A 72,089-nucleotide genomic window follows, 5' to 3' on the forward strand; every position below is an offset into this window, starting at 1 on the left:
GATGATGATGATGATGGGAAGCGTGGGATGTTCCCACTATTGGCTTTGCTGTTTGCCCTCGGTCTCTAAATGGTGGCAAAACGAAAGGTCGTGATGACCTTCATCGATTGTGGGGCCCTCTGCTCTTCGAGTTCCTCAAGCGTGGAACCATAATCAATGCGCAGTGCTATAAAGTAACTTTGCAGGCACTGTGACGTGCCGTAAAGTCAAATCGCCCAGGAATGCTGTCGGACGGAGTCAGCCTGTTGCACTACAACGCCCGCTCCCACACTGCCAGCCGTACGAAGGCTACGCTTCAGCGATTTGGTTGACAAGCACTTCTGTACAGCCCGGATGGTTCACTGTATGTCGGACAAGGAAGTGCAAGAGTGTGCGTGGTTGGGGATACGTTAGCGGCTGACCGCCTTCTACGAAACAGGAATTGACCGTCTCGTCTCGCAGTGGGATAAATGTCTTAACGTGAGTGGTGATTACTTTTCTACATCTACATCTACATTTATACTCCGCAAGCCACCCAACGGTGTGTGGCGGAGGGCACTTTACGTGCCACTGTCATTACCTCCCTTTCCTGTTCCAGTCGCGTATGGTTCGCGGGAAGAACGACTGTCTGAAAGCCTCCGTGCGCGCTCTGATCTCTCTAATTTTACATTCGTGATCTCCTCGGGAGGTATAAGTAGGGGGAAGCAATATATTCGACACCTCATCCAGAAACGCACCCTCTCGAAACCTGGCGAGCAAGCTACACCGCGATGCAGAGCGCCTCTCTTGCAGAGTCTGCCATTTGAGTTTGTTAAACATCTCCGTAACGCTATCGCGGTTACCAAATAACCCTGTGACGAAACGCGCCGCTCTTCTTTGGATCTTCTCTATCTCCTCCGTCAACCCGACCTGGTACGGATCCCACACTGACGAGCAATACTCAAGTATAGGTCGAACGAGTGTTTTGTAAGCCACCTCCTTTGTTGATGGACTACATTTTCTAAGGACTCTCCCAATGAATCTCAACCTGGTACCCGCCTTACCAACAATTAATTTTATATGATCATTCCACTTCAAATCGTTCCGCACGCATACTCCCAGATATTTTACGGAAGTAACTGCTACCAGTGTTTGTTCCGCTATCAGATAATCATACAATAAAGGATCCTTCTTTCTATGTATTCGCAATACATTACATTTGCCTATGTTAAGGGTCAGTTGCCACTCCCTGCAGCAAGTTCCCGTCCGCTGCAGATCTTCTTGCATTTCGCTGCATTTTTCTAATGCTGCAACTTCACTGTGTACTACAGCATCATCCGCGAAAAGCCGCATGGTACTTTCGACACTATCTACTAGGTCATTTATATATATTGTGAAAAGCAATGGTCCCATAACACTCCCCTGTGGCACGCCAGAGGCTACCCTAACGTCTGCAGACGTCTCTCCATTGATAACAACATGCTGTGTTCTGTTTGCTAAAAACTCTTCAATCCAGCCACACAGCTGGTCTGACATTCCGTAGGCTCTCACTTTATCAGGCGACAGTGCGGAACTGTATCGAACGCCTTTTGCAAGAAACCATTGCGTGGTCGCATTGTGGCGAGTGTTCCGTTTTCCTTTGACTGCCCTTATACATATATTTTTGCTAATTTTCAGTACAAAGAGACGCAGCGCTCACTACGAGATTCCGCCGATACTGGAAAGTCCAGATAAGTAATCTGGAAGCAACAACACTAAGCAGTATGTTTGGGCTCTTTTTATACGCCGTTGCAATGCATGCATTATGGTGGTAGTCATCACTCTGAATCACTTAAGCTCTTAATACCTGAATAAATTTTTACATCTACATCTATACGGATACTCTGCAAACCCCATTTAAGTGCTTGGCAGAGGGTTCATCGAACCACCTTCACAATTCTCTCTTATTCCGATCTCGTATAGCGCGCGGAAAGAACGAACGCCTATATCTTTCCGTACGAGCTCTGATTTCTCTTATTTTATCTTAGTAATCGTTTTTGCCTATGTAGGTCGGTGTCAACAAAATATTTTCGCAATCGGAGGAGAAAGTTGGTGATTGGAATTTCGTGAGAAGATTCCGTTGCAACGAGAAACGCCTTTCTTTTAGTGATTTACAGCCCAAATCCTGTGTCATTTCTGTGACACTCTCTCCCATATTTCGCGATAATAAAAAACATGCTGCCTTTCTTTGAACTTTTTCGATGTATTCCGTCAGTCCTATCTGGTAAGGACCCCACACCGCGCAGCAGTATTCTAAAAGAGGACGGACAAGCGTAGTGTAGGCAGTCTCCTTAGTAGGTCTGTTACGTATTCTAAGTGTCCTGCCAATGAAACGCAGTTTTGGGTGAGCCTTCCCCACAACATTTTCTACATGTTCCTTCCAATTTAAATTGTTCGTAATTGTAATTCTTAAGTAATTAGTTGAACATACGGCCTTTAGATTTGACTGATTTATCGTGTAACCGATGTTTAGCGGATCCCTTTTAGCACTCATGTGGATGACCTCACACTTTTCGCTATTTAGGGTCAATTGCCTAAAGGAAAAAATTTAAAAAAATCATATTTTGTAACCAATAACGAAATGTTATACAGTACATAACGTCAAATCTGACATACGTATGTTGTAACGGTCAGGTTCAAATGCCTCTGAGCCCTATGGGACTTAACATCTGAGGTCATCAGTCCCTTAGAACTTAGAACTACTTAAACCTAACTAACCTAAGGAAATCACACACATCCATGCCCAAGGCAGGATTCGAACCTGCGATCGTAGCAGTGGCGCGGTTACGGACTGAAGCGCCTAGAACCGCTCGGCCACCGCCGCCGGCAACTGTCAGGTATAACTGGGTGTGACGCATATATGCAACAACAGGTATTTGTCAAATTAAAGACTTACTTAGATCACTTCGTTCAATAAAAGTGTTACAGGATTAAAAATAAATTAATTAATGGTAGCATACATTTTAAATAATTATTTATAATACGGTATACCATTACCCGTGAATTTATTGCAAACAATTTATTTTCTTGTCTAGACACACATACTATACATGAATACTGGCTGTCCTTTACAATATGGTCTTCTACGTATTTACCTTGTGTCTGTAACTGGAGGCCAACGACCTATTGAATCAGTTTGGGTACGATTAAGTAGAGCTGGTTTTATTGGATCTGGTGTTTCTTGCATTGTAATTTTCCTTTATGCTGGCTGAATGCCTCTTTTTATTTTTCACACCTTTCCCCGGCTGCAGAATGCGTAGGCTATCCTGCATTTGAATTTTTTTTGTTACGAAGAACTTTGAAACCATTACAGTCCCTATCCGAGTTAAGAGCATGTCCTTTGAAATATCCATTTGCATTTCGTGGAGCATAAACCCTGGGGATCCATCGCCCACAACATAGTAGCTACAACTTGTTAACATTTCATTAGATTTTCCACATCGCGATAAAAGTGAAAGGTAACCAGTCAAAAGAGTGTTGAAGTCGTATGTTCATATGCATTAATGGATAATTTTACTAAATTGAAGTGAATATGGGACCGATGACCTCGCTGTTTGGTCCTTTCCCCCAAATCAACCAACCAGCCAAAGTGAAAATACTCTGAGTTTACAAATGGCATGGGTTCGATGTGTAAATATACAGATGGCGGTAATGTCGGTACGCAATGTATAAAGGGCTGGTGCAATGGCGGAGGCGACATTTGTACTCTACGATCCAGGTGAAAAGGTTTCGAACGTGATTGTGGCCGCACGATGGGAATTACCAGACTTTGAACACGGAACGATAGCTGGACTTAGACGCATTCGACATTCCATTTCGGAAATCGTTAAAGAATTTAGTATTCCGAGATTCATAGTGTCAAGAGTGTGCCGAGAATACCAAATTTCAGGCATTACCTCTCACTACGGACAACGTAGTGGCCCTCACTTGAGGACAGAGTTCAATATGGTTCAAATGGCTGTAAGCACTATGGGACTTAACATCTGAGGTCATCAGTCCCCTAGACTTAGAACTACTTAAACCTAACTAACCTAAGGACATCGCACACATCCATGACCGAGGCAGGATTCGAATCTGCGACCGAAGCAGCAGCGCGGTTCTGGATTGAAGCGCCTAGAACCGCTCGGCCACATGGGCTGCCACTTAAGGGGCTCCGCAACGCCCTATACTTGCAATGTTAAAATAACGCTTATAAATTACATCTTTCCTCACAAAGTATTTCAGGTAGGAAGTTGAACTTTTTACAGATTATTTATTGGAATACGGGATACAACTTAACACAAGGATTTTACAAAATTTTAGTTCAGTTATTAAAGATGATTTTTTTCAATTGTAATGAAAATTCACAAAATTTTTTTGGAATTTTTTATTTATATATTCAAAAATATAAAGTTTTTTGGAAAAAGGCTGTGTTAAATTATGCAGAAGGTACTGTGTAACATTTGCTGAAAGTTTGAAACAAATATGTTTGGAAGATCCTTAGAAAACATGTAATTAGTATGAGAAAATAAAAGTTTTGGGAATCGAGCGACAAAGATTGGATTAACTTTTTAGTGCATTCCAGGTCCATAGGATGGATTATCTTCATCCTCTGCAAACTCCTCCTCCAGCTTCCTCTTGTTCCTCCTCCTGATTACTCTTGCTTGTATTTCTAGACTCTTTACAGCCCTGTCTGCAGTCCGAAGGCGTTCCTTGTCTAAAGCAAGCATCGCTCGTACCATGTTAGAACCTATCTTCATTCCCATATTTCTAAATACCTTGCACCTTACAATGTTGCCATCATTGAAAGTCGCAACAGCATCATACACACCAAAGTGAAGTGTTTCTATTCCAACAAATACAGTCTTGGGGATTCTCGACCATATAACACTATTTCCACTTTCATTGGGGTTTTGAGTTTTTTCGTGAATACACTTTTTCAACAGTTCATGTGCTGCTAAGTCTCTGAAAATAGGTTAGCCACAACACATACTTTATCTCGCATCAATAAAATGTGCCTGATGAACACGGACGTTAATAATAACACCATTTGACAGCAGTTTAACAGCGCCATGTAGAACACATTTCAAAAAAAAATTTAAAAATAGTTGTAGTCTTCGGAATTGAATAAATTATATATCTATTAAAAGGTAATAGTCTGCAGATTCAGAAAACGCAAAAAAAGTAAAAATTGAACTTTTCATGATTTTGAGCCTTTCCGGAGCCCCTTAAGGACAGAGAGCAAAGGCGTTTGCGTAGAGTAATCAGTGATAACAGACACGCAACACTGTGCGAATAATCGCAGAAATCAATGCGGGATATACGATGAATGTATCCGTTCGGACAGAGCAGAGAAATTTGGCGTTAATGGGCTATGTGGGCTATGGCAGCAGTCGACTGACCCTAGTGCCTTTGCTAACAGCACATCGCCTCTCCTGGGTTCCTGACCATATCGGTTGGATCCTCGATAACTGGACAATCGTGGCCTGATCAGGTGAGTCCCGATTTCGGTTGGTAAGAGGTAATGGTAGGTCCCGCAGGTTCCACGATGCCATGGACCCAAGTTGTTAACAATGCAAGGTTGTGGTGGCTCCACAATGGTGTCGGCTGTGTTTACATGTAATGGATTGGGTCCTCTGGTCAAAGTGAACCGATCACTGACTGGAAACAGTTATATTCGGCTACTTGGAGGTCATTTGCAATTGCTCATGGACCTCTTGTTCCCAAACAACAATGCAATTTTTATGGATGACAGTGTACCATGTCACCAGGCCACAGTTCTTCGCGATTAGTTTGAGGAACATTGTAGACAATTCTAACGAATGATTTGAGTACTCAAGACTACTCGACGTGAATCCCATCAAACATTTATGGAACAGAATCGAGAGGTCAGTTCGTGTACAAAATCATACACCGGCAACATTTTCGCAATTATGAACGGCTATTGAGGCAGCACGGATCAGTATTTCTGCACAGGAGATTCAACCACATGTTGAGTCCATGCCACGTCGAGACGCTGCTCTATGCCGAGCAAAAAGACGTAGGTGTAAATAGAGACTGAGGTTTTTGCTTTGATTCTGCCTGGAATCCTGCTCTTCCCTGTGATCTCTCAGTTTTTCTCGATTTGACAAACTGCCTATTGGCTTCTGTCTCGGGTTCTTCGGCCGACGTTCATCTAATGATTTTTCTGACGTTTCGCCAGCACGAGTTGGCTGGCATTGTCAAAGCTTCACCCTCCATTGCCGGTGGTGAACTGGAGCCGAGCTCGCGGCCGCAGACTATATGTACCTGGCGCGCCAACGTCCGAGGGCTTCTCCGCGGTCATTTCCGGTGCGGTTCTCCTCTTGCTACCTGCGACGGTCGTTCGCTGCAGTACGGGAAGCCAGGATCCGTTTACCTTAAGGCTTTCCTCTTTCTTGTTCAAACTGTTCGCGTGCTTTTGTATTTCTACAGATTCTCTGAACAAGCGCGTGTGATAGTGCTTCTCTACAGCCAGAACTTCCCTTGTGACCAGCACATCTAGAAATGCCAGTAGAAAAGGACAAGAAACTGCCATTTCTAGATGTGCTGGTCACAAGGGAAGGCGAAAACCTGGGACACAGCGTGTATGGAAAACCGACACACACGGACCGATACCTGCACAAACTGTCAAACTACCACCCGAGCCAGAAAAGGGGCATGATTAGTACGCTCGTAACGAGAGCAGGACGAATATGTGAGCCGCAACACCTCAAACGAGAAATGCAACACCTGGAAACTGTTCTGAGGAGCAATGGGTACTCCACAAATTACATTAGAAGTATAACAGAACCAAACACTCGGCGAAGTAAGGAACCAGAAAAAGAAATGTCGGGTACGGCCTTTCTGCCATACATTCCCAGAGTGACGGACAGCATCGGCCGTATATTGCGCAAACATGGCGTAAAGACGATTTTCAAACCGACAAGGAAGATTAAAGAGTGTCTTAAATCGGCGAAGGAGAAAAGAGACCCACTTGCAATGTCGGGAATATACCGTATACCATGCACATGCGGAAAAGTTTATGTCGGAATGACTGGACGATCAATTAACACCAGGATTAAAGAGCACGCACTGAATGAGACCGACCACGTAAGAAAATTCGCCGACACGGAAGTTCTGGCTGTAGAGAAGCACTATCACACGCGCTTGTTCAGAGAAGCTGTAGAAATACGAAAACACGCGAACAGTTTCAACAAGAAAGAGAAAAGCCTTGAGGTAAACGGATCCTGGCTTCCCGTACTGCAGCGAACGACCGTCGCAGGTAGCAAGAGGAGAACCGCACCGGAAATGACCGCGGAGAAGCCCTCGGACGTTGGCGCGCCAGGTACATACAGTCTGCGGCCGCGAGCTCGGCTCCAGTTCACCATCGGCAATGGAGGGTGAAGCTTTGACAATGCAAGCCACTCGTGCTGGCGAAACGTCAGAAAAATCATTAGATGAACGTCGGCCGAAGAACCCGAGACAGAAGGCAATAGGCAGTTTTGTCAACAAGTGGCCACGAAAGCCTTAACAATTTTCTCGATTTAATTATCAATAGTGTGCTTTTAGGCGTCCAGTCTATTTTGACGTGCGATCCAGTCGTCTTCGTCAGGTGCCACGAGTTGTGCTGTTATGTGTACTCGCTGCCTGGATACCAACCAGGCAGTGAGCTATTGTTGGTATCGTGACACTGTTTACAGGCGAGATCTACACTTGATGCCCATTATGGTCTTTTGTTTTTCAGAGTTCGCACTGATAAATGCAGGATTTCTCAGCGTCTCCCAGTTCTTGTGGGTGCGATGGCTGGCGAGATCTTAATAAATTTATAAAGATCTCGTCAGCCATTACTTGCACCAGCACTTGGAGGCGTTGAGTGATCGTGCGTCTCACAGACAATTAGTGCGGACTCTGAAAAACAAAAGACCATAGTGGGTATCGCGAGTCGAACTCGGCTATAACTAGGGGCACGAGACCAACTAACTTAGTAGTAGAGTGTCAGCACATCAGGGCATAAAAAAAGCTTAAATATTTGAGTAGCATCCTGTCGGCAGACGCAACAAATAACTGCGAAATACAGCAGAGAGTAGCCCACGGAAAAGCGGCAACCCAAAATCTAAACCCTCTGTTATGGTCTTCTAAGTCAAGTTGAAAAGTAAAGAAAAAGCTCTATGGAAGAATTGAGACACTATAACAACCTCTGGTTGCATGTGCTTACTGAAAAAAAAAAATGTGAGTTGCAGAAATGGACGGTCTCAGAAGATCGTGTAAAATATCTCTGCGACACGACGTAAGAAATACAATGATTACGGGAAAGACCCAGAGTCGAGAAAGGATTGCCGATATAATAGTAGAATGGCAGCTCGCGCGGTATGAAGACATAATGTAAATGACGGATGACACATGATCGAAGAAGATCTTGACGCAGCATCCTTAGGAAGAGCGAAGGTTTTTTGGTTAGATGGGGTAGGTGGCTGTGAGAGAAATAGAAATAGAAGATGATGCGGAACCATGATAAAACATATGTGGAGTGCGGCGACGGCTGTAGGAACCCCTAGGAACCCCGCAGGAGAAAGATAGATAGATAGATAGATAGATAGAGAGAGAGAGAGAGAGAGAGAGAGAGAGAGAGAGAAAGTCTGTTTCGTATGCAGTCAGTGAGTACACATCACAGTAAAACTAGTAGCACTAGAAGAAGACAGTGGTCGAAACGCAGTTCATAGAATGCAGACAACATCTCGGCTGAACACCTAGAAGCTCACCATTAATGACTGTCTGTTCCTGGTTAAACAACAGAGTGACAGAGCGCTACTTTCTCAGCCATTCATATTTAATATTTCACTGTCGATAATGTCTGACGTTAGTTGTCTTTGGTTGTGTGGTGGCTTTGGTTATTTTCGGTATGTGTTGTCTTTCTACATACGTAGTCTTCTGGTTCCTGATTGATGTAGCTGCGCCCACCGAGGGTTCAAGCCCATAGCAGCGATCTCTCTCTTCGTTTGTTTCTTTAATGAAGGGGTATTTGCCTGCCGACGTATCGGCTATTGTGGAGGATGTGTCCTGGCTGCATTCCCGCAAGGTATTTGAACTTGAGGTGAGTTGGTAAGCGTGTTCGGAGTCAGCTGTCGGAAGGCTTGGGCACAGCTCCGCGCAATGATCGTATGGCTTTTTTGGCTGGGAGACCCCAAGGTGTAGGTTCAGCCGCCTAGTCGAAAAGTAGTCTGTACCTCTGTGCACAACAGCCAGTTTGCTTGCGGACATGTGCCTCACGTGTATTTGCAGAGCGTAATGGATGTGTGTACAGTGTGGCGTTATGTTTGTGTCGTGTCATGATGGCGAGAGAAAAGACGGTGGGGGTGCGGAGTGGTGTGAAACACAATGGCGGCATATAGCCTCTCCTCTCGAATAGCAGCAAGGTGTCCGTCGGGCTTAACGACTCCATACGACAGACGTATCACCGTCAACATTGCCAAACGCTCTCAATTCGTGGGACACTGCGGAGAGATTTGGAATTTAGTCTAGAATATTGGCGCGAAAACTCTACCATCTGGTGAGCAAGATGTATGAGACAGGCGAAATACCCTCAGACTTCAAGACGAATATAATAATTCCAATCCCAAAGAAACCAGGTGTTGACAGATGTGAAAATTACCGAACTATCAGTTTAATAAGTCACAGCTGCAAAATACTAACGCGAATTCTTTACAGACGAATGGAAAAACTGGTAGAAGCCGATCTCGGGGAAGATCAGTTTGGATTCCGTAGAAATATTGGAACACGTGAGGCAATACTGACCTTACGACTTACCTTAGAAAATAAATTAAGGAAAGGCAAACCTACATTTCTAGCATTTGTAGACTTAGAGAAAGCTTTTGACAATGTTGACTGGAATACTCTCTTTCAAATTCTGAAGGTGGCAGGGGTAAAATACAAGGAGCGAAAGGCTATTTACAATTTGTACAGAAACCAGATGACAGTTACAAGAGTCGAGGGGCATGAAAGGGAAGCAGTGGTTGGGAAGGGAGTGAGATAGGGTTGTAGACTCTCCCCGATCTTATTCAATCTGTATACTGAGCAAGCAGTAAAGGAAACAAAAGAACAATTCGGTGTAGGTATTAAAATCCATGGAGAAGAAATAAAAACTGTGAGGTTAGTCGATGACATGGCAATTATATCAGAGACAGCAAAGGACTTGTGAGAGCAGTTGAACGGAATGGACAGTGTCTTGAAAGGAGGATATAAGATGAACATCAACAAAAGCAAAACGAGGATAACGGAATGTAGTCGAGTTAACTCGGTTGATGCTGAGGGAATTAGATTAGGAAATGAGACACTTAAAGTAGTAAAGGAGTTTTGCTATTTGGGGAGAAAAATAACTGATGATGGTCGAAGTAGAGAAGATATAAAATGTAGACTGGCAATGGCAAGGAAAGCGTTTCTGAAGAAGAGAAATTTGATAACATCGAGTATAGATTTAAGTGTAGGAAGTCGTTTCTGAAAGTATTTGTATGGAGTGTAGCGATATATGGAAGTGAAACATGGACGATAAATAGGTTGGACAAGAAGAGTATAGAAGCTTTCGAAACGTGGTGCTACAGCAGAATGCTGAAGGTTAGATGGGTAGATCACATAACTAATATGAAGTATTGAATAGAATTGGGGAGAAGAGGAGTTTGTGGCACAACTTGACAAAAAGAAGGGACCGGTTAGTAGGACATGTTCTGAGGCATCAAGGGATCACAAATTTAGCATTGGAGGGCAGTGTGGAGGGTAAAAATCGTAGAGGGAGACCAAGAGATGAATACACTAAGCAGATTCAGAAGGATGTAAGTTGCAGTAAGTACTGGGAGATGAAGAAGCCTGCACAGGATAGGGTAGCGTGGAGAGCTGCATGAAACCAGTCTCAGGACTGAAGACCACAACAACAACAACATTGGCGCGAAGTAAGGTGGACTTCAGGCGACCATCTCTCCTCTACTTGCAGCCCAAATACAGGCAGAGATAATTTCATCCACCAGCAGAATTCGACCGGCTTACCTGCGAGGTGAGCGTCACGGCACAGGCGTGTGCTAGCGACCTCGTGCAGCGGTGCGCAGGTTAGCTGCCAGTCGATGACGGCAGTGCCCGGGTGACGTCAACCGCTTGCCTCACCGGACGAGTCGGGACGATGTGTAGCTAGGCTCTCCGCCTGCGACTGCGCTCGCTTGCTCACGCGATCTCCGTGCAACTCGAAAATAACGCAGCCGACTTCCGGGTTACATCTGTAAACCAGAAGTCGTACTAGTAACGGTGTTTTTTATCCACGGACCACTTTTGAACATGTTTTGGTTCCACCTTTTAAGAACAAATAACATAACATTGATAGTGACTGGGCCAAAAATCTCACGAAATAAACGTCAAACGAAAAAAACTAGAAAGAACGAAATTCGTCTAGCTTGAAGGGGGAAACCAGATGGCGCTATGGTTGGCCCGCTAGATGGCGCTGTCATAGGTCAAACGGATATCAACTGCGTTTTTTTAAAAAATAGGAACCCCCATTCTTTATTACATATTCGTGTAGCACGTAAAGAAATATGAATGTTTTAGTTGGACCACTTTTTCCGCTTTGTGATAGATGGCGCTGTAATAGTCACAAACGTATAAGTACGTGGTATCACATAACATTCCGCCAGTGTGGACGGTATTTGCTTCGTGATACATTACCCGTGTTAAAATAGACCGTTTACCAATTGCGAAAAAGGTCGATATCGTGTTGATGTATGGCTATTGTGATCAAAATGCCCAACGGGCGTGTGCTATGTATGCTGCTCGGTATCCTGGACGACATCATCCAAGTGTCCGGACCGTTCGCCGGATAGTTACGTTATTTAAGGAAATAGGAAGTGTTCAGCCACATGTAAAACGTCAACCACGACCTGCAACAAATAATGATGCCCAACTAGGTGTTTTAGCTGCTGTCGCGGCTAATCCGCACGTCAGTAGCAGACAAATTGCGCGAGAATCGGGAACCTCAAAAACGGCGGTGCTGAGAATGCTACATCAACATCGATTGCACCCGTACCATATTTCTATGCACCAGGAATTGCATAGCGATGACTTTGATCGTCGTGTACAGTTCTGCCACTGGGCACAAGAGAAATTATGGGACGATGACAGATTTTTTGCACGTTTTCTATTTAGCGACGAAGCGTCATTCACCAACAGCGTAACGTAAACCGATATAATATGCACTATTGGGCAACGGAAAATCCACGATGGCTGCGACAAGCGGAGCATCAGCGACCTTGGCGGGTTAACGTATGGTGCGGCATTATGGGAGGAAGGATAATTGGCCCCCATTTTATCGATGACAATCTAAATGGTGCAATGTATGCTGATTTCCTATGTAATGTTCTACCGATGTTACTACAAGATGTTTCACTGCATGACAGAATGGCGATGTACTTCCAACATGATGGATGTCCCGCACATATCTCGCGTGCGGTTGAAGGGGTATTGAATAGCATATTTCATGACAAGTGGATTGGTCGTCGAAGCACCGTACCATGGCCCGCACGTTCACCGGATCTGACGTCCCCGGATTTCTTTCTGTGGGGAAAGTTGAAGGATATTTGCTATCGTGATCCACCGACAACACCTGACAACATGTGTCAGCGCATTGTCAATGCATGTGCGAACATTACGGAAGGCGAAGTACTCGCTGTTGAGAGGAATGTCGTTACACGTATTGCCAAATGCATTGAGGATGACGGACATCATTTTGAGCATTTATTGCATTAATGTGGTATTTACAGGTAATCACGCTGTAACAGCATGCGTTCTCAGAAATGATAAGTTCGCAAAGGTACATATATCACATTGGAACAACAGAAATAAAATGTTCAAACGTACATACGTTCTGTATTTTAATTTAAAAAATCCTACCTGTTACCAACTGTTCGTCTAAAATTGTGAGCCATATGTTTGTGACTATTACAGCGCCATCTATCACAAAGCGAAAAAAGTGGTCCAACTAATTCATATTTCTTTACGTACTACACGAATATATAATAAAAAATGGGGGTTCCTATTTTAAAAATGCAGTTGATATCCGTTTGATCTATGACAGCGCCATCTAGCGGGCCAACCATAGCGCCATCTGGTTTCCCCCTTCAAGCTAGACAAGTTTCGTTCTTTTTAGTTTTTTCGTTTGACGATTATTTCGTGAGATATTTGACCCGGTCACGATCAATGGACCACCCTGTATACTCGCATCTACACAATTCTTCAGTTTCAACATTTCAGCAGCATTTAAATTCCGTAAAGAGTTTATTGACGGTTCTGTCAACAGCTGCAGTATGTATTAGGCGACTTGTTTCGAACCTTACAGGTTCATTTTCAAGCCTCGCCTACTGAGGCTGCACTGACAGTACCTCATCTTAAAAATAAAACTGAGTGGCAGCACATGCTCTATAAATGTTTGCAGGATGAATGCCACAATCCATTCATGCCTGTTGCCACGTCAAAATCAAATTTCATAGCAGGCAACATTTATGGGGCATGTGTTGCCACTCAATGTTTATTATTAATATCAGGCACTGCCACTGCAGCCTCAGTAGGCCAGGCTTGAAAATGAACCTGTAAGGCTCGAAACTAGGCACCTAATAAATACTGCAACTGTTGACAGAATCATTAATCAACGCATTCAGGAATTTACGCAATTATGCGCCCAGTTTGACAAGGATACCTTACAGTAGGAAGCATCCCGTCATTTTCATGAAGTAATTTAGGGAAGCCACAGAAAACCAAAATCAGGATGGCCAGATAGCGATTATAGCTCCCAACCTCCCGAATACGAGACCAGTCTATTTAAATCGCCGTAATCGGGCTCTGTTTAATACGAATGTACAAAACCGCTCTGTTTACAAGTTCTTGTAAGGACGTTATATCATAAAGCAGAAATCTACTGATACGCGATTCATTCATTTCTCGGTATCAGTCAGTCGGTATTGTAGTTGTAAATTGTCGTAGCTGTGTTGGAAAAGTACCAGAGCTTCAAGCGCTGATAGAATGCATTGAAGCTGAAATCGTTGTAGGAACAGAAAGCTGTCTAAAGCCAGAGTAAAATTCTGCCGCAATTTTTACAGAGGCACAAACCGTGTTCAGAAAGGATAGATTATATAAGTTGAAATAGATAGTTCCTGCGAATTACTATGGGTAGAGGTTATACTCAACAGCCGTACCAAAATAATAATTGTCTCCTTCTACCGACCCCCTGAGTCAGATGATGTAATAGCTGAACGCTTCAAAGAAAACTTGAGTCTCATTACAAATAAGTACCCCACTCATACAGTTATAATTGCTGGAGACTTCAATCTACCCTCGATTTGTTGGCGAAAATACATGTTCAAAGCCGGTGGTAGACAAAACATCTTCCGAAATTATACTAAATGCTTACTCTGACAATTACTTTGAACAATTAGTTCATGAACCCACACGAATTGTAAATTGTTGCAAAAACACACTTGACCTCTTAGCCACAAATAATCCTGAACTAATAGAGAGTGTCATGACGGATACAAGGATTAGTGAACACAAGGTCATTGTTGCGAGGCTCAAACCCATATCAACCAAAACCACTAAAAATAAACGCAAAATAGACCTATTTAAAACACCAGATAAAAATTCGCTTGATGCCTTCCTAAGAGAGAATCTCCATTCCTTCCAAGCTAATTATGTAAGTGTAGACCAGATCTGGCTCAAAGTCAAAGATACAGTATCTACAGTAATATATAGATTCATACCGCATAAGTTAATGAGAGACGGGACTGATCCACCATGGTACACAAGACATGTCAGAACATTGTTGCAGAAGCAACGAAAAAAGCATGCCAAATTCAGGAGAACGCAAAATCCCCAAGACTGGCTAAGTTTCACGGAAGCTCGGAATTTAGTGCGGACGTCAATGCGAGATGCTTTTAATAGTTTCCACAATGAAATATTGTCTCAAAATATGGTAGAAAACCCAAAGAGATTCTGGTCGTATGTAAAGTGCACCAGTGGCAAAAAACTGTCAATACCGTCACTGTGAAACGTCCCCTTTGAAAAATTTATACATGACTGTGTTTAAACTGACACACAATATTTTTAGCGCAACGCAATCTGACTTTCAAAAATCCCTACAAAAGAATGGCCCTGACTAACATTAACCTATACGTTTCACAAATCACTTACCTCACAAAAATCTTGGTTACTCGAACCACTGCAATACAGCGAGCGCCACTACTGCCAGCTAAATAAAAAGATTCAAACTACAGAAGGCACTAACTACTGATAGGCATAGTTAGCAAATGAAAGATTTTAATAGAGAACAAACAATGTCTTTACCTTAATAGTCATCAAAAGTCGTAATATATATAGCAGTTCATGACATCCAGTCTTACAAATTTCAAAACTCCGCCATTTCTCTACCCACATCCACCACTGCTGGCGGCTCACCTCCAACTGCACAGCGCTACGCGCTGTTAACATCCAACTGCCCAACACTACAATGGCAGACAACAATGCAAACTAGCCACAGACTGCACACAGTACAGCCACTGATTTTCATACAGAGCGCTACGTAACGTTGCCAATAAGAAAACATAAACCGCCTACTTACAACTGCGCGACAGCGATGGAAATGTTACCGATGATGGTGCCACTAAAGCGGAGTTACTAAATGCAGTTTTCCGTGATTCCTTCTCGAAAGAAGACGAAGTAAATATTCCAGACTTAGAAACCAGAACAGCTGTTAGCATGAGTGACATAAAAGTAGATGTCTTAGGTGTTGCGAATCGCCTCAAATCACTTAAGAAAGGCAAATCTTCCGGTCCAGATGGTATACCAATCAGGTTCCTCTCAGAGTATGCAGACACAATAGCGCCGTTCTTAGCAATCATATACAACCGCCCACTTGACGAAAGGTCTGTTCCTAAAGACTGGAAAGTAGCACAGGTCACACCAACATTAAAGAAGGGAAATAGGAGTAACCCATTGAATCCAGACCCATATCACTTGCCTCAATTTGCAGTAGGATTTTGGAGCATATACTGTATTCGAACATTATGAATCACCTTGAAGAAAATGACTTATTTGATACATAACCAACACGGGTTCAGAAAATATCGTTCTTGTGCAACAAAGATAGCTCTTTATTCCCGAGCCGGCCGAAGTGGCCATGCGGTTCTAGGCGCTACAGTCTGGAGCCGAGCTACCGCTACGGTCGCAGGTTCGAATCCTGCCTCGGGCATGGATGTGTGTGATGTCCTTAGGTTAGTTAGGTTTAATTAGTTCTAAGTTCTAGGCGACTGATGACCTCAGAAGTTAGGTCGCATAGTGCTCAGAGCCATTTGAATCTTTATTCCCATGAAGTAATAAGTGCCGTCGACAAGGGATCTCAGATCGATTCCATATTCCTAGATTTCCAGAAGGCTTTTGATACCGTTCCTCACAAGCAACTATTAATCAAATTGCGTGCATATGGAATATCGTCTCAGTTGTGTGGCTGGATTCGTGATTTCCTCTCAGAGAGGTCACAGTTCGTAGTGACAGAATGTAAATCATCGAGTAGAACAGAAGTGATATCTGGCGTTCCGCAATGTAGTGTCATAGGCCCTCTGCTGTTCCTGATTTATATAAATGATCTAGGTGATAATCTGAGCAGCCCCCTTGGATTGTTTGCAGATGACGCTGTAATTTACCGTCTAGTAAAATCATCAGACAATCAATTCCAATTACAAAATGATTTAGAGAGAATTTCTGTATGGTGCGAAAAGTGGCAATTGGCACTAAACAAAGAAAAGTGAGAGGTCATCCACATGGGTACTAAAAGAAATCCGATAAATTTTGGTTATACGATAAATCGCACAAATCTAGGGGCTGTCAATTCGACTAAATATCTAGGAATTACAATTACGAGTAACTGAAATTGAAAAGACCACATAGATAATATTGTGGGGAAAGCGAAACAAAGACTGCGCTTTGTTGGCAAAACACGTAGAAGATGCGACAAACCCACTAAAGAGACAGCCTACATTATACTTGTCCGTTCTCTGCTGGAATATTGGTGCGTGTTGTGGGATCGCCGGCCGGTGTGGCCGTGCGGTTAAAGGCGCTTCAGTCTGGAACCGCGTGACTGCTACGGTCGCAGGTTCGAATCCTACCTCGGGCATGGATGTGTGTGATGTCCTTAGTTTAGTTAGGTTTAATTAGTTCTAAGTTCTAGGCGACTGATAACCTCAGAAGTTAAGTCGCATAGTGCTCAGAGCCATTTGAACCATTTTTTTGTTGTGGGATTCTTACCAGGTAGGATTGACGGAGGACATCGAAAAAGTGCAAAGAAGGGCAGCCCGTTCCGTGTTATCGCGCAATAGATGTGAGGGTGTCACTAATATGATACGCGAGTTGGGGTGGCAGTCACTGAAACAAAGGCGGTTTTCTTTGCGGCGAGATCTATTTACGAAATTTCAATCACCAACTTTCTCTTCCGACTGTGTAAATATTTTGTTGACACCCACCTACGTAGGGAGAAATGATCATCATAATAAAATAATGAGCTCGAACGGAAAGATTTAGGTGTTCCTTTTCCCACGCGCCATTCGAGAGTGGAATGGTAGAGTTGTAGTATGAAAATGGTTCGATGAACCCTCTGCCAGGCATTTAAGTGTGAATTGCAGAGTAATCGTGTAGATGTAGATGTACATACATTGTAGGATACACATGCTGTTTCATAATGTAAGTAGCTAGGGGTTCACTGTTGACTTATTTCTGAACACCAACCACGTAGCGTACACCACTGTCAAGTAACATCAGATCCATGACGATGATATTTGGTTTCCGTTTAGTGTTCTGTAACTTTTCATTCATTTGCCTGAGAAACCGAGTCAGCATCCCATAATGAGTGAGATGTTGATCTGAGAAAAGCGATAAGCAGAGCTTTGTTGTGAAGTTTTCCAAGGAAAAGATAAATAAAAATTGGTGTTATGTCTTTCGAAAATAAAGACGCTTTGTCGTAAGGCTAGTTTACAAACTACGGGCGCTAACAAATGGCGAATTTCTCCAACAGGCTGTAAGAAACCAATGTTCAGTAGAATTAGCAGGCGATAAGGGTCACCTCCTGGCAATTTTATAGTTCACATGTCGGATACATGACCGAATTGTAGCTAGTTTTTCCCGCGTGTCAACTTCTTTGTAGTTAATTAATTACCAATCAGCAAAGATATCAAGTGACATCATTCATTCGGAATTATTACCGAGTCATACCATGTGTATAGACGAACTTCCTGATTTTCATGTGTGGCCATGCAGTCTGTCCCATTCAAATAGGAATTCCAAGTCATTCTCACACCTCATTCTTGGGCATTTAACACCTCTACGACAAGTCGATTTGTACAGTAAAGCCTCTTTCTAAGGTCTATTGTCTTCTATTCATTAGTTAAGTTTTTTTTGTTTCTGTATCTTTTCATTTACATTAAACGTTTCAGTTCCTGTCTGTGATATCCATCTGTTGTTCTCAGGAATTTCATATCTAATCTCTTTTACTTCCTCTTCATAACCATACAACAGCATAGGCTCCGCAATAACTTTGTAAAATTTCATTTCTACGTTCTTTGTTGTTTAGTTGAAAAGCGTTCTTTTTATGGTGACATACAACAGTTGGAATTTATTTAGTTTATTTCTCAGACCTTCATCCTGATCATAAGAAATTTCCTTATTATTACTACAAAAATAAATATGACTTTGTCCTGAAAACATTGATGAATGAGCTCTGAAAATTTATAATTGGATAATAGATCTTCCCGAAGAAAATAAATGAGTTATGAAAGTGTCTATCGCGAAGTGTTAGTGGAAATAGCAAACACCAGACAAAAATAATTTCATACAGCATCCGAGTAATCCAGTTCGTACGATTTCGTCTCATTTTATCATCGTGGTTGATCTGCGTTCTTCGCATACTATTAACATAGCAGTAAACTAACTACAGCAAGACTGTACATTTCTAGTTCACATTACGCCGCTTCACCTTATATGATGGAAGAAAGCACAGATCACATCCGGCTGCAAGATGGACAGCGAAAGTGAGCCACAAAACTAGCGTCCAGTATCCTTGACATACATTTTTTGCAGACACTTAATGTATATCCTGAGCTCAAATGTATCGAAACATCTCGAACAGAAAGACCTCTTCCACGCCAACCAGCGTGGATTCCGGAAACGTCATCATGTAAAACCCAACTCACACGTTTTTCACATGACACCCTGAAAAACATGGATCAAGGCAGTTAGATACGAGGGCAGTTCAATAAGTAATGCAACACATTTTTTTTCTCGGCCAATTTTGGTTGAAAAAACCGGAAATTTCTTGTGGAATATTTTCAAACATTCCCGCTTCGTTTCGTATAGTTTCATTGACTTCCGACAGGTGGCAGCGCTGTACGGAGCTGTTAAAATGGCGTCTGTAACGGATGTGCGTTGCAAACAACGGGCAGTGATCGAGTTTCTTTTGGCGGAAAACCAGGGCATCTCAGATATTCATAGGCGCTTGCAGAATGTCTACGGTGATCTGGCAGTGGACAAAAGCCCGGTGAGTCGTTGGGCAAAACGTGTGTCATCATCGCCGCAAGGTCAAGCAAGACTGTCTGATCTCCCGCGTGCGGGCCGGCCGTGCACAGCTGTGACTCCTGCAATGGCGGAGCGTGCGAACACACACTCGCCTCGAGATGATCGACGGATCACCGTCAAACAACTCAGTGCTCAACTTGACATCTCTGTTGGTAGTGCTGTCACAATTGTTCACCAGTTGGGATATTCAAAGGTTTGTTACCGCTGGGTCCCTCGTTGTCTAACCGAACACCATAAAGAGCAAAGGAGAACCATCTGTACGGAATTGCTTGCTCGTCATGTGGCTGAGGGTGACAGTTTCTTGTCAAAGATTGTTACAGGCGATGAAACATGGGTTCATCACTTCGAACCTGAAACAAAACGGCAATCAATGGAGTGGCGCCACACCCACTCCCCTACCAAGAAAAAGTTTAAAACCATACCCTCAGCCGGTAAAGTCATGGTTTCAGTCTTCTGGGACGCTGAAGGGGTTATTCTGTTCGATGTCCTTCCCCATGGTCAAACGCTCAACTCTGAAGTGTATTGTGCTACTCTTCAGAAATTGAAGAAACGACTTCAGCGTGTTCGTAGGCACAAAAATCTGAACGAACTTCTCCTTCTTCATGACAACGCAAGACCTCACACAAGTCTTCGCACCCGAGAGGAGCTCACAAAACTTCAGTGGACTGTTCTTCCTCATGCATCCTACAGCCCCGATCTCGCACCGTCGGATTTCCATATGTTTGGCCCAATGAAGGACGCAATCCGTGGGAGGCACTACGCGGATGATGAAGAAGTTATTGATGCAGTACGACGTTGGCTCCGACATCGACCAGTGGAATGGTACCGTGCAGGCATACAGGCCCTCATTTCAAGGTGGCGTAAGGCCGTAGCACTGAATGGAGATTACGTTGAAAAATAGTGTTGTGTAGCTAAAAGATTGGGGAATAACCTGGTGTATTTCAATGCTGAATAAAACAACCCCTGTTTCAGAGAAAAAAAGTGTTGCATTACTTATTGAACTGCCCTCGTATATGCGGCGTCTCTTTACTTCCGAAAGCCATTTGACTCAGACCACACATAGGCTTATTATCGAAACTACGATCGTATGAGGTATTATGCAAGATTTATGAGGATTTCTTGGTGGGAAGAATGCAGCACTTGTCTTCGATGGAGAGGCATCGACAGATGTAGAAGTAACTTCAAGTGTGACCGAGGGAAATGTATTGGGATCCTAGGTGTTCGTGTTGTACACTGAAGCGCCAAAGAAACTGGTATAAGCATGAGTATTCAAATACAGAGATATGTAAACATGCCAATACAGCGCTACGGTCGTCAACGCCGATTTAAGATAAGTGTCTGGCGCAGTTGTTAGATCGATTACTGCTGCTACAATGGCAGGTTATCACGATTTAAGTGAGTTTGAACGTGGTGATAATCCGCGCACGAAGGATGGGACACAGCATCTGCGAGGTAGCGATGAAGCGGGGATTTTCGCGTACGGCCATTTCAGAAGTGTACCTTGAATATCAGGAATCCGGTGAAATATCAAATCTCCGACATCGCTGCTGCTGGGGAAAGATCCTCCAAGAACGGGACCAACGACTAGTGCAGAGAATCGTTCAGCATGACAGAAGTGCAACCTTTCCGCAAATTGCTGCAGATTTCAACGCTGGGCCATCAACAAGTGTCAGCGTGCGAACCATTCAACGAAACATCATCGATATGGGCTTTCGGAGCCCAAGGCCCATTCGTGTACCCTTGAACAGTCCACGACACAAAGTTTTACGCCTCGCCTGGGCCCGTCAACACTGACATTGGACTGGTGATGACCGGAAACATGTCGCCTGGTCGGACGAGTCTCATTTTGTATCGAGCGGATGGACGTGTACGGGTATGAAGACAATCTCATGTACGCAGGGGACTATTCAAGCTGTTGCACGCTCTGTAATGGTGTGAGCGTGTGCTGTTGGAGTGATGTGGGATCCCTGAAACGTCTAGATACGACTCTGACAGGTGACACGTACGTGAGCATCCTGTCTGGCCACTTGGATCCATTCATGCCTGTTGTGCATTCCGACGGACTTGGGCATTTCCAGTACGACAATGTGACACCCCACACGTCCAGAATTGCTACAGAGTGGCTCCAGGAAGACTGTTCTGAGTTTAAACACTTCCGCTGGCCACCAAACTCCCCAGACGCGAACATTATTGAGCATATCTGGGATGCCTTGCAACGTGCTGTTCAGAAGAGATCTCCACCTCCTCGTACTCCTACGGATGTGTGGACAGCCCTGCAGGATTGATGGTGTCAGTTCCCTCCTGCACTACTTCAGACATTAGTCGAGTCCAAGTCACGTCGTTTTGTTGTGTTTCTGCGTGCTCACGGCGCTCTGCACGATATTAAACAGGTGTAGCAGTTTCTTTGGCTCTTCAGTGTATATTAAGCAGGTGTAGCAGTTTCTTTGGCTCTTCAGTGTATATTAATGACCTTGCAGGCAATATAAATAGTAACCTCAGACTTTTCGCAGATGGCGCAGTTGTCTATAACTAAGCACCACCTGACAGAAGCTGCACAAATATTCACTTACTTCTTGATAAGATTTCAAACTGATGCAAAGATTGGCAACTCACGTTAAATGCTCAAAAACGTGAAACTCTGGACTTTCAAAGTGAAAACAACATAGTATCCCGCTACTACAAAATCAACGAGTCACAGTTGGAATCGGCGTTGTCATACAAATACCTTGGTGTAATACTTTGTAGGGACATGAAATGAAATGATCACATGGGCTCTGTCATGCGTAAGCAGGTGGCAGACTGTGGTTCTCCTGGAGAAATGTAACCAGTCTACAAAGAAGACTGTATACAAGACACTCGTGTGACTCGCTCTAGAATATTAATCAAGTGTTTGGGACACTTGCCAGATAGGACTAACTGGGGATATTTAACGGACACAAAGAAGGGCAGCGCGAGTGGTCATAGGTTTGTTTAACAGGTGGGAGACTGTCACAGAGATGCTGGACGAAATGAATGGCTAACTCTTGAAGATAGACACATGCTATCATCTAAAAGCCTGCTCAGAATATTTTTAAAACATATTTCAAGTGATGAATTAAGGAATATTCTTCAATCCTCCAAGTATCATTCCACTAATTACAGCGCGCAGGGAGACGTATAAGCATCCATTCTTCCCGTGCTCCATACGTGAATGAAACGGGAAAAATCTGTAATAATGGGTGCAGTGGGACGTGCCCTTTGCCTTTTGTTCATAGTGATTTGCGAAGTATACAGAGTGTTTCACAAGAAGTTGTAGAGGGAGCTTAGTAGATCAAGTTTTACACAGGGCTCCATGTCCAGACCTGGTTGTTTCCACGTTACAACGAAAACAAAATGTACAGATTTCACCTCTACTTACTGTGATATTACAACAGCTGTTCGATGTAACGACCATCAAGTTTGTTGCACACAGTGTATCTAAGCAGCAAATTCGCATAAACACTTTCCTACGTGTTTGGTACATGGTTAATCACTTCTACCGGAGCCATGATCCGTGCAACCAGGTCTTCCACCGACACGACAGGTGTTTCGTAAACAAGACTTTTCATGTGGCCTCACAAGAAAAAGTACAAAGGGGTTAAATCTGCGGATCTTGGTTTGCCAAGCATGTGGTCCACCTCAAGCGATCCACCTGTCCCCATAGGCTATGTTCAGATGGTTTCAGACGTGAAATGCAGGATGTTCTACCGCGCCATCATGCTGGAACCACAATTCGTGCCGAATGTCCAAAACTTCCGCCAGCACTTGTTGCAGGAATATCAAGTACCTCGCACCCGTTAGGTGGGGAGGAAGGATGTACGGCCCAATCACACGACCATCGCGGATACCTGCTCAGATATTGATGCCGAAGGTGTGCTGAAATCTTCGTGTGGCTTTGAGGTTTTCTTGATCCCAAATGTGGCTATTTCGAGCGTTCAGAACACCTTCCCCGTTGAAATGCGTTTCGTCACTGAACAAAATTCGCCTTGGAAACTGAGGAAAAGCCACACAGCGGTGTAAAAACCAAGTGCAGAAATTGGCACAAAATTCGCCTGCTGTATGACGTGTACCTTCTGAGAGTGATGTGGGTGGAATTGCTGTTCATAAGAAACACACCTGACAGACGGGTGAGACACATGCAAGTCACGTCCAGTGGCTCGAGTACACGTCGATGCCTTCTCTTCAAATTTATGAACCATTTCCTCTTACAATACGACAGTGCGCCGCTTTCTTGGTGCGCCGCACCACAGTTTCCTCTATTAGATTAGATTAGATTAATACTAGTTCCATGGATCATGAATACGATATTTCGTAATGATGTGGAACGAGTCAAATTTTCCAATACAAGACATAATTAAGTTAATTTAACAACATACTTAAGTTAATATAACAACTTTTTCATTTTTTGTGTTTTTTATTTTTATTTTTTGTATTTTTTATTTTTTTATTACTACTTTTTTAAATTTATATCTAAAAATTCCTCTATGGAGTAGAAGGAGTTGTCATTCAGAAATTCTTTTAATTTCTTCTTAAATACTTGTTGGTTATCTGTCAGACTTTTGATACTATTTGGTAAGTGGCCAAAGATTTTAGTGCCAGTATAATTCACCCCTTTCTGTGCCAAAGTTAGATTTAATCTTGAATAGTGAAGATCATCCTTTCTCCTAGTATTGTAGTTATGCACACTGCTATTACTTTTGAATTGGGTTTGGTTGTTAATAACAAATTTCATAAGAGAGTATATATACTGAGAAGCTACTGTGAATATCCCTAGATCCTTAAATAAATGTCTGCAGGATGATCTTGGGTGGACTCCAACTATTATTCTGATTACACGCTTTTGTGCAATAAATACTTTATTCCTCAGTGATGAATTACCCCAAAATATGATGCCATATGAAAGCAACGAGTGAAAATAGGCGTAGTAAGCTAATTTACTAAGATGTTTATCACCAAAATTTGCAATGACCCTTATTGCATAAGTAGCTGAACTCAAACGTTTCAGCAGATCATCAATGTGTTTCTTCCAATTTAATCTCTCATCAGTGGACACACCTAAAAATTTTGAATATTCTACCTTAGCTATCTGCTTCTGATTAAGGTCTATATTTATTAATGGCGTCATACCATTCACTGTACGGAACTGTATGTACTGTGTCTTATCAAAAGTCAGTGAGAGTCCGTTTACAAGGAACCACTTAGTAATTTTCTGAAAGACAGTATTGACAATTTCATCAGTTAAGTCTTGTTTGTCAGGTGTGATTAGTATACTTGTATCATCAGCAAAGAGAACTAACTTTGCCTCTTCATGAATATAGAATGGCAAGTCATTAATATATATTAAGAACAACAAATTTCCCACCTTCCCGCAGCCTTGTTCTACTCTGGAAAAAAATGGGATGAGATGGAGTCATGAGATTTGGAAAGTACTCGTGGCACAGACGCAGAGCTTATTTTCCATTACGGCGAGCTTCACCGTAAATCAATAACGGTGTAGTCTGCGAACATGTATTCAGGCATCCTGTTATTGCAGTACTAGTCATCTAAATGCCAAATGAGGCATCACTAGGAAGCATGACAACAAGGCCGATGGAAACAGAGGACCTCACGTGACATCGCGTCATCGAATAGTTCAGGAACGTGTGTAGATTACCGTAACAAGCGAACTGAGTGAGAAACATATAGCGCGCGATTGAGTAGCTCTTGTTTCCCTTGTAACTTGGAAACGAATATATTTACTATGTAAAACTTGATCTACTAAACCACCTCTATAATCTCTAGAAGTGTGGAACATGAATAATGAAGCACACTGTAGATGTGCGTAGTTGTACATTAACCCTTCATGAGCAGGTTTCTGTGCACAAATAGTACTCAAACATGTGCTGATGAGTAAGACGAGAATTCCATGCAATGTAAAATCCCAAAATATTAATACATTCATGCACTACTAACCCGCAATACATGCATGATCAAGTGAAAATTCTTTAAAATATGCATCACCGTGTAATTTTTGGTCCCAATTTATAAATTCACAGCCGGCTGAAGTGGTCGTGCGGTTCTAGACGCTGCAGTCTGGAACCGCGAGACCGCTACGGTTGCAGGTTCGAATCCTGCCTCGGGCATGGATGTGTGTGATGTCCTTAGGTTAGTTAGGTTTAACTAGTTCTAAGTTCTAGGGGACTAATGACCTCAGAAGTTGAGTCCCATAGTGCTCAGAGCCATTTGAACCATTTTATAAATTCACATCCCTTTTTGCACACTTAACAACTAACAAAATTTCTAATTTTTTTGTGATATTCGTGCGCTTGTTAGTCAAAATATTTTTGTAGGCAGAAAATGACCTTTTTTATCACAAGGAGTCATAGGCGCAAAATTTGAACATACACATTTGTGACAGTGTCAGGTCAAGTTCAACATTCTTGTTTTCACCGCAAAATACTTTCTTCACCGAATAAAGGACTCGGTAGTCAGGATTCTTGTTTATGACACTGTGCAGCTTGCTCTTTGCGTCTACTCCGACTTTCCTTTGGACATGATTGTGGAATCTCTGGAATTCCTCAACAGTTGATACTGAGTGTACTAGTGGCAGACACGTGGATGTCTTTGCACCTACTCCGACTTTCCCTTGGAGATGATTGTGGAATCTCTGGAATTCCTCAACAATTGATATTGAGTTTACTGGTGGCAGACACGTGGATGTCTTTGCACCTACTCCGACTTTCCCTTGGAGATGATTGTAAAATCTCCGGAATTCCTCAACAGTTGATATTGAGTTTACTGGTGGCAGACACGTGGATGTCTTTGCACCTACTCCGACTTTCCCTTGGAGATGATTGTAAAATCTCCGGAATTCCTCAACAGTTGATATTGAGTTTACTGGTGGCAGACACGTGGATGTCTTTGCACCTACTCCGACTTTCCCTTGGAGATGATTGTAAAATCTCCGGAATTCCTCAACAGTTGATATTGAGTTTACTGGTGGCAGACACGTGGATGTCTTTGCACCTACTCCGACTTTCCCTTGGAGATGATTGTAAAATCTCCGGAATTCCTCAACAGTTGATATTGAGTTTACTGGTGGCAGACACGTGGATGTCTTTGCACCTACTCCGACTTTCCCTTGGAGATGATTGTAAAATCTCCGGAATTCCTCAACAGTTGATATTGAGTTTACTGGTGGCAGACACGTGGATGTCTTTGCACCTACTCCGACTTTCCCTTGGAGATGATTGTAAAATCTCCGGAATTCCTCAACAGTTGATATTGAGTTTACTGGTGCCAGACACGTGGATGTCTTTGCACCTACTCCGACTTTCCCTTGGAGATGATTGTAAAATCTCCGGAATTCCTCAACAGTTGATATTGAGTTTACTGGTGGCAGACACGTGGATGTCTTTGCACCTACTCCGACTTTCCCTTGGAGATGATTGTAAAATCTCCGGAATTCCTCAACAGTTGATATTGAGTTTACTGGTGGCAGACACGTGGATGTCTTTGCACCTACTCCGACTTTCCCTTGGAGATGATTGTAAAATCTCCGGAATTCCTCAACAGTTGATATTGAGTTTATAAGTCGCAGAGACTTGGGTTCTGTTTTGTTATTGAAGAGGGCGATTTAGAGAAGTTTGTCTTAACGTTAATTGAATCCTACACATATTTTTGAATTCAAATGCTGCTTGTGCATCTCTGACGCAATCAGCATCATCTAGCGAGAAACTGTTTGCTACGTAAAATGAAAGAAGCATAGACTTTATAATTAACTATTAAAATATTTATTTTATTGCAGTTAACTACCTGTCAGTTTTACTTCATACCGATTTAATGGCATCAAAATTCTGAGAGTAAAACATTGCAGTTTCCACACAAGTACCTCATATAATAAGAATGGGCTGAGGGAGCAACGGTGCTCAGGTAGACTCTCTTCGTAAGCAGCTACACGTGAAGGGACTTTTGAAAACACTTGTATAAAATGAATATCATTTTAAAATTTTGAAATGACTGCGTTCGCTGGTGCTGCACCGTGTCCTGTACTCGTCCACCGTAGCGCTCAGGGTCACGGCACGAAGTTATAACACCTGATGATGGGCATGTAAGAGTCGAAACCGATCGTGTTTTAAATAAAAAGAACCTTACAACTGAAGTGGTATTTTCAACTTCTACTAAAGGGCAGCCTGTTATGGCTTGGCGGCTGGGAACGAGCACCTCGGAAACGGCGCAGCTGGTCGGCTGTTCGCGTGCCTTTGTCGTGGGTACGTATGTAAACTGCTGGAAGGACCATGAAACCACTAGTAAGTGGAACTATTTTGGACGCCCATGCCTCACCACAGAAAGCGGAGGTCGGAGGGCTGCCCACTTTGTGAAGCAGGGCAGGCGGCTTTCAGTGGCAGACCTGACGACAGAGCTCACAAGGGAACCTCCCCATCGCACCCCCCTCAGATTTAGTTATAATTTGGCACAGTGGATAGGCCTTGAAAAACTGAACACACATCAATCGAGAAAACAGGAAGAAGTTGTGTGGAACTATGAAAAAATGAGCAAAATATACAAACAGAGTAGTCCATGGGCAACATAAGCAATATCAAGGATGATGTCGGCACAGGAGCGCCGTGGTCCCGTGGTTAGGGTGAGCAGCTGCGGAACAAGAGGTACTTGGTTCAAGTCTTCCTTTCAGTAAAAAGTTTAAATTTTTATTTTCAGATAATTATCAGAGTTCAGGCACTCATCCATAATCAATTTCGCTCTCCAAAATTCCAGGAAATGTTCAGATTTGCTTGGACATATGTAGGATTTGACGGTCTACACACGGAAAAATTTGAAAACGTTAAAAACATATGTTTTGACAGAGCACAGAGAAAACTGTGCGACTGTGAAACTGTTGCATTCATTTGTTGCAGTTTATGTGACACACTCTTATGTTTTCATCACTTTTTTGGGAGTGATTATCACATCCACAAGAAAACCTAAATCGGGCAAGGTAGAAGAATCTTTTTACCCATTCACCAAGTGTGCAAGTTAGGTGGGTCGACAACATATTCCTGTCATGTGACGCACATGCCGTCACCAGTGCCCGTATAGAATATATCAGACGTGTTTTCCTGGATCAAATGTTTTCGGTTCCCATTGGAGTGGCACGTCCTTTCGCCTGCTAATCGCACGGTTTTGCGGTGCGGTCGCAAAACACAGACACTAAACTTATTACAGTGAACAGAGACGTCAATGAACGAACGGACAGATTATAACTTTGCAAAAATAAAGTAAGTAAACTATTCGCTCGAGGGTTGACTTGAACCAAGGACCTCTCGCTCCGCAGCTGCTCACGCTAACCACGGGACCACGGCGCTCCTGTGCCCAAATCATCCTTGATGTTGCCTATGTTGCCCATGGACTACTCAGTTTGTATATTTTGCTTATTTTTTCATAGTTCCACACAACTTCTTCCTGTTTTCTCGATCGATCTGTGTTCAGTTTTTCAAGGCCTATCCAGTGTGCCAAATTATAACTAAATCTGAGGGGGGTGCGATGGGGAGGTTCGCTTGTCAGTAATGGTGCAGGCACGTTTCGGAGCACCCCGTTCATTGAGCATTGTTGAAAACGGCGCTTGCAAACTGAAGTCCCCACGAAATCGCCGATACTGGATCAACGTCAATAGAAACGTGTCGCCTGGTCAGATGACTCACGTTTCTTCTTATACCATGTCGATGGTAGTGCCCATCCGGGCAAACGGGTGCTCGAAACATGCACCTCACCACGGGCACAGGGTAGTGAGGGCATTATGTTGCCCTGGGGGTCATTCTGCTGCTCTGCTATGAAGCCTGTGGTAGTACTCGAAGGCGCAGTGACAGCTGTGGACTATGTGAACGTTACTGTGGACCATCTGCATGCTTGGTGTCTTCTTCATTGCGATGGCACTTTCTATTAGGATAACTCGCCGTATCTGAAGGCCAGAATCGTGGAACAATGGTCGGAGGAGCAAACTGGGAACTCAACGTTGCTGTCTTGGCTGCCAAATTCGACTGATGTTAACCAGACGGAGTACATCTGGGAAGCTATCGGGCAGAAGCACTGCGGCCACGAATCACCGACCTGTAGTTTACAGGAATTGCGTGACCTGCACGTAGTTATCAGGAAGTGTAGAAAGGACTCGTCGAATGTATATCACGCAGCACTGTGTTCCGAAGGTGTAGCAATATGCTATGAAGCAGGTAGTCATTATTCTTTGGCTCATCGGTGTAGATATTTTATAGAGTCTAAAGTGTCTCCTGAAAGAGATAGGCACCCTGAAAAATGCTGAATTGAAGTGAATTATTTCACGATTTATCGGAAACCATTTTCTGCAATACTACGAAAATTGGCATACAGACAGATATTCTCAAGGCTCATTACCGCTCACCACAGGATTATGGAGATACCACAGTAAATTGCAATCTGAAATTACTTAGAGCTTTGTAACTAAGGACTTGAAGCAAATCTACACGATCTTTCAGGAGGCAGCCTGCTAGAAGAAATTAAGCCCTAATTCTATTTGTTCATGCAGAAATCAACATTTTTCGGTGGAAAGCAAATACTTGGTTGCCTTGGAGTTAGCCAACTAGCACTGCTGTTGTGCTTCCCGACAGAACTCATATGCTGGTTCACAGTCTTACCCTAAAGCAACGAGGTCACAAAATCTAAGAAACTGCTGTGGGCAAGAGCCAGAGTTGTGCTCTGCCAAGACTGTGGTCCGGAATTTTTGGTACAGTACATAAAGGACATATTAAATGGTAGGACTGCCAGTGACGTTGGCAGCATTGGAAGGGAAAGAACCTTAAATGAATGTGTGTGAGAGAAACTGGGAGCTGATGACTTCTCTTTGTTTTTTGTTTGCTTGTTTTGCACATAATTAGAGCCACACATCTTTCAGTGTTAGTCATTTGTGTATTTTATATCCTAAAAAATATAAACTGCATTTTATGGGTAAAAAAATTAGTTGATCACGTAACTTCTCTTCTTACGTGTAACCAAAGCAATTACTTTTGATGCAAGTACAGTCCACATGCCCCAAAAAAATCTATATACGGTGGTTGGAACTTTAGTAGTGGCAACTACTTATTTACAGCTGGTACAAAATAGGTACATGTTTCAGAGTTTTACTGACCTCCCAAGTAGTCACCATCATTGTGTATAACACGTTGCCAGCAATGTGGAAGTCGTAGGATACTCTTAGCAGCGCCAGTTGTGTTGACAGTTCGAGCGGCGCGGTCTATTGCCCGACGAATCTGTAGCAGTTCTGTAGAGAATGCCGTGAAGTGTTGCCTTCAGTTTAGAAACCGAGTTGAACTTACGAGGGCTTAAGTCAGGGGAGTGCAGTAGGTGGTATAGTACTTACAAGGGAACCTCCCCATCGCACCCCCCTCAGATTTAGTTATAAGTTGGCACAGTGGACAGGCCTTGAAAAACTGAACAAACATCAATCGAGAAAACAGGAAGAAGCTGTGTGGAACTATGAAAAAATAAGCAAAATATACAAACTGAGTAGTCCATATGCAACATAGGCAACATCAAGGAGAACGTAGGCCCAGTAGCGCCGTGGTCTCGTGGTTAGCGTGAGCAGCTTCGGAGCGACGAGGCTTTGCTTCAAGTCTTCCCTCGAGTGAAAAATTTTCTTTCTTTATTTTCGCAAAGTTATGATCTGTCCGTTCGTTCATTGACGTCACTGTTAACTGTAATAAGTTTACTGTCTGCGTTTTGCGACCGCACCGCAAAACCGTGCGATTTGTAAACGAAAGGACGTGCCTCTCCAATGGGAACCGAAAACATTTGATCGCAAGGTCATAGGTCAACCGATTCCTCCACAGAAAAACACGTCTGATATATTCTATACGACACTGGTGACGACATGTGTGTCACATGACAGGAATTTGTTGTCGACCCACCGAACTTGTACACTTGGCGAATGGGTAAAAAAATTCTTCTACCTTGCCCGATTTAGGTTTTCTTGTGGATGTGATAATCACTCCCAAAACACTGATGAAAACATAATAGTTTGTCACATAAACTGAAAATAAAAAATTAAACTTTTCACTCGAGGGAAGACTTGAACCAAGGACCTCTCATTCCGCAGCTACTCACACTAACCACGGGACCACGACGCTCTTGTGTTTGTGTTATCCTTGATGTTGCTTATCTTGCACATGGACTACTCAGTTTATATATTTTGCTCATTTTTTCATAGTTCCCCACAACTTCTTCCTGTTTTCTCGATTGATGTGTGTTCAGTTTTTCAAGGCCTATCCACTGTGCCAACTTATAACTGAATCTGAGGGGGGTGAGATGGGGAGGTTCCCCTGTTAGCAGCCCCATCAGTCAATCAAATCAGTAACAGAATGCACTTGCCCGCGTAAGGCAAAGGTCCCAACTTCGAGCCTTGGCCCGGCACACAGTTTTAATCTGCCAGGAAGTTTCAAATCAGTAACAGGTTGCACTGTACATCCTTGAGCATTGTCCTGCAAAATGATGGTCAGTCCCTGCAGAAAGTTTCACCACTTCTGTCTCTATGCTTTTAATTTTTGGAATGCAACTTACGACCAGCTTAGAGACAAAGTGATGACACTTTCTGCAGGACCTGACCATCATTTTGCCGGACAATGCTCAAGCACGTACTCTGCAAGCTGATACTGATTTGATTGACTGATGGGCCTGCTAAGTGCTGTACCACCTTCTGCACTCCCCTGACTTAAGCCCTCGTAAGTTCAACTCGGTTTCTAAATTGAAGGAAACACTTCACGGCATTCGCTTCCGAACTGCTACAAATTCGTCGGGCAACAGACCGCGCCGCTCGAACTGTCAACGAACTGTCACTACTAGATGTATCCTACGACTTCCACATCGCTGGCAACGGGTAATACACAATGCTGGTGGCTACTCTGAAGATCAGTAAGACTTTGAAACACGTATCTATGTTGTACGAGCTGCAAATAAATATTTTCTGGCAGATTAAAACTGTGTGCCCGACCGAGACTCGAACTCGGGACCTTTGCCTTTCGCGGGCAAGTGCTCTACCAACTGAGCTACCGAAGCACGACTCACGCCCGGTACTCACAGCTTTACTTCTGCCAGTACCTCGTCTCCTACCTTCCAAACTTTACAGAAGCTCTCCTGCGAACCTTGCAGAACTAGCACTCCTGAAAGAAAGGATATTGCGGAGACATGGCTTAGCCACAGCCTGGGGGATGTTTCCAGAATGAGATTTTCACTCTGCAGCGGAGTGTGCGCTGATATGAAACTTCCTGGCAGATTAAAACTGTGTGCCCGACCGAGACTCGAACTCGGGACCTTTGCCTTTCGCGGGCAAGTGCTCTACCAACTGAGCTACCGAAGCACGACTCACGCCCGGTACTCACAGCTTTACTTCTGCCAGTACCTCGTCTCCTACCTTCCAAACTTTACATATCAGCGCACACTCCGCTGCAGAGTGAAAATCTCATTCTGGAAACATCCCCCAGGCTGTGGCTAAGCCATGTCTCCGCAATATCCTTTCTTTCAGGAGTGCTAGTTCTGCAAGGTTCGCAGGAGAGCTTCTGTAAAGTTTGGAAGGTAGGAGATGAGGTACTGGCAGAAGTAAAGCTGTGAGTACCGGGCGTGAGTCGTGCTTCGGTAGCTCAGTTGGTAGAGCACTTGCCCGCAAAGGCAAAGGTCCCGAGTTCGAGTCTCGGTCGGGCACACAGTTTTAATCTGCCAGGAAGTTTCATATCAGCGCACACTCCGCTGCAGAGTGAAAATCTCATTCTGCAAATAAATAGTTGCCACTATTAAAGTTCCAACCCTCGTAAAAAAATTATCGCTGTTATTTTGTAATCAGCAGAACGTTCTTCACCATTATGAAAGGCAAGATTTCCTGTCAATATTGATAAGTGTGAACTTGTTTATAAATAAGAGAAACATGTTTTATATATGCCAGACGAAGTACTGAAGCGATGTGTAGCATGTTTTTGTTTTGCGTTTTTTAAAAATTTTCCTGTTATTGTTTAGGAAATTGTGTTTTCTAGTTCTATAAGATAATTCTGTGTTTTTTTTATTTTTACGACATCATCTCTCGGTTTCACGTTGAAGATCAACAATTTTCGAATAAAACCTGAATTAAACATAGGCGATTTCAATTTTGCTATAAATACTGTTAATATTTAAGTAACAGACAGAAGGATAACTATGTAGAACGTGGCCCTGTACGTATCCCCACTCAGTTTCTAGACGGTATACTGCTGCCGGTTTTTAGGGGAATAATGTAGTACGACACTGATCGCATACAGGAACAAAGGGATCGAAATGAAGTAATGCCGCCTGCCGGTGTGACCGAGCGGCTCTAGACGCCTCAGTCTGGAACCACGCGACCGCTACGTCGCAGGTTCGAATCCTTCCTCGGGCATGGATGTGTGTGATGTCCTTAGGTTAGTTAGGTTTAAGTAGTTCTAAGTTCTAGGGGACTGATGACCTCAGATGTTAAGTCCCATAGTGCTCAGAGCCATTTGATTTGAAGTAATGCCCAACAGGTATGCAACACACCTAACTTATAGGTAACGTGGATACGATCTTAGGCGATCAAGGCTACTAAGAAAACTACCGTAGTCAGTGCTTATTTATGATAGTCTCCTGTAGCCTACGGTACTTTTCCAACTCTAGCAAGAAACCCACTTCATCAGTTTCATTTACAGCCGTGTCAGGTAGCGGTGTAGTTGCCTTGCTGGGAGGGGTGCAACGGTCGTTCACACAGTAAACAATTCTTCGCCAGTTGCAACAGAGGTGATGTGTAATACATCAGCAGCGCGCTTTTGATAGGTAGTTCACATATTCAGTATGTGTAGTAACCATATATTCTCAGGTCATAACAATTAAAGAAAGTAAAAAGCTAATACAGAAAACCTGGTTTATTTTTCGCCCAACAAACATTACAACCATTTAGCAACAGAATTATCGTATTTGCAATGGATAGCAAGGTTTCTCACGGTTTCGCCTACAGAGCTCAGCGGTAGAGATTTCCAGAATATCGGTTTACACAACATGCACTACAATACACTGCACGCACTACATGGGTTCACAGTCCATGTAAAATTCTCATAAGAAGTTATTTTCCTGCGTAGGTTCTTCTTTTATTTACAAAAGTTGTTTGATTATTTAGTAATTAGCTAAATTCGACCCCGTGGGCATTATAAAGCTGCCTGCAGGTAAAAATAATAAACAAAGTTACGGGCAGCTACAAGTAAAACAGAACGAGTGAAGTTTCGAAAGTAGGAAAAATGTAATCGCAGAAATGACAAAAAAAGGAAAATATAAAAATAGTGTAAGTAAATTGGGGCGTGTATTTTCATATTTTTCTATATTTTTTGTTTACTTATTACTTCTTGTTTCAGTTGTAGCTGTCTGGAACAGCTGTTAATGTTTTTACCACCAGGTAGCTTCACAACGCCTGTAGAGGCGAAATTAGCTAATTTCTAACACTGAAATAAAGAATTTGTTTCAAAATTAAAGAACAGCTTGCAAAGGAAAACGACTTATTTAAAAAAAACTGTCCAAATTCAGTCTCCAGATCGCTTCCCTTTTTCTGTTTCCGCATGATCAGGAGACCAAATTTGGACAGTTTTACGTAAGTAAAGAGCGTGGACACTCCCTTGTGAGATATATGTCTAGTTTTGATAGACTTACAGTTTTTTAAGATAATGTGCACTGCATAACTTCCAGTGACTTTCTGAACACAAAATGCGATTTTAGCATTAACGGTGAGGCTCATCCCGTACTACGAATACGACTATCTACTGATTTTCGCATTTTGTTTTCTAGCATATCGTTTGAACTTGCTTCAGGCCCACGGTTACGAAGTTCTAAGCATATCTGGGTGCAAACTGTTGTTTTAAGTACTAAGCTTTCTTTAAAGTCGTGTTGTATTTTCTGCGTCTTGTTAGCCAGAATAAATCTTACACTCTGTAGTGGAGTGTGCACTGTTTTAAAACATCTTGACAGACTAAAACTGTGTGCCGGATCGGGACTCGAAAGCGGAGGTAAGGTATGCTGGAGAGCTTCTGTGAAAGTTGGAAACTAGAGGACATATCCTGGCAGAAGTGAAGCTGTGTCAGCGGATCATGAGTCGTGCGTGGATAGCTCAGTAGGTAAGAGCGAACTTCAGCAACATTCAGGCTTAGACTTCCAGTCCGGCACATAGTTTTAATCTGCCAGGGGGTGTCTTGTAAGCATTTGTCTGTAAACCAGTTTTCGTACCATTATTGCATATAATTCCCAATTTTTTTCTTCAAATCACACATTTGAAATCAGCATACTTTGGTGCTCCTAGCTCCTTCAAAAATCAGTTCAGATCCTATACCGCACATTTGTTTCAAAAATTTATTTGTACCAAGAAATCTGTCCAAGGCAGCTTGGACGGTAATAATGACGTATCGTGCATCTGGTGTTTAAAGAAACGAGCCCCATATTCGTGGCCAGCCGTGGTGGCCGAGCGGTTCTAGGCGCTGCAGTCCGGAACCGCGCGACTGCTACGGTCGCAGGTTCGAATCCTGCCTCGGGCATGGATGTGTGTGATGTCCTTAGGTTAGTTAGGTTTAAGTAGTTCTAAGTTCTAGGGGACTGATGACCTCAGATGTTAAGTCCCATAGTGAACCCATATTCGTAAGAGAGATAGTATTGTTGGAATGCATTCCATTCTGTATTATGACATCTATCAGTGTTGCGACAACAGGAAGTGCTCGAGTAATTACTTATACTGGACACACAAACCGCAGCCGGTCCTTGGGCTCACTCAGTCCAGCCTTCCACACTTTCCTGTCATCTGCATCTTCATCTCCCAGATCCAGTATCTGCATGTCTCCAATGGTATTATCCTTCCATCTTATTCTCGGCCGTCCCAGTGGTCTCTTTCCTTCAGCTTCTCCATACATTACAGACTTTATTACCGTTTTCTCTCCTCTCCTCCTCACATGTCCGTACAGCTGTAGTCTCGTAATTTTCGCACTCTCTACGACGTCAGGCAGTGTGTATAATTGTCGGAGTTCTCTGTTTTTCCTTATTCTTCACTGTTCATTTTCTTTCATTGGTCCATATAGTTTTCTCAGTACTTTATTTTCAAAAGTGACGAGTTTTTTCTCTGTTTTCTTTGTCAGGGTCCATGTCTCATTTCCATAGCACACTATTGGCTCGATGATGGTCTCATATATTCTTATTTTCGCCTGCCTAGATAGTAATTTCGATCTTACGATGTTGTGCACAGGTCCTAGACATCTTCCCCAGCTTGAATTCTTGTTACTATCTCTTGTCTATAAGGTTTTGTTGGTTGATGTTGACACCGAGGAACGTGGATGTGTCTGTCTTCTGTATTTTGATTTCCGATTTTTAGATGGCTTGATCCTAAATGGGCTCTTCTTCCTACTACCATGAACTGTGTTTTACTTTCATTGATACTTAGGCCTACTGTCTTAGCTTCTTCCATTAGCACAGTCCCCATTTTCTCCGGGTCTTCCATGTTCTTTCCTATCAGCACAATGTCATCCGCAAATGCCAGGACATTTGTGTTTTTTCCTATGGTGACTCATGCACTTTCACATGTTACTCCTCAGGGTGTTGTTGAGGGCCAAATTGAACAGTGTTGGTGATCTCCCTGTCTCACTCGTGTTTTTACTTCAGATGCTTCTGAGAACTCCCCCTGTACTTCGCTTCAGTCTGGAACCGCGTGACCGCTACGGTCGCAGGTTCGAATCCTGCCTCGGGCATGGATGTGTGTGATGTCCTTAGGTTAGTTAGGTTTAAGTAGTTCTAAGTTCTAGGGGACTTATGACCACAGATGTTGAGTCCCATAGTGCTCAGAGCCATTTGAACCCCCTGTACTTTCACTCTACACTTTGATTCCAACACACACATTTTAGTTAGATTTATCAGCTTTTCAGGTATCCCATACTGTGCCATTATCCTTCAGTCTTTCAGATTTAAAAACGCGCCTCGCAACTTTCGTTTATGTAGCACAACTCCTTCTTGCTGCTGCTATTTTTTGCGTCACTGTGTTATGACAAATGACTAATGATAATGACTGATCTCTAGGCGCTACAGTCTGGAGCCGAGCGACCGCTACGGCCGCAGGTTCGAATCCTGCCTCGGGCATGAATGTGTGTGATGTCCTTAGGTTAGTTAGGTTTAATCAGTTCTAAGTTCTAGGCGACTGATGACCTAAATCTTCATGAGTTTTTCCCTAATGGAATCCACCAAAGAACTTCCTTTGTCCATCTGGAATCCCTTCGCCTAGCTACTTGTCTGGTCTATCTCAATGTTATTTTTATTACAGCCGTACAGTGACTGACCAGAAAGTGAAGACGCAACAGGGGAGGAGGCAACGAAATGAGTCTTCACAGTTCGAGAGATTTTGTTGATTAAAATTCTAGTGAAAATATTATGTCCTCCGGTGCCCTCTGGATAACATTTCTTTCTGTGAGATGGTGTTACTAGCTGCATAATCAAAAAATGTTCAAATGTGTGTGAAATCTTATGGGACTTAACTGCTAAGGTCATCAGTCCCTAAGCTTACACACTACTTAACCTAAATTATCCTAAGGACAAACACACACACACCCATGCCCGAAGGAGGACTCGAACCTCCACCGGGACCAGCTGGCTGCATAATCAGCAGGTGTTTGGCAATGCTAATTTGGACATTGATGGACACATTGTTAAATTTTAAGTAGGTACTGCGTCTTCTATTATTAATGAGGATACTTATGCTTTAATTTGTTCTCGGCAAATGTTCTGTTCTGGTACTCTCAAAAAGTGTAATAACTCTGAAGTACCACTTTAAGGTCGTTAACATGTGCATTTTCAACACAGTTCAGTCAGCGTGTCAGAATAGTCTTTTGTCACTCGCTCGCGCACATCATTGTCGATAAATTCAAATTTCCTCCAAGACGATTTCCTGTATGTCACTGTACTGGGGCGATGCTGCTGACTGATGACTGCCATAGACAGCAGTTTACTGGTTAGGTAGAGCGGACTCCAACCAGGGATTTATGATGCCGTGAACTTGCTGTGATCAGACAGTAGACTTATCAAGCGGATGACTACACAATCCGCATGATCAGCTGCTCTTGGCCGCTCGCACACATCAGCTAACATTTTTAGCTTTGATCTACTCTAGTGCCTGTGTTTCTGTGTCCTCATTCCAAGTGTCCTCGTCCAGATCCCGGAGGTAGCCTATGGTGGTGCCTCACTACCTCCTTCCCCGCCTGGACTGTAGCCATTGGTACCAGAGTATCAGCTCCCACTCCAGAGGACCCGTTCAGGACACAAACTGAATGGTCATTCTGGATGAAACTCAGGACAACCTGCTGGTGCTCACATCACCCAGGTCTCTGATACTCGCTTCAGGTTGTGTGATTCTTCATTGTCTGACACAGCCAACAGCATATGTCTCCTCCACGACACTGGACAGACCCACTGACAGCTTCCTCCATCTGCCTCCAGTCGCCAAGCAGGATCCTTCTGCTGTTGTTCTTCAGATGAAAGCCTCTCTTGAGTTAAGATCTCCTTCCAGGCTCACTTCTTCTGCAAGCATGTTACCACCTGGAGGGTCTCACAAGCTCAATTGGCTGCACCATCTGTCCATATTGGCGCTCTGCCACAGTGATACTCCTGGTGCAACTGGCTCCCCTCCAATGCTAAGCAACAATCTGCTGCGGGTGGGCTGACCAGAACGTGCCTGCCATCGTTCTGCCGCTGACTTAAGCCTACAAATCAGTTCCTTTGGTCTGTCTCCATATCAGGATCCTTTTTAACTCCAAGCTCCGTTATATCATATTTCTGAAGGGGCGGGGAGGTGAGCGGACATTTCACTTGTTCGCTGCCCAGAGGCAGCGACCTACAACGTTACCTGACGACTGAGCACCAGGTGGATGTCACCTCAGTAATGGTTATAGACGATGTTGAAGGCACATCCCTTCCCTTTCTGTAAGGGGGAGGGATGTTACATCCTCCGGCACCTGCCAGGCGAAATTCCTTTGTATGTTGCAGTGTCACTGGGTGCATAAACAGCAGTCTCCGACACTATACTGGCGCAGTCGTTGACAGTGATGACCACCTGAAGAGTGCACTGCAGCCAATGGAACTACTTCGCCACGCCTTCCGCAGATGCCAATCATCCGCCAGATGACATTATACAGGGTGATTCAAAAAGAATACCACAACTTTAAAAATGTGTATTTAATGAAAGAAACATAATATAACCTTCTGTTATACATCATTACAAAGAGTATTTAAAAAGGTTTTTTTTCACTCAAAAACAAGTTCTGAGATGTTCAATATGGCCCCATCCAGACACTCGAGCAATATCAACCTGATACTCCAACTCGTTCCACACTCTCTGTAGCATATCAGGCGTAACAGTTTGGATAGCTGCTATTATTTCTCGTTTCAAATCATCAATGGTGTCTGGGAGAGGTGGCCGAAACATCATATCCTTAACATACCCCCATAAGAAAAAATCGCAGGGGGTAAGATCAGGGCTTCTTGGAGGCCAGTGATGAAGTGCTCTGTCACGGGCTGCCTGGCGGCCGATCCATCGCATCGGGTAGTTGACGTTCAGGTAGTTACGGACAGATAAGTGCCAATGTGGTGGCGGTCCATCCTGCTGAAATATGAATTGTTGTGCTTCTTGTTCGAGCTGAGGGAACAGCCAATTCTCTAACGTCTCCAGATACTGTCGGCCGTCCAGAACTTTTCCCTTTTGCACAAACACCCATTCTCTGTAAACTGTTTATACCAACGTTTAATACACCACCTATCAGGAGGTTTAACACCATACTTCGTTCGAAATGCATGCTGAACAACTGTCGTCGATTCACTTCTGCCGTACTCAATAACACAAAAAGGTTTCTGTTGAGCGGTCGCCATCTTAGCATCAACTGACGCTGACGCCTAGTCAACAGCGCCTCAAGCGAACAAATGTACAACTAAATGAAACTTTATAGCTACCTTAATTCGCCGACAGATAGTGCTTAGCTCTGCCTTTTGTCGTTGCAGAGTTTTAAATTCCTAAAGTTGTGGTATTCTTTTTGAATAACCCTGTATTATGTGGAGAACCAACGAGCAAACGGCTTGTCATCACAGCTGGCGGCAGCCGATCCTGCGGATTGTTAGTATTCATCCGCTTGATAGTCAGATCAGCTGTGCCTGTCCTGTACGGTCAGTCTACAGTCAGTTCACAACGAATTCACGGGAGTATCAGTCCATGGTTGGAGTCCACGCTAGCAAGTCGGCAAGTTACTGTCTACAGTAGTCATCAGTCAGCAATATCGCCGCCAGTAGAGTGGACCTATGGGATGTAATCTTGGAAGATAACTTGGTACATAATAAATTGTAAGAGGAACTATCAAACTTGTACTGTATATCAGCTTGCGGACTTAGTTATTGGAAGTTATCTGTTCCTAGAAGTGCTATTTGTATTTATTTGTACCAGATTTCTACATTCCATTGAGTGTTCTAATAAAAGCTGTTATTGTACTTGGATTGTTTGTTTGTGTTCTTGTCTCCGACACTATACTGGCGCAGTCGTTAGTAGATGTTCTCACTTATCAACATCATTGTCCATGTTAATACCTCAACATCATGCAGAGAGTTCATAGACACCCGCGCCGTGTATGAAAGAGCACTGTTCTATAAAAAACTGGCATCACAATACTCTCACATGAGAAGTAACATGGGAGGACTCAGGATATCACCAGCGTATCATTGTACCATCAGAGTTGTGTCGTCAGACTTTGCTCAGTCATAACGAGCTGTGTGGCTCCACACACTATTATGCAAGGAGTAACACCACTGCGTCTCTTGAAAAAGTGTGAAGAATGACACTTTCCTCCGCCAACGATGCCCGCCTGAGGTAGTACAGAACCGCGATTCAGTGTTGAACACAAAGCAGCTCCATTCACCTGCAGACCTTGCTTCCCGGCCATGGCACCACTCCAAGTGTAGTCTGTGTAGTCTCCCCTTCCTTCTCCTTCCTTCTTCCATCTGTTGTCCATCTTAAACAATGCCCAGTCCAAGTAATTAGTAAGCAAAGTCCTTTATCAAGATTTGAGAGGAACATAGTTTACAATAAACTTTCAAGTTTACTTAGCCTGTCATGTTGAGATCGCTCCAGTTCTTCTTGTCTATGGGTCTGATTCTTGCAGATGAAAATCTAACGTCGGGTCCTTAAGGATGGTTTGAACAATAAATCAGGAGATTGTTGTAGCAGAATTTTTTTTTACGTAAATATACACTCCTGGAAATTGAAATAAGAACACCGTGAATTCATTGTCCCAGGAAGGGGAAACTTTATTGACACATTCCTGGGGTCAGATACATCACATGGTCACACTGACAGAACCACAGGCACATAGACACAGGCAACAGAGCATGCAAAATGTCGGCACTAGTACAGTGTATATCCACCTTTCGCAGCAATGCAGGCTGCTATTCTCCCATGGAGACGATCGTAGAGATGCTGGATGTAGTCCTGTGGAACGGCTTGCCATGCCATTTCCACCTGGCGCCTCAGTTGGACGAGCGTTCGTGCTGGACGTGCAGACCGCGCGAGACGACGCTTCATCCAGTCTCAAACATGCTCAATGGGGGACAGATCCGGAGATCTTGCTGGCCAGGGTAGTTGACTTACACCTTCTAGAGCACGTTGGGTGGCACGGGATACATGCGGACGTGCATTGTCCTGTTGGAACAGCAAGTTCCCTTGCCGGTCTAGGAATGGTAGAACGATGGGTTCGATGACGGTTTGGATGTACCGTGCACTATTCAGTGTCCCCTCGACGATCACCAGTGGTGTACGGCCTGTGTAGGAGATCGCTCCCCACACCATGATGCCGGGTGTTGGCCCTGTGTGCCTCGGTCGTATGCAGTCCTGATTGTGGCGCTCACCTGCACGGCGCCAAACACGCATACGACCATCATTGGCACCAAGGCAGAAGCCACTCTCATCGCTGAAGACGACACGTCTCCATTCGTCCCTTCATTCACGCCTGTCGCGACACCACTGGAGGCGGGCTGCACGATGTTGGGGCGTGAGCGGAAGACGGCCTAACGGTGTGCGGGACCGTAGCCCAGCTTCATGGAGACGGTTGCGAATGGTCCTCGCCGATACCCCAGGAGCAACAGTGTCCCTAATTTGCTGGGAAGTGGCGTTGCGGTCCCCTACGGCACTGCGTAGGATCCTACGGTCTTGGCGTGCATCAGTGCGTCGCTGCGGTCCGGTCCCAGGTCGACGGGCACGTGCACCTTCCGCCGACCACTGGCGACAACATCGATGTACTGTGGAGACCTCACGCCCCACGTGTTGAGCAATTCGGCGGTACGTCCACCCGGCCTCCCGCATGCCCACTATACGCCCTCGCTCAAAGTCCGTCAACTGCACATACGGTTCACGTCCACGCTGTCGCGGCATGCTACCAGTGTTAAAGACTGCGATGGAGCTCCGTATGCCACGGCAAACTGGCTGACACTGACGGCGGCGGTGCACAAATGCTGCGCAGCTAACGCCATTCGACGGCCAACACCGCGGTTCGTGGTGTGTCCGCTGTGCCGTGCGTGTGATCATTGCTTGTACAGCCCTCTCGCAGTGTCCGTAGCAAGTATGGTGGGTCTGACACACCGGTGTCAATGTGTTCTTTTTTCCATGTCCAGGAGTGTATTTTCCACTGATTTTCTCACATTTTAGTATACCTTACAGTATTTTGATTTTTCACATTAACAAAGCAGAAATTACATTTTCGCACCTGTTATACAAAATCGTAGAGGGAGACCAAGAGATGAATACACTAAGCAAATTCAGAAGGATGTAGGTTGCAGTAGGTACTGGGAGATGAAGAAGCTTGCACAGGATAGAGTAGCATGGAGAGCTGCATCAAACCAGTCTCAGGACTGAAGACGACAGCAACAACAAATACAAAAATATGTCTGATCGCATCAGAGGCAAGCTTACGACTCCCCCACTCTGCGGAAATAACAGTATTCAAAAGGGTTTACAATTTTTCTTGACAAATGAATTCCTCCTGGTTTACGTTACATTACTAATTTCGATTATTGTTTCGTAAATGAATCCAGAAATTAACATAGTAAACAGTATAGGATTGCGAAATTAATAACATAAATTTTAAATGTGCAAATAATTCGTAATTTCGAGTGTTCCTAAAAAATAATTTTAACTGTACTTTCAGAACTAGTACTTATCGGTTATAACATCTAAACTAAAATATTTTATAAAGTAATTCCTTTTCATTACACCTGTTAATAGCAGCCTAAGCATGTGACAGTAATCCTCAGACCACCCCAGACCAGTTGCTGCTATGGTTGGAGTCCCGAACGACAGCAGTCCAGTTTTGGCTCCTATATCAACCATTGTCCGACAGCCAACGAGCTTTTAGCAGTGTTCTGAGCTCACTGATGTGAATGTCGTGTCCAATGCGATAAATAAGCGTGATCGTAGCGGGTTGTTTGGTGAATTTCATTCAATTTGTTATGAATTATCATTGCTGATGGTGGTGGTAAGCAACAAATTCTACATAAGCAAGCGAAAGACATAATCTGCAGGATACATTCTTTCTACAAGTTCAAAGCGCGTGTAAACGCATGCCACAACTGTCACTTGGAACTGGAAAAAATGCAATCCCGTTCTCTGCCTCGGCCTGTGCGAACCGCCGTGGTTCGTGAATCTGGCTATGGTCTCCGATTAATGGTGTGGGGTGACACAGCGTTCTACAAGGAGTCCATTACTAGTTTTCTGCTGGCAGGAGCATATGCTAAGAATTTGTGATGTACTTGGTGTACAAGACTGCAATCCTCTTTTGTGATGGTCAGGCGTGGTAGACTTTAACCTCGACGACGAGTATACCTGCCCTCAAATTCTCATGCAGTCCAACATGAGGCCACTGTCCCGTCTGAATACCGCACAAACCTGGACAAACCTGGATATTGCACGATTCGACCTGTCAGTCAAATGGAGACATACAGTGAGGCCTCTTTCATACTCTGTCAAGTGCTGATAACATTGTACCAGAAGAGTATGTGGCATCTCCGTGTCCTTCGCAGTGATCCTGCACGATCTGACACTGTTAGGTCCCTTTGTACGCCCTATTGAACCTGGTAAGAACACCAAACACGGATAACACTAGTGCACTCTGGTGGCTATTCTACCAGTCAGAGAGAATTGCAACTATAGTCATTCACATCTCCACCGATGATGTGGTAGGTGTAGTAAGTGACATTGACATCCAACCATGTCTTCTGAGTGATTCACTTTTTTGTCAGACAAATGCCTAAAATGGCTTTAAATACCTCATCTGGTATTGTTTCCTGAATGCCAATATTTTCATTATTAACTACACTCATGCTCATAAATTAAGGATAGTGCTGATACATGGTGAAACAACGCTCTGGTGGGCGATTTGTGGGTTTAAATCACCTCGGGGTATGGCCATGAGGTGCAGTTGACCTGAGGTCATCGCACGGTGGGGCTTGCAGCAGTCCACATACACAGAGGTGTGTTGGTGCATATCAGAGTACGGTGCAGCGAGTAAGTGTGCAGACGTTTTCAGAAGTGCTAATGGTGACTGTGTGTTGGAAATGGCTCAAAGAACACATATTGATGACGTTATGAGGGGTAGAACACTAGGGCGACTGGAGGCTGGTCAAACACAGCAGGTCGTAGCACGGGCCCCCATGTGCCACAAAGTGTGATCTCAAGATTATGGCAACGATTCTAGCAGGCAGGAAACGTGTCCAGGCGCTACAGTACGGGACGTCCATAGTATACAACACCATAAGAAGACCGATATCTCCCAATCAGTATCTGCAGACGGCCACGGAGTACTGCAGGTAGCCTTTCCAGGGGTGCAGTGGCTCCCACCTTCCTCCTCATGGATGATAACGCCCCGCCCGACCGAGCTGCCATCGTGGAGAAGTACCTTGAAACAGAAGATATCAGGCGAATGGAGTGGCCTGTCTGTTCTCCAGCTTCTGGAACAGTTTTCTCCAGACACACAGTCTGCAGACGACTGAACAGATATGGTTTATTCGCCTGGAGACCTGCAAGGTGCATTCCGCTGACCCCTGGTCACAGGAGAGCCCGTGAAGCCTGGTGTCAAGAACACAGTACATGGCCATTGGAACAGTGGTCCCAGGATATGTTCACGGATGAGTCCAGGTATAGACTGAACAGTGATTCTCGCCGGGTTTTCATTTGGCGCGAACCAGGAACCAGATACCAACCCCTTAATGTCCTTGAAAGGGACCTGTATGGAGGACGTGGTTTGATGGTGTGGGATGGGAATATGATTGGTGCAAGTACACCCCTGCATGTCTTGACAGAGGAACTATAACAGGTCAGGTGTATCAGAATGTCATTTGCACCAGTACGTCCGCCTTTCCAGGGGTGCAGTGGCTCCCACCGTCCTCCTGATGGATGATAACGCCCCGCCCGACCGAGCTGCCATCGTGGAGAAGTACCTTGAAACAGAAGATATCAGGCGAATGGAGTGGCCTGTCTGTTCTCCAGCTTCTGGAACAGTTTTCTCCAGACACACAGTCTACAGACGACTGAACAGATATGGTTTATTCGCCTGGAGACCTGCAAGGTGCATTCCACTGACCCCTGGTCACAGGAGAGCCCGTGAAGCCTGGTGTCAAGAACACAGTACATGGTCATTGGAACAGTGGTCCCAGGATATGTTCACGGATGAGTCCAGGTATAGTCTGAACAGTGATTCTCGCCGGGTTTTCATTTGGCGCGAACCAGGAACCAGATACCAACCCCTTAATGTCCTTGAAAGGGACCTGTATGGAGGACGTGGTTTGATGGTGTGGGATGGGAATATGATTGGTGCAAGTACACCCCTGCGTGTCTTGACAGAGGAACTGTAACAGGTCAGGTGTATCATAACGTCATTTGCACCAGTATGTCCGCCTTTCCAGGGGTGCAGTGGCTCCCACCTTCCTCCTGATGGATGATAACGCCCCGCCCGACCGAGCTGCCATCGTGGAGGAGTACCTTGAAACAGAAGATATCAGGCGAATGGAGTGGCCTGCCTGTTCTCCAGACCTAAAATCCATCGAGCACGTCTGGGATGCTCTCGGTCGACGTATCGCTGCACATCTTCGAACCCCTAAGACACTTCAGAAGCTCCGACAGGCACTGGGGCAAGAATGGGAGGCTATACCCCAGCATCTGCTCGACCACCTGATCCAGAGTATGCCAACTCGTTGTGCGGCCTGAATACGTGTGCATGGTGATCATATCCCATATTGATATCGGGGTACATGCGCAGGAAACAGTGGCGTTTTGTAGGACGTGTGTTTCGGGACGGTTTTCTCAACTTATCACCAATACTGTGCACTTACAGATCTGTGTCGTGTTTGTTCCCTATGTGCCTATGCTATTAGCGCCAGTTTTGTGTAGTGCCACGTTGTGGGGCACCACATTCTGCAGTTATCCTTAATTTATGAGCATGAGTGTACATTGCCGGAAAAAAAATAGCGCAGTTGGGATGACGGCGTCGATTTGGTCTGATGACGGCACATGCCGACTGGGAGATAGTAGATGTACTGAATATGATTTCATCGTCGTCCGCCGTCAGATAGTGTAACGGTATATCTACCAGAGTGCCGCCTGTGTCTATCTTTTAATAGGGAATGCTCACAGCCAGAGTGGTGCAAACGTGCGAAGCAAGCAGGCAACCTTGCCACAGAGATGAATATGTGCTTCCTACAGCCAACTGAGCGGGTTCGAAGGGGACCGAGTTATGGCCTTCCAAATAGCGGGATGGTCGTGCCACACAAGTTGGACGCGCTGCGTCAGCTGTGCCATGACGCTGGTATCAGTGGTCACGTGAACATTCTCAGACCGGTAGACGAGGTTCTAGAAATCCATGCAGCACAGACGCTCGCCAGAATAGACGTCCTGGAAGAGCAGCAGTGGCAGATCTTACAGCTACCACAGCACAGGTAAGAGAACTTGTGGGTCCAGACGTATCAACACGAACTTTAAACGCGAACATTTTAGGTTAGGCTTTCCGTGACTGTTATTGACATTAAATGAAACAACTAGTTTACTGTTACCAGTCACCGTTTTAATTTATCTCCATGACGCGTTTCAAAAGGTCTAAACCTGCATCATCAGGTGGATTTACATTATTAGTTAGTATAGCGATCGTGTGCGATCGCTCTCTAAGTTTTCATATATTTTTAGGTTTCAGATACATATTTTAACGGTTTTGTGATAATATTTACTATATAAGTGACGTATTAGTGGTTTCTTCATTCACCTCTGCCTTTCTTGTGTTGTGACCTGATATTTGTGTTTCGTATCGAGCAACTTAACCTATTGCCTGTGTTTACATTCCGCGCTGACCAGTTGCAGCTGTAGCGGCGCATTGAAAGCGAAGTACTAATTAATGGTTTGTGTATAGTGGTTTATTTAGGAACTTTAGTAGTCTTCAACCGGTGTTCTTGGTGTTTTATGGTGAAATAATTTCAGAAGGATCTTTTGGGAACTGTTTACAGCTTCGTTACTGTGTCATTAGACGTTTGATTCTCTTTCTGTATTAGTCTTTTGTTATATTCACATTTGTTGTTTATTAATACTGTTAATAATAGTAGTTACTTCCCTTTTAGAGTAAGTTTGTGATTATTGTAGTCAGGTTTTTAACATCTTCTTATTGTAGTAGCGGAACTTAGAAAAAGTAAAATTGTACCATGAGTGAGAAGTGTGGGCTTTGCCGTAGGTTCGTGAGTAGTGGATTGCGGTGTGAGACTTGTTCGAAGTATTTTCACTGGGGGGAATGCAGTGGGGAAGCCAGTGGGCATTCTGGTGAGATCCTCTCCTGGAACTGCAGGTTATGTAGCAAGAGTAAATTGATAGAGGAGCAGGAGCGTAAGATCTGTGCCCTTCAGGTGCAGTTGAAAAACGCACAGGAGGAGCTAGATAGGATGAGGAGGGAGAAGGGGGTTGGGGAATGGGAGCTGGCTGTTGGCAAGAGATCTGCTAGGAGAAGAAGATTTTCTGATAGTTTTACTATTGGTGTTTACAATTAGATATGACCAACTGTCAGAGTCTAGTGGAGAGGGATCTCTAGTAGCTGTAGATGTAGGAAGTATGCAGCAGACCTCAGTAGTTACTGTGCCTAGAACAGTTGCAAAGTCTAAGAGGAAGAAGAAGGTACTGCTGTTAGGTAGTTCTCATGGCAGAGGTATAGGCCAGCAGTTGCAGGAAGTGCTGGGGAGTGAGTACCAGGTCACCAGCATTGTGAAGCCTAATGCAGGGTTGGCTCAGGTGACTGTTAACATAGGGGGGGTTATGTAGGGATTTTACTAAAGAGGATCAGGTAGTGATTGTGGGTGGGGCTGGTAATAGTATTGATAGGGATGGGGAGTATGACATAGATGGTGACCTGGAAAAGATAGCCACTCAGACTGGCAACACGAATGTGCATTTCGTGGAGCTGTTTCTGCGTCACGATCGACCTCATCGTAATACAGCCGTCAGGCGTAATAACAGGAGACTTGGGGGTGCGCTGATGACAGAAAGCATGGGTCACATTTCAGTGGTGTCGGTGGAGTCTATCAGCAGGACGGGTTTCACTAGACACGGCCTGCACCTCCACAGGTATGGGAAGGGGAGGTTGGCAAAGCTTATAGGTGACAGCATAGGTGGGGTTGGTGGGATCACTCATGGGAAAATTCCTGCAGTAGTGGGTGTTAGAGCTGCACCTTTTTTAGATTGAAGTCAGCTGATAGGTATTCCTGCTTAAGGGAAGTCTCTCTAACAAGGGAATCACTTTTGACAAAGCTTAGGTATCCGAGTAATGAGGGAATTAGTATATTTCATCAAAATATACAAGGTATTAGAGATAAAGTTAGTGAACTACTTGTAGATGTTGACTCTGAAATTATTGGTATATCTGAACACTTCTTAAATAAGGAGATAATTCAGAGGCTTCCTTTACCAGGATACAGGTTGGCTGGCTGCTTTTCGAGGAGCTCTTTGCGGTGTGGGGGAGTAGCCATGTATGTGAAAAATGGCATCGCATTTGAGTCAATTGATGTTTCAAAGTATTGCACTGAAAAGGTGTTTGAATGTTGTGCAGGTGTGGTTAAATTTAACGGAGCTAAACTTGTAACTGTTGTTATTTATAGATCCCCAGACGCCGATTTCACAACATTTTTGCTAAAGCTAGAGGAGGTTCTTGGTTCACTTTATAGGAAATACAAAAAGTTAGTTATATGTGGTGACTTCAATATTGATTGTATAAGTGATTGTGCAAGGAAGAGGATGCTGGTAGACCTCTTTAATTCATATAATCTTATGCAAACCGTATTCTTTCCAACGAGAGTGCAAGGGATCAGTAGAACAAACATAGACATTTTTGTTCATTCCTCATTACTAGAAGGTCATTCTGTTAACAAAAAGGTGAATGGCCTTTCAGATCATGATGCGCAAATTTTAACTTTAAAAGATTTTTATGCTGCAACACGTGTTAAATATAGTCATCAGCTGTTCAGGAAAGCTGATCCAGTTGCTGTAGAGACCTTTGTAAACCTTATAAAGGAACAAGAGTGGCAAGATGTTTATAGCGCTGATACAGTAGACGATAAATATAATGCTTTTCTCACGACTTTTCTCATGCTCTTTGAAAGTTGCTTTCCGTTAGAACGTTTAAAACAGGGTACTAGCACAAACAGGCAGCCTGGGTGGCTGACTAGAGGGATAAGAATATCTTGTAGAACAAAGTGGCAATTATATCAAAACGTTAGAAACAGTCAAAATCTAAATGCAGCAGCCCATTACAAACAGTATTGTAAGGTGCTTAAAAATATTATTAGGAAGGCAAAAAGTATGTGGTACGCAGATAGAATAGCTAAGTTTCAGGATAAAATTAAAGCCATATGGTCAGTCGTAAAGGAAGTTGCTGGTCTGCAGAGACAGGTCGAGGACATAGAATCAGTGCGTAGTGGGAATGTCCGTGTTACTGATAAGTCGCATGTATGTACAGTATTTAATAATCACTTTCTGAAGATAGCAGGTGAACTAAATAGAAACCTAGTCCCAATAGGGAATCATATAGCGCTCTTAGAAAAAAGTGTTCCGAGACTGTTACCTGAAATGCTTCTCCATGATACTGACAAGAGGGAGATTGAGTTAATAATTAAATCACTAAAGACCAAGAACTCTCATGGATATGACTGGGTATCTAGCAGAATACTGAAGTATTGTTCTATGTATGTTAGCCCAGTTCTCAGCAATATCTGTAACTTTTCCTTTAGGAGTGGTCGGTTTCCTGACCGATTAAAGTACTCTGTAGTGAAGCCACTTTATAAAAAGGGAGACATTGATAATGTTGACAATTTTAGACCTATTTATATGCCATCGGTGTTTGCTAAAGTTATCGAGAAGGTTGTATGTACAAGTTTACTGGAGCATTTAAATTCACATAATTTGCTGTCAAATGTTCAGTTTGGTTTTAGAAATGGTTTAACAACTGAAAATGCTATATTCTCTTTTCTCTGTGAGGTTTTGGACGGATTAAATAAAAGGTTGCGAACGCTAGGTGTTTTCTTTGATTTAACGAAGGCTTTTGACTGTGTTGACCACAAAATATTACTGCAGAAGTTGGACCATTATGGAGTAAGGGGAGTAGCTTACAATTGGTTCGCCTCTTACTTTAAGAACAGAAAGCAGAGGGTAATTCTCCGCAATATTGAGAGTGGTAGTGATGTTCAGTCCCAATGGGGCACTGTTAAGTGGGGCGTTCCCCAAGGGTCGGTGCTGGGGCCACTGCTGTTTCTTATTTATATAAATGATATGCCTTCTAGTATTACAGGTGATTCAAAAATATTTCTGTTTGCTGATGACACCAGCTTGATAGTGAAGGATCTTGTGTGTAATATTGAAACAGTAACAAATAATGTAGTTCATGAAATAAGTTCGTGGCTTGTGGAAAATAATTTGATGCTAAATCACAGTAAGACTCAGTTTTTACAGTTTCTAACTCACAATTCAACAAGAACCGATATTTTGATCAGACAGAATGGGCATATTATAAGCGAGACGGAACAGTTCAAATTCCTAGGCGTTCGGATAGATAGTAAGCTGTTGTGGAAAGCCCATGTCCAGGATCTTGTTCAGAAACTAAATGCTGCTTTATTTACCATTAGAACAGTATCTGAAATAAGTGACACTTCAACACGAAAAGTAGTCTACTTCGCATATTTTCATACGCTTATGTCGTATGGTATTATTTTTTGGGGTAATTCTTCTGATTCAAAAAGGGTATTTTTGGCTCAAAAACGGGCTGTTCGAGCTATTGTGGTGTAAGTTCGAGAACCTCTTGTCGACCCCTATTCAAAAATCTGGGAATTCTGACATTGCCCTCACAGTATATATTTTCTTTAATGTCGTTTGTTGTTAGCAATATTAGCCTATTCCCAAGAGTTAGCAGCTTTCACTCAGTTAATACTAGGCAGAAATCAAATGTGCATGTAGAATGCACTTCCTTGACTCTTGTGCAGAAAGGAGTGCAGTATTCTGCTGCATCCATTTTCAATAAGCTACCACAAGAGCTCAAAAATCTTAGCAGTAGCCCAAACTCTTTTAAGTCCAAACTGAAGAGTTTCCTCATGGCTCACTCCTTCTATTCTGTCGAGGAGCTCCTGGAAGAGCTAAAAAACTAAGCAAATTCCAGTGTTACATTGTTGATTGTCTTAATTTAAACTTACGACTTGTCACCTGAATATGTTTTTTTATATTTCATTTTATCTGTTTCTAATATCGTGTTATAATTTCATGTATTGACTCGTTCCATGACCATGGAGACTTCTCCTTAATTTGGTCCCACGGAACAATAAATAAATAAATAAAAAAATAAAAAATATACCATTTGTGTGTGTGTTGTGTTACGATTTTTTGGAGGAACTTGTAGCACTGTCTAGTGGAGAAACAAGACACTATTTCAGAACATGGTTTTGGGTTTCTTCTGGGAACTGGAGACGCCGTATTTGCTTACAAATATGACAATATACATGTGATGTGTTATGACAGCGAAAGGAACCTGCGACCACTGGATGTACCCTATTTTACTTATTTTATACTTACTGTTAGATATAAGTTTAATTTATTTTTTGTCAGAAGAAACCCAAAACCATGTTCTGAAATAGTGTCTTGTTTCTCCACTATACAGTGCCACTAGTTTCTCCAAAAAATCGTAACACAACACAAACACAATCGTCATACTAACTAATGTAAATCCACATGATGATGGAGGTTTAAACCTTTGAAACGCGTCGTGGAGATAAATTAAAACGGTGACTGGTAACAGTAAACTTGTTGTTTCATTTAATTTAAAATGAACACGAACTGTTGCAATCGAGTTGTTAGCAGTGGAACTACGGTCACACACAACTTTAGCCTGTCTTCCACCCAATCCACAGCATCGACGTACACGGCTCGATTGATTCTAACAGATGATCACTTGGAGGATAGAATGGCACGCCGTGGTCTTCAGCGATAAAAGCAGATTCTGCCTGCCCGGAAACGACGGCCGTTTGGCCCCACCCAAGGCCTTACCGTCTGGGGTGCGATAAGTTACGACTCTCTTTCACCTGTGGTGTTTCTGGAGGGCACGCTAACCAGTGTTCGGTACATGCAGAATGTTGTTAGAGCGGATATTTTGTCGTTCTTGCAGTAGAAAGGTGATGTGTTGTTCCAACAGGATAATGCTTGCCCACACACTCCCGTTAAACTCGACGTGCTCTGCAAGACGCGCAGCAACTTCCCTAGCCACAAGATCTCCCGACCCTTGCCCACTGGAACACGTGTGGGATATGATGAGACGAGAAGGCACTCGTACGACTCGCTAACCAATTCTTACATTATTACGTGAACAGGTCGAGCAGGGGTGGCCTAACGTATTGCAGGACAGTATTCGCGATCTATGCGATCGACTGGATCCCAGAGGAAGCAGCTCCATTATAGAGATTGCTCGTTCGTGAACTAACGGGTCCAAAGGAACAGTTCACCGAGATGAACGGAACGAGCGAGGAACGAATTCTATGGAACGGTCTTTCACAGTTGACTTCGGTCGCGGCTTTCTACTTACAGTTCCCGGGAACGGGAAACGGTCGGTCTCATTCCCGCAACGGCACGTCGGTCGGTCTCGTTCCAGTCTCGTCCCCGTTCCCGTCTGTCTCGGTCTCGCTCTCGCTCTCGCTCGGCCGGACTCGTCCTTCTTCGCGTGGCCACTCGTCGCAGTTCCACTGCCGACTGCTCATAGACAGCTCAATACAGAGTTGTTGTTCGTTTCGTTCGCTTCGTACGCCCATTCTAGATCTGTTTCAAACCTTTTTTGAACTCCGAACTTCTGATTCTTTTCGTATTCTATTCAGCATCCAGGACCGGTAGTTAAAATGTAATTTGTAATTACGTAAATTACATAAAAATTGTGTGGCATGTAATACATACATCGCTTCGGGCAACAAAATGGCGTATCAGCCTACTTCAATATTTCGGTAAACAAAGGAAGAAATATTTGTAAAAAGGCAAGACACGCAAAGGACGTCGGCACGGCACACACGAGCGGCCATTTTCCGTCTTTTTTTGATCCAAGGTAAAAGAGCATGTTCATTGTTATAGAAGGCAGACCGACTCACAACCGAATGAAGCACGCGCTTCGTAATCGAGTGTCTAGTGTCACATTTTATAAAAAGAATATGATAACTCCTACAATATTATTTCAGTGGTACAGGTTGGCGCACGAAAAATCGGCCCCGAGTACTAGACTGCTCATTGTCGCTTACCAATCATCATCTATTGTTTCGAAGTTGTTTGCAGTAGCTTATTTCTTATTTGTTCACTGCCTAATTGTTACACGTTTATGTATCCCTTCTCGTAGCGGTCAACAAATCGTGCGTGATTGGCGAGCAGTCTGTACTTGGGGTCGGTTTTTCGTGCGCCACCTTATACACTCCTGGAAATTGAAATAAGAACACCGTGAATTCATTGTCCCAGGAAGGGGAAACTTCATTGACACATTCCTGGGGTCAGATACATCACATGATCACACTGACAGAACCACAGGCACATAGACACAGGCAACAGAGCATGCACAATGTCGGCACTAGTACAGTGTATATCCACCTTTCGCAGCAATGCAGGCTGCTATTCTCCCATGGAGACGATCGTAGAGATGCTGGATGTAGTCCTGTGGAACGGCTTGCCATGCCATTTCCACCTGGCGCCTCAGTTGGACCAGCGTTCGTGCTGGACGTGCAGACCGCGTGAGACGACGCTTCATCCAGTCCCAAACATGCTCAATGGGGGACAGATCCGGAGATCTTGCTGGCCAGGGTAGTTGACTTACACCTTCTAGAGCACGTTGGGTGGCACGGGATACATGCGGACGTGCATTGTCCTGTTGGAACAGCAAGTTCCCTTGCCGGTCTAGGAATGGTAGAACGATGGGTTCGATGACGGTTTGGATGTACCGTGCACTCTTCAGTGTCCCCTCGACGATCACCAGTGGTGTACGGCCAGTGTAGGAGATCGCTCCCCACACCATGATGCCGGGTGTTGGCCCTTTGAGCCTCGGTCGTATGCAGTCCTGATTGTGGCGCTCACCTGCACGGCGCCAAACACGCATACTACCATCATTGGCACCAAGGCAGAAGCGACTCTCATCGCTGAAGACGACACGTCTCCATTCGTCCCTCCATTCACGCCTGTCGCGACACCACTGGAGGCGGGCTGCACGATGTTGGGGCGTGAGCGGAAGACGGCCTAACGGTGTGCGGGACCGTAGCCCAGCTTCATGGAGACGGTTGCGAATGGTCCTCGCCGATACCCCAGGAGCAACAGTGTCCCTAATTTGCTGGGAAGTGGCGGTGCGGTCCCCTACGGCACTGTGTAGGCGTGCATCCGTGCGTCGCTGCGGTCCGGTCCCAGGTCGACGGGCACGTGCACCTTCCGCCGACCACTGGCGACAACATCGATGTACTGTGGAGACCTCACGCCCCACGTGTTGAGCAATTCGGCGGTACGTCCACCCGGCCTCCCGCATGCCCACTATACGCCCTCGCTCAAAGTCCGTCAACTGCACATACGGTTCACGTCCACGCTGTCGCGGCATGCTACCAGTGTTAAAGACTGCGATGGAGCTCCGTATGCCACGGCAAACTGGCTGACACTGACGACGGCGGTGCACAAATGCTGCGCAGCTAGCGCCATTCGACGGCCAACACCGCGGTTCCTTGTGTGTCCGCTGTGCTGTGCGTGTGATCATTGCTTATACAGCCCTCTCGCATTGTCCGGAGCAAGTATGGTGGGTCTGACACACCGGTGTCAATGTGTTCTTTTTTCCATTTCCAGGAGTGTATTATTTCACTGCGATCAGCCACATAACGCTACAGTTGACTAAACGAGTGGTTTTACAGAATGACGAAAATTACAAATGTATGAGAATTCTGTTATGAATAAAAGCTCTGTACTCCAGGGGGGAGGCAAGTGCCCCCTCTTGGCGCCTACCATCTCCAGTGGCCTATGCAACTAATTTTCAGTTTTTCGTAAGAGCAATATCCCAAGCACAATGAACGCTGAACGAATAAAAATGAACGGTTCCCAAAAAAGAGCGATCACCGGTGAACTAGTTCCCGAGGAGGACTGACTTGCCCACCTCTACCGTCTGTGGACGCTATACTAAGTACTAATACGAGTGTTTCAGCATGGGTCAATATGTGGTACCTCAGAACAGCTTGTGCTATTGATCTGTAAATATTATCATTTCATGTACTCCATGCAACAATAAATACTGAGTGAATTGAAAACCTATAAAAGGGGGTACTATCTATTTTTCCGGCAATATACAGGGCTATTACAAATGATTGAAGCGATTTCATAAATTCACTGTAGCTCCATTCATTGACATATGGTCACGACACACTACAGATACGTAGAAAAACTCATAAAGTTTTGTTCGGCTGAAGCCGCACTTCAGGTTTCTGCCGCCAGAGCGCTCGAGAGCGCAGTGAGACAAAATGGCAACAGGAGCCGAGAAAGCGTATGTCGTGCTTGAAATGCACTCACATCAGTCAGTCATAACAGTGCAACGACATTTCAGGACGAAGTTCAACAAAGATCCACCAACTGCTAACTCCATTCGGCGATGGTGTGCGCAGTTTAAAGCTTCTGGATGCCTCTGTAAGGGGAAATCGACGGGTCGGCCTGCAGTGAGCGAAGAAACGGTTGAACGCGTGCGGGCAAGTTTCACGCGTAGCCCGCGGAAGTCGACGAATAAAGCAAGCAGGGAGCTAAACGTACCACAGCCGACAGTTTGGAAAATCTTACGGAAAACGCTAAAGCAGAAGCCTTACCGTTTACAATTGCTACAAGCCCTGACACCCGATGACAAAGTCAAACGCTTTGAATTTTCGGCGCGGTTGCCACAGCTCATGGAAGAGGATGCATTCAGTGCGAAACTTCTTTTCAGTGATGAAACAACATTTTTTCTTAATGGTAAAGTGAACAGACACAATGTGCGAATCTGGGTGGTAGAGAATCCTCACGCATTCATGCAGCAAATTCGCAATTCACCAAAAGTTAACATGTTTTGTGCAATCTCACGGTTTAAAGTTTACGGCCCCTTTTTCTTCTACGAAAAAAACGTTACAGGACACGTGTATCTGGACATGCTGGAAAATTGGCTCATGCCACAACTGGAGACCGACAGCGCTGACTTCATCTTTCAACAGGATGGTGCTCCACCGCACTTACATCATGATGTTCGGCATTTCTTAAACAGGAGATTGCAAAACCGATGGATCGGTCGTGGTGGAGATCACGATCAGCAATTCATGTCATGGCCTCCACGCTCTCCTGACTTAACCCCATGCGATTTCTTTCTGTGGGGTTATGTGAAAGATTCAGTGTTTAAACCTCCTCTACCAAGAAACGTGCCAGAACTGCGAGCTCGCATCAACGATGCTTTCGAACTCATTGATGGGGACATGCTGCGCCGAGTGTGGGAGGAACTTGATTATCGGCTTGATGTCTGCCGAATCACTAAAGGGGAACATATCGAACATTTGTGAATGCCTAAAAAAAACTTTTTGAGTTTTTGTATGTGTGTGCAAAGCATTGTGAAAATATCTCAAATAATAAAGTTATTGTAGAGCTGTGAAATCGCTTCAATCATTTGTAATAACCCTGTATTTATGTTTCCGATTCAACTCTGGAACTACCACTTTAATTTATAAGGGTCTCGGAATGCTTGTATAATGTTGTTCGTTGCTATGCCATATGATTGCGATGTTATTAATGTAACAAACGGCAGTGCACTCTTAGTAATTACTGACGTGACTTTGAACTTGGGCCCGATGAGACGATTACATAAGCTTCTGCACTCGGCAGATAACAAGCGTGACTACTGTGCACTTAATTCCCGTTACGTGTTTATAGCTGAACACACGGTAGTACAAGACTTGCATGGCAGGCATGCGTACAATAACAACCACGTAATTCCCAGCTGCAGTCTCTCTTCTTTGTTACTGCTGATTTCGTGATGGTATGTGCTCCGGTTTCGTGATAGGGACTCCCTGCTCCTGAGCTTAGCTTTTGTTTCTATGGCCTGAAGCTATCACTGCCGCCACAATGTCACTTTACACAAGACAAGAGGGGAAGTCGTGGCGGTAGCTGCAGCTGCTGCGAATCCAGTAAACGTGACGCAGCGTGTTTTAACTGCTCGAGTGTCGTGTTTTGAGAGCAAAGAAAGAGGGAGAGAGTCAGCAACGTATTTCCATAGACTTATGTCCGAAGCCGCCTTTAAACCACTTCCGGACAATACTAAACTTCACCAAAAGGCTGTCAATTCCACGTGGATATTCTACCTGCCCATTTAGGAGGACGACGATAAAAAGGGAAAGGTTAAAATTCTGTCGACAGTGTGGTCATTAGAGACGGAGTACAACCTCGGATTTCGAAAGGATGGGGAAGGAAATCGGACGTGCGCTGTTTAAGGGGCTCCGGAACGCCCTATACTTGTAATGTTAAAATAACGCTTATAAATTACATCTTTCCTCACAAAGTATTTGAGGTAGGAAGTTGAACTTTTTACAGATTATTTATTGGAATATGGGCTACAACTTAACACAGGGATTTTACAAAATTTTAGTTCAGTTATTAAAGATGATTTTTTTTCAATTGTAATGAAAATTCACAACATTTTTTTTGCAATTTTTTATTTATATATTCAAAAATATACAGTTTTTTGGAAAAAGCCTGTGTTACATTATGCAGAAGGTACTGTGTAACATTTACTGAAAGTTTGAAACAAATATGTTTGGAAGATCCTTACAAAACATGTAATTAGTATGAGAAAATAAAAGTTTTGGGAATCGAGCGACAAAGATTGGATTAACTTTTTAGTGCATTCCAGGTCCATAGGATGGATTATCTTCATCCTCTGCAAACTCCTCCTCCAGCTTCCTCTTGTACCTCCTCCTGTTTACTCCTGCTTGTATTTCTAGACTCTTTACAGCCCTGTCTGCAGCCCGAAGGCGTTCCTTGTCTAAAGCAAGCATCGCTCGTACCATGTTAGAACCTATCTTCATTCCCATATTTCTAAATACCTTGCACCTTACAATGTTGCCATCATTGAAAGTCGCAACAGCATCATTCACACCAAAGTGAAGTGTGAACAAATACAGTCTTGGGGATTCTCGACCATATAACACTATTTACACTTTCATTGGGGTTTTGAGTTTTTCCGTGAATACACTTTTTCAACAGTTCAGGTGCTGCTAAGTCCCTGAAAATAGGTTTTATCACCTCCATTATTGTATGAGGCAGACTATGCTTATGAGTGTACACTTCACCAGTTAGCAATCCTTTGTTATATTTACACCAACTGTCTTCTTCTTTGGGACACAAGCTATGTTGGGGATTTTCATCGGTTGAAGAAGTATGAAAAAAAAGAGCCCAAACAGCCTTCTTCATTTCGTCGACACTTTGTGTATTTTGCCTAATAGCCTTTACTTTTACTCATTATTATACTTCAACAAAACAGAGACTCAAGAAACAGAATTAATTACGAATATTTTCGAGATAACGACAGAGTAAATAAACATGAAACAATCGACAATCACACCAGCGATATATATTGAACCATCACAGGTTAGCCACAACACATACTTTATCTCATATCACTAAAATGTACCTGATGAACACGGACGTTAATAATAACACCATTTGACAGCAGTTTAACAGCGCCACAGTGGGTCACGCCCATGTAGAACACATTTCAAAAAAAATTTAAAAATAGTTGTAGTCTTCGGAATTGAATAAATTATATATCTATTAAAAAGTAATAGTCTGCAGATTCAGAAAACGCAAAAAAGTAAAAATTGAACTTTTCATGATTTTGAGCCTTTCCGGAGCCCCTTAACTGCTTGAGTGTCGTGTTTTGAGAGCAAAGAAAGAGGGAGAGAGTCAGCAACGTATTTCCATAGACTTATGTCCGAAGCCGCCTTTAAACCACTTCCGGACAATACTAAACTTCACCAAAAGGCTGTCAATTCCACGTGGATATTCTATCTGCCCATTCAGGAGGACGACGATAAAAAGGGAAAGGTTAACATTCTGTCGACAGTGTGGTCATTAGAGACGGAGTACAAGCTCGGATTTCGAAGGGATGGGGAAGGAAATCGGACGTGCGCTGTTTAAAGGAACCATCGCGGCATTTGCCTGCAGCGATTCAGGGAAATTACGGAAAACCTAAATCTGGACGTCCTCGTCGATTTGTACTGGCAGGGACGTTAAAACACGAAGAATAATCGGTAATTCAGCAGTGACCGAGTAGCGCTGCTGGTTGGCGGTATCAATGAGCTCGGTCCAGGCCAGTAAACGTGTCGCTACTGGAGTACTCGTTATTCATCGTGTTTTAATGTCCCCATTACTACAAATCTATAAAAAAAATTTCGTACTTGACTAATCTGTGACCACTCTACCGAATGGGCACGTAAACAGTCCGCCGTAAAAATCGTTTTAGTTATCCTCGGAAACAAACATTGAGCATTTGCATCATTTGGCCTGACTCCAGCTACACACTGCAAAAGGGGATTTGCAAATATCTGCCGAAACGCCAGAGAAAACGTGCATGACGACTGTCAGAAGGACTTCAATAAAAAGTACTTAATACTGTTGGTAAGTATTATTTTATTGATACACACATATAATACATAACACTCGTAAAACTTCATATTTTAAGCACTACATCTTAATCGTCCTTCTACATACGAGGGAGTGAGAAAAACAAAACCATGTACAAAGAAAAATGAATGATTTTTTTTTCATTTGTCTGCGCCTTACCGCGCATTCAGAATTAATGCTTTGGCGACGCTTATAGTCGATCGGTGTTTCATTTTTTGTTTTTAATAAATATTAACTTTACGATATCGTGGGGGTCTTTCACCATGTACCTGCACACTGTATGAACATCAAGAGCTCAGACAGCACGCCCGTATTAAGCAAAGAAGAGAAGGTTGAAACATGGAAGGAGTCCCTGCCAGTCCAAAAAGCTGCGAGACTGAATTAATAAAAAATCCGGGAAAAGTTAAGATGGTAGTTTCTTAAAACTACCATCTTAACCCCTTCAGACTCACTCAATTGGCCGTAGAAAGCACATATGCATCTCCGTGGCAAGGTTGCCTGCTTGCTTCGCACGTTTGCACCACTCTGGCTGTGAGCATTCCCTATTAAAAGATAGACACAGACGGCACTCTGGTAGATATACCGTTACACTATCTGATGGCGGACGACGATGAAACCATATTCAGTACATCTACTATCCCCCGGGCGGCATAGGCCGTCATCAGACCAAATTGACGCCGTCTTCCCAGCTGTGCTATTTTTTTCCGGAAATGTAGTTAATAATGAAAATCTTAGCATTCAGGAAACAATACCAGATGAGGTTTTTAAAGCCATTTTAGGCTTGAAATACGCATAGTCTAACAAAAAAAATTGAATCACTCAGAAGACATGGTTGGATGTCAATGTCACTTACCACACGTACCACATCATCGGTGGAGATGTGAATGATTATAGCTGCAGTTCTCTCTGACTGGTAGAATAGCCACCAAAGTGCACTAGTGTTACCCGTGTTTGTGTTCTTACCAAATGGTTCAAATAGCTCTGAGCACTATGGGACTTCACATCTGAGGCCATCAGTCCCCTAGAGCTTAGAACTACTTAAACCTAAGTAATCTAAGGACATCACACACGTCCATGCTCGAGGCAGGATTCGAATCTGCGACCGTAGCGGTCACGTGGTTCCAGATTGAAGCACCTAGAACCGCTCGGCCACAGCGGCCGGCCGGTGTTCTTACCAGGTTCGATAGAACATACAAAGGGTCCTATCAGTTGCGGTGTATAGACTTTTCCCACTTGAGAAGAATGCACAGAACGTTCATATAACCTTGTGAAACGATCAGAAAGGCCCTTCTTTGGGCTGTTGTTCAACATGCGTGTCATTTCGTCTTGGATGCTGGTTACGTTGTCAAAAGTGTTGACCCTTCATGCGAATTTTTGCACTCTGTGGTTGGTTCGTATTGATAACAGCGAGTCTTGCCACCAGTGACGATTCCGTAAAAGAACTGTTCGCGTTTTGGGTTTCTGCCAAGTCGCAGCAGGAGTCCATGCGTCGTTTGGCGTTTTTTGTTCGGGAGTCAATGAGCTCGGGACAAACTTCACACACACTTTTCTCTTCTTGAAAGCATTCTGGAGAATGTCTTGAAGATTAGATTTAGAGAGCTTGCTTCACTGCGATTTGTGAAACAGCAACTTTGATGCATTATAGGCACATGTCCACCACTTAACACCGCCCCCTCTCAAGTGAGAGATCGAAGGAACAGTTACCGCGCTGACGTCCCTTACAAGACAGGAATAAAATCAGTCTCGAACTTTTAGAGCGGATGGTGTGTAGGAAAGGGCCACGGAAAGAAAGGAAGCTTGCAGGGAACACTGTGGAAAGTGAAGAGGATGTAGATGAAGGTGAGATGAGAGACATGATGCTGCGAGAAGAATTTGTTACAGCACTGGAAGACATACTCGAAACAAAGTCCCCGAAGTAGACGACAACGACACACAACTATTGAAATACTTGGGAAAGAAAGCCATGGCAAAACTACTCAACCAGACATGCAAGACATGGCCTCATACTTAAAGGAGACTCTAATAATTCACATACCAGAGAAGGCAGGTGGCGAGGGACGTGAACGCTACTGAATCATCAGTTTAGTAAGTCATTCTCGCAAAATGCTGACACTTATTATCTACAGAAGAATGGAAAAAGTGGTAGAAGTGGACCTCTGAGAAGACGAGTTTGGGTTCCGCAAAAAAGTGGGAACACGGGGGACAATACTGAGCCTATGACTTACCTTAGAAGATAATTTCAAGAGAGCCAATACTACGTTTAAAGCATTTGTAAGTTTACAGAACGCTTTTGATAGTTTTGACTGGAATATCCTCTTTGAAGTACTGACGGTAATAGGGGTAAAATACAGGGAGCGAAACGGTACCTACATCTTGCACAGAAACCAGACTGCAGCTATAAAGTGTCGAAGGACGTGAAAGGAAGGCCGCACATGAGATGGGAGTGAGACAGGATTATAGTCTATCCCTATTATTATTCAGTCTGTACACTGAGCAAAAGTAATGTGCGCCACAGAGAGACTGGGAAACGGTGTTTAAGTTGAGGGAAACAAATTAAATCTTTAAGGTTTGCCGATGAGACTGCAATTCTCTGAAGGAGAGCAAAAGACTTGGGAGATCGGTTGAAAGGAATGGATAATGTCTTGAAAAGAAGTTATTAGATGAACATAAACAGAAGTAAAACATGGGTGACAAAATATAGTGAAATGAAATCAGGCGATGCTGAGGAAATTATGTTAGCAAGCGAGACATAAAAAATAGCAGACGAATTTTGTTATTTGGGCAACAAAATTATAGACACTTGCCAAAGAAAAGATGTAAAATGCAATCTGTAAATTGCAAGGAGAGCTTCTCTGAAAAACAGGAACCTATCAATGTCGAATAGCAATGCAAGTGTTGGAAAGTGTTTTCTAATGGTATTCGTCTGGAGTGTAGCATTACACGGATGTGTAAACGCGGACCACAAGCAGTACAGGCCAGAAAAAAAAGTTTTTTGACTGTGGAGTTACAGAAGAATGCTGATGGGTAGATCGGATAATTAATGAAGAGGTATTACACCTATTGGGGAGATAAGAAATTTTTGGTAAAACCTGTTTAAAAGAAAGGATAGGTTGATAGGATAAGACCTGAGGTGTCAAGGAATTGTACTGGAGAAAAGTTTGTGTGTGAGTGTGTGTGTATGTCTGGAGGGGGGGGGGGAGGTGTTAAAACATTAGCTGGACTATCATCATCATCATCATCATCAGTGTTCTGCCTAAAGGCAGGTTTTCACATGGTAGTTCTCCAGGCTGTCCGGTCTTCTGCCATCCTCTTCAGGTCTGCATAATTTCCTCTTCCCTTTATGTCGTCTATCATCTTGTATCTCCTTCTTCCTCTCAGTCTTCTCCCACAAACCAATCCTTCCAAAGCATCTACTAACAAGCACTCCCTTCTCAATGAATGTCCCAACCAGTTATTTTTCCTTTCTCTTACAACCTTCAGCAGACATCTTCTCTCACCAACCCTTTCCAATACTCTTTCATTACTCACTCTTTCCATCCAGCTTATTCTCTCCATTCTCCTCCACATCCACATCTCAATTGCTTCTAACCTTTTTTCATCCTCTCGTCTCAGTGTCCATGTTTCTGCCCCATATAGTGCCACACTCCAGACAAAACATTTGCCAAGCCTTTTCCTTAGCCCTTTATCTAATTTGCCACATAAGAGTCTCCTCTTTCTGTTGAATGCCTCCTTCGCTATGGCAATTCGAGTTTTCATCTCCTGGTGACATCTCAAGTCTTCAGTTATTGTGCTTCCGAGATATTTAAATTCACTTACTTGGCTAATGGTAGATTGTCCTATTTTAATACTGGACAGTCTACGTCTTGTACTGATGACCATACTCTTGTTTTTGCTGTGTTTATTTGCATCCCATATTCCACACAAGATTCATTCAGATCTTTGAGCATGTTATTCACTGTCCGCTCAATTTCTGCCACTAATACCATGTCATCAGCAAATCTTATACATTCTATTCCCCACCAATACATATTCCTCTTTTACCATCTAAACTTTTCGCAATAATCTCTTCAAGGTATACGTTAAACAACAGTGGGGAAAGGCAACAATCTTGTCTAACACCTCGTTCAATACTGCTTTCTTCTGACATTTCATTTCCAATCCTTATCCTTACTTTCTGGTGTAAATATAGATTCTGTATCAGTCGTCTCTCTTTCCAATCTACTCCTTTCCTCTTCAAGATATCCATCAGCTTGTTCCACTGTACTCTGTCAAAAGCCTTTTCTAAATCTATGAAAACAGCAAAGATTTCTCTACCCTTTTCCATATATCTTTCCCCTATAGTTCTTAGCATCTCTTGTTCCTTTTCCTCTTCTAAATCCGAACTGCTCCTCTGCAATCCCTCTATCCAGCTTGCCATATAACCTTCTATTCAACACTCTCAGCAAGACTTTAGCTGCATGAGAAATTAGACTGATCGTCCGGCGCTCTTCACATTTTTTAGTATTTCTCTTTTTCTCTATTGGTATCATAACTGTTGCAGCGAAGTCCTCAAGCCATTCCCCTTTTCATATATCTCGTTACAGAGGTAGACTATTTCTTTTCCTGCGTTGTTTCCCAGACTCTTCAACAGTTCTGCTGGCAAATAATCTATTCCACATGCCTTCCTATTGTTAATCTCCTTCAGCGCCTTTTCTACTTCCGCTTCCAAGATGGTAAATCCCTTTCCATCTTCCGGCACATTTTGCTCCTCTTCAACCTTAATTTCGCTTTGCATTTCATCCCCCTTATACAGACATTCAATATATTCTTGCCATCTGTTCAAAACCTCCTGTGATTCTTCTGCTAGAGTACCATCCGCTCTTTCTATTTCCATGTTATTCCTCTTTCTTTTACGTTCAAAAACAATCTAACTAGCCAGTCTCTACATCATTTCATACTTTCCCTCTCTCTCCATTTTCTCTATTTCGTCGCATTTCTGTTTCATCCATTTTTCTCTTGCTTCTTCAGTTTATCTTATTAATTCATTATTCAGTTTCCTGTACCTCCTTTTGCCTTCTTCAGTTACGAACCTTTCCGCTTTGTGCGCTCGTCCATCTTTTTCAACATGTTTCCTGTTATCCATTCTTTCCTGGTGCTTTGGGATACTCTAATTCCTAGTACTTCTTTGGCAGAGTCCATGAGTCCTTCCCTCATTTTTATCCACTTGTCATTAACACTTTCATCAATACTACCTCTTTGCCATCTTTCCATAAATCTGTTCTCCAAATCTGATGCCTTTCCTAACTCTTTGAGTCTTTCTATGTTTAGTCTTTCCTTTGCTTTACCTCTCCAGACTTTTTTCAATTCACTTGTATTTCTCCCATCACTAGGTTGTATTCTGAATTTATATCCGCTCCTGGATAAGCTTTAACATTCTTCAAACAGTTCCTAAACCTTTTTTGTATCAGGATGTAGTCCAGCTGATATCTTTCCCTATTCAAATCTGATATCCATGTGTAACTTCTCCTTTTGTGGTGTTCAAATAATGTGTTACGCACTGCTAATGAATTTTCTTTACAGAAACTAATTAGTCGTTCAACTCTCTGATTTCTGATTCCTAATCCAAATCTTCATCTCTTCCTTCGCCCACCACTGCATTCCAGTCCCCCATGATGATAATGCAGGCATTTCTATTTTCTTTCTCGATGAGTTCTTGTATTTTCTCATAATATTCTTCCACTTCCTCATCTCTGTGCTGGCTGGTTGGCATACATACCTGTATTAATACCAGATCTTTTGAACTACCCTTCAGTCGTATCATCATCAGTCTTCCATCAATATATTGTACCTCTATTACCTTATTTTTCAACTTTTGCCCTATCAATATTCCTACTCCGTTCTCACCACTCTTGATTTCCCCTGAGTAAAAAAGTTTATAATCTCCACTTTCTATCTCCCCATTCTCTCCCCATCTCATTTCACACAAACCGAGGGCATCTAATCTGTTCCTTTTCATCTCCTGTTTTGCGTTCTCTAGCTTTCCTGCTTGCTGAAGTATCCTCACATTCCATGTTCCAATCCGTATCTCTCCTCCCTTCACTGTCCCTTTCTTCCTTTCAAATATGTCTACTCTCAATGTGTTCCCCTCCCGGAGATCCGAATGAGGGGAAGTTTTCGGAATCTTTCACATGGAGAGACATACCATGTACTGCTTGGGAATGTAATGTGGTAGTTTCCCGTTACCTTCCACATAGGCAGTAGGATGCCCGGCCTAAAGTCAGCCGCTCACCATGAGTCAGACGCTGTCTGTAGCCGCCCCTCTGGGGTTCAGTCGCTACTTGTACTCTTTTTGTACCCAAAGAGAAAAGGTGCCTTTCCGCCAGCTCCGCCGCACCGAAGCCCATCTTCTCCGCCTTCGCTGCCGTTGAGGTCTTCACCGTATCCCTGGCAAGGGGCCCTCACGAGGTACTATCACCCGGGCCAGGTGAACCAAGGTTTTTTATAACTCCTCCCCCTTCTCCCTTCTCAACCGGGCTTGGGACCAGCTATTGGCGGAGTTAGCTGGACTATAATAAGCAATTTAAAATAAATGTAGGTTGCAGCAACTATGCAGATATGAACAAGCGTGCACAGGATAATCTACCGTGGAGAGCTCTATCAAACCAGTCTCCGGACTGAAGACCACAACAACAACACATTTGAACAAGAACAACACACTTCATATTTCATGATTTCTCTTCGTTAAGAGGAGGAGTTCTATCCACTAAGAAGTCCCAAATCCTTGCATAACGCTGGGACGATATCCTGTAAGCCGGTATTTTGTTCACTTAGCGCGACAGCGCGCAGCTATATCGAACGTCTTACGAAAGTCAAGGTATGCCGGTACTGCACCACTTTGGGCGCTACTAGCTACTGCTATCTGGATCCCATGCAGGTAGTAGAATTACTCTCGCCGATACTGTTTGATAAGCGACGAGCTGTACTGTTCCCTTGTTAAGTTGTATGACATTATCGATGCTGGTTCTGTGGGAGCACTAAGTGGTCCATAAGAAGCCTCGCGATTACCGCGAGGGGCCAAAAGTTATGAGATAGCAGCGTCCAAATACTCGAATGTCAAGAGCGTTACGTTGGAACTGTGTAAATAAAGAGGCTGTTATCGGCGCTTGGACTCAAGCGTGCGTTGTCGACAGTCTTCTCGCGTGACTGCAACCGCACGAAGAGAATCACCGCGGTATAAGCACTGAATGACGTTTGCGAACCGCAGAGGACATCCTTGCGTATTCCAAAACGTTCAGCCTGTCATTATTTCCCAATTTCGAGAGTATACCTTGAGTAGCTCTTCAGAGACACCACCTTCTATCATGAAAAGCCAATGAGTGAAGACCTGTGTTTGTAAGCGTTACCACTGACTTATGAACGTATCACAGATCGCATGAAACATATTTCAATTTCGAATGTGTGGAACGTATTTTGTGGAATGATGGTTCCTCTACAGCATACAGGGTGAGTCACCTAACATTACCGCCGGATATACTTCGTAAACCACATCAAATACTGACGAATCGATTCCACAGACCGAACGTGAGGGGAGAGGCTAGTGTAATTGGTTAATACAAACCATAAAAAAATGCACGGAAGTATGTTTTTTTAACACAAACCTACGTTTTTTTAAATGGAACCCCGTTAGTTTTGTTAGCACATCTGAACATATAAACAAATACGTAATCAGTGCCGTTTGTTGCATTGTAAAATGTTAATTACATCCGGAGATATTGTAACCTAAAGTTGACGCTTGAGTACCACTCCTCCACTGTTCGATCGTGTGTACCGGAGAGCACCGAATTACGTAGGGATCCAAAGGGAACGGTGATGGACTTTAGGTACAGAAGAGACTGGAACAGCACATTACGTCCACATGCTAACACCTTTTTATTGGTCTTTTTCACTGACGCACATGTACATTACCATGAGGGGTGAGGTACACGTTCGACGGGCGTTTCATAGGACGTGGAGGACGCATAAACTGGCCAGCCCGTTCTCCTGATCTTACACCTCTGGACTTCTTTCTGTGGGGTACGTTAAAGGAGAATGTGTACCGTGATGTGCCTACAACCCCAGAGGATATGAAACAACGTATTGTGGCAGCCTGCGGCGACATTACACCAGGTGTACTGCGGCGTGTACGACATTCATTACGCCAGAGATTGCATGCCCGAGGGAGGACTCGAGCCTCCGACGGTGCATTCGTTAAGCCATTGGTAGTGGCAAAGAGCTTGCAGTAGATGAGATGTGATTCACAGAAGCAACTGAGGAATAAGTGGTCATCGCTTTTAAGGTGTGTTTTAGAGCCTATGTTTACTGGACATTGTTTTCTTGTTTTGCTGCGTACTGCCACCACTCAAAATATGGAATGCCTTTTTTTAAACACCTTGTATTCTTAGCGATGCGTGAAAGCGGTCGCTCTTTGCGAAAAAAACTGTGAAGGAATATGGTGACTTGTTTGTTTTCCAATGGGATCGGTGGTCTTTCCTCCATCGCAGATATCGATAATCTTTGGGACCATACTGTAAGGTGTCAGGCAAATCCAGCACCTTCCAAGAAAACCCTGACATGATAAGCAAATCCAGTAGTATGTCACATAGCTCCGAATAAATCGTGACATTAAATTAACCAAAGTAATACGAGTAACGAGTGAGCAAATGGAATACCACAGACTAACACAAGAATGCCTAAATGCATGTCATACCTTCCCACCGTGAGACAGACGCAGTTCCGACGGGAGAAACGAGAACAGAAGCCGAGAGCAGAACCGTGTTAAGCGAGAAGGCCCTACGATAAGGGACGGACACCCACGTCGCCAGCTAACCGCTAGGACCACCCCAGCCGCAAGTCTTAGCGTGAGACTTGTTCGCGTCTCTGTTACGTCAGGACCACCTCCCAGCCCATGTTAAAAGATAGAGCCCTCCAGAAGAACAGTATAGATCTTACGATAACACTAAGAGGACCACACCAGCTGGAAGTTTTAGCGTGAGACTTTTTCGCGTCTCTGTTACGTTGCAAACTGTAAAAACATTGCCCCACCACGAAAAGTGTAATGTTTCTCATTGGATAGACAGAATTTTTGTAGGCGGAACTTAAGGTTAACATTGAGACCCTGATTGGTCAGATGAAAACACAGCCAGATAGTTTTTTTAAATCAGCCTCGGTAAATTGTGTTAAGGAGAAGTTAGGGGAGAGTTGCTTCCGAGATGGCGAGGTGAGCGGAGCTGTGCTGCCTGCCGCCCCCTGACGAACACCGACAAGGTAATGAACGCACGCAATGCCGCATAACAGCGCATAAAGCTTCACTCAGAACTGCAGAAGTCTCATCTGTTACACCCCCTTTTTGCGTAATACTAGTGACAATCGTCAATTAAAGCTCATGGTGTTCACATTTGCCACTTGAAGTAAAAATCTGAAACGCGATGATTTTTCTGCTATATAGTTATTGAGAAGCCACACATGCCACTGTAATTTACGACAAGTTGAATAAGTAATTAAAGATAATTGAGGGTCACTGTAGACCATTTTGATAGTTTTCTCTCTTGTGAATCTTAATTTAAACCTAGATTATAGATGTGATATGGCATAGGTCATCCTTCGATCCATTGTAGAACTTGGAAATCCATTAAGGGAATATTCGTTCACATTTTTCTTGAACGCAGTTGGTTTTTATCATCCTGTATTAAAACATTTCCTTTTATCAATAGTGCAATTTATAAACAATATTTTTGTGAGTAGAATAAAATTTCCAATGGTAAACTTAACTGCTTTTTCGACGTTATTTTACCAGCTAACTAAAAATAGGAAAGCCTTGAACCGCTTCCACTAAATTTAGTTAGTATTAAGATTCTTTTACAGGGAGTGCAGTGGAGCTGACGCTGAAATCATTAAGTATTTGGTTATATCATCGCTAGTCTCACTAAACTCTTCTGAATTCTACATGTCATGTGTGGTCTGGCGTCTCCTTACCAGCAACAGGTCCCAGGTTCAAACTAGTCAATTCCCTAAAAAACACGCTCAGAGCGTCGTTGCGCGAAAGTGGTAGGGAGACACGACTTAGAACTAACAGGCACCACGCAGAATGTTGGAATACTCCTTTGCCTTTGCAAGGCGTCACCAACACACAACTCAGTCGACTGTTACTTATAAAATACCAGATTGAAAGGTGTCTGTTGGATTCCTTTCATGTTAATTTCTTAAATCTGTTGTCATTTACGCCATAAATTCCTCTTCTAAATTTACTGTGGTGTTTCTGACTATCTGGGAAGAGATTGAGCAGTGAAACGTGTTACTTTTACACATAAACAAGAACGATCTGTCACACTACTACACTTTAAAACACAGTTTATATGTAATTCATGTCACACAGTCTCATACGGAACCTACATCCGCTTTCTTTTATATACTGTATATGATAAGATACTGTCATCCCCCTTCCCTTCTGTGTGAGAGGATGAATGAGCAAATGTATTTCTAGTTGCATGCTTGATGGTAGCAGACAAGCCTGTCTGCTAGAGAACAGAAGAACCAACGTCCGAACAGGCAGCTACGCTTTCTAAAAGCAGAGAGATTTCTATTCTTAGTATGTTCCTGTCCGTCCCTTGTCATGTTGGTATAGGAAGCTGCACTCTGGTCACTTCCGTTTGTTTCTGTTAAGCACGCTAGGTAGGGGCACAGGTCAGTCTGTCCACGGCGAGCGTCTGAAGTGGTAAGATCTCCGGCTAAGCCTGTGTCTGCTAAGTCCGTAGGACAATGGATTTCTTAAGTTCAGCCTAACTGAAAATTTAATCACCATTATTTCAGGTTTAGCTCTAAAATATCTAATGTTATCTTAAATTGCAACACAGTGTAATTCGAGTGTGAAGTTGTAACGCTGGAAATGCATATCCTCCTATTTCCATTTATTGTACTATAAATTTGTTTTCCTTATTTTTGTTACCTGAATATATAACATTTCTGTGTCTTCGTATATTGTAATTGTTTTGCTATTTGTTTATATATATTTATGCATTTATGTCGATGTATAATTGGTTTGTTTCGTAAATATTATTTGTATTTTTACGCTGGGTCTTGCCTAGGGAAAACTACTATCGAACGATTACATCGATAGGTCGTGTGAAGAATCAAAGTGTGTAGGATCTTCGGTAGTGTTAACTCTGTCGTGTGGAGCGCGGGCAGAGAGAGTCTG

This window comes from Schistocerca cancellata, chromosome 3 (genome assembly GCF_023864275.1).
Source record: "Schistocerca cancellata isolate TAMUIC-IGC-003103 chromosome 3, iqSchCanc2.1, whole genome shotgun sequence".
Classification (NCBI taxonomy): Eukaryota; Metazoa; Arthropoda; class Insecta; order Orthoptera; family Acrididae; genus Schistocerca; species Schistocerca cancellata.